The 72,089-nt window shown below is 38.0% G+C and overlaps 1 long non-coding RNA gene and 2 pseudogenes across 1 annotated transcript; all 3 read left to right on the top strand.

Moving 5' to 3' along the window:
- The first annotated feature begins 4,939 nt into the window (after window positions 1-4,939).
- Window positions 4,940-6,125, top strand: LOC105483018 (mitochondrial protein C2orf69 pseudogene; annotated as a pseudogene).
- A 25,386-nt stretch (window positions 6,126-31,511) lies between these two features.
- LOC139359745 (uncharacterized) lies at window positions 31,512-59,651 on the top strand. The gene is made up of 3 exons (XR_011616134.1): window positions 31,512-31,616; window positions 42,291-42,536; window positions 59,296-59,651. It is a non-coding gene; the product is annotated as an uncharacterized lncRNA (long non-coding RNA).
- Window positions 56,722-58,195, top strand: LOC139359949 (angiogenic factor with G patch and FHA domains 1 pseudogene; annotated as a pseudogene).
- Window positions 59,652-72,089: the final 12,438 nt, after the last annotated feature.

The following is a 72,089-nucleotide window of genomic DNA, read 5'->3' as shown; positions in this document are numbered from 1 at the left end:
TCTCCAAAAAAAAAAAAACTGGCACAAAGCATGAGAGAGGTTTGCTGAAAACGTCCGAGAAACTGAACCTTAAAAAGATGACCCAGAGACCATGCCTTGGGTAAAAGGGACGTAGAGTGAAGGTTAATCATAGAAAAAATCTCAATCGCTTTAAAAAATAAAATTTGGAAACACTTATTTATTTTATTTTTTGCAGAAACTTTTCTCCTCAAAAAAGCCTGTGGCACATAGGAACTCTGTCACAGTTTACCCCTCCCTGATTCTGAAATGTGTAATAAAGTTTGGTTTGCAGCTTTTTAAAACCAGCTTTTAAACTAACAAATAATGACTGAATCAAGTTACACAGTAAGTGGACTAAAGTTTACAGGGCACAGATGAGTTTATCAAACTTCATTATTTTATCTTGTCATTACAACTTCAATATAAGCAAAAAGCTCTATATGCAAAACACATATAACCACTGATAACTTAAATGTACATTTGTCTTTGTCTCCATATATTCACAGTAAGGCACACAGCAAAAAAAAAAAAAAAGTTTATAAAAATAAATCTGACTCTATGCATCTTTGTTTATGCCCTTTAGAACCTAGAGAAAAGAACTTCTTGTACCTGAAATAGCCTAAATAATATTATTGAAGAACTAATGAACAGACATATTGTAGAAAATTAGTCTGTTATTGTTTTCTTCTGTGAATAATCTGTTTATTTGTACTATATATTCAGTATTTATATTTGGTTTGTATCACAGCTAATGAGATATTTAGATATGAACAACTGAGTAGAGTGCTAAAATAGCATGCTGGCATTTGTAGTTTTCATAAATATTATTGCAGGCAATGGAGTTGTGCCAGAGAAATCTGTTTTCTAGTACAAAAGGAATACTTAGCCAAGGCCTCAAGTTTAAGATATTTATTGAAAATGTCCTCAATTGCAATAAAAACATTATAACATTAAAAAATTTTTTTAAAAATTCTAAATTAAAATTCTAATTTAAACAAAATTCAAATGATGCCTTTTATGGAGGTAGGGAGGTGCTAATGAAGTAGAATAGGAATTGAAGCCAAAGACCTTGATTCAGGTAAATAATTTTACCCATGTTAGTTTTATGTTAAAGGAAAAAATTAATGTGACCATATACTACTTAACTGCAGTGCAGTATTTCAGAAATTCGTGCATAATACATAATTACTTTTCTAATGGTAAAAAAGGAATCACATTCGACAAATTATTAAGGGAGGAGACCACCCCTCATATTGTCTTATGCCCAATTTCTGCCCCCAAAGAAAGAAGAAGTAAAAACTAAAAGGCAGAAATGAAATCCACAGGCAGAGAGCCTGGCGCTGCATCCTGGGCCTGGTTAAAGATCGACCCCTGACCTAACCAGTTATGTTATCTATGGATTCCAGACATTGTATGGAAAAGCATTGTGAAAATCCCTGTCCTGTTCTGTTCCATTCTGATTACCGGTGCATGCAGCCCCCAGTCATGCAGTGACGAGTACCCCTAGCTTGCTCAATCGATCACAACCCCCTCACAAAGACCCCCTTAGAGTTGTAAGCCCTTAAAAGGGACAGGAATTGCTCACTCTGGGAGCTTGGTTTTTGGAGATGTGAGTCTTGCCGTAGCTCGCGGCCAAATAAAGCCCTTCCTTCTTTAACTAGGAGTCTGAGGGGTTTTGTCTGCAGCTTGTCCTGCTACATTATTACAATATGGTCTATTGAAGACAGCAGTATTTCAAATGAAGAAACTTGGAATTTCTCATGAGGTGATGATCTATGCCATAGAAAATCTATGTAAAATATTTTATTCATGTATGCAACTGTTGACCTTTCTGCTTTTTAGGAAAACAACATGCTTTAAAAGCTTAATGCAGATACTAAAATCACCAAGAAGTTACAAGAATTCACAAAATGCCTAATATAGTTGAAATGAAATTATGGAAACTTGTCATCACCAGAAGAAAATAAAAGTAATGATCCAGAGAAGTATCAACCTAAGAGGCCAGTGCTCCATTCAGATGCATCTGATCATGAGGATGTCAGATCCATGTGGGTTGTTCAGCTTCTGACAAGGCATATGGAATAAACACAGATAAATTGCCTGCAGGCATCCAGAGTATGCTGTGTTCCATATGTGAGAACTAAATTATAAATTATGTTGCACAAAAGGAGATACACTACTAGTGTGAAGCCTTAGATAAATTATATGGTACATAAAACTCAGATATGAGGTTTATATTTAAATGTTTGCCAATATAACTAAAAAAATGAAGCCAAAATACTGTGGGAAAAAAACTATGAGCTTGTCCAGTCATATTTGGAAAAGAGCCAAATGGAAAGTAAACTATTGAAAATGTAGTAAAACAATTTAATGTACAGCATACAAATTACACATTAAAATGGACTGAGCTGATGAGCAGACTACTGCACTGAAATGCTGAGCACAATTAATGTAGTCATATACTTTATAGAAGGCAAATTAATACAAAATACAAATATATGTGAAGATTAGAGGAGAAGAAATGAAAAACATTTAATTGTTTTACTAGACTATATAAACAGGAAGGCAATATTCAAAGAATTGGTGACTCATAAGTTTCAGAAATTGGAAACAAGACATGAATTTTATTAAAGTTTAGAGTATAATGTGTCAAAAAAAGATTTAAAATCCTTAAAAGAAAGAATGACTTTGGTTACTGTGAATGGTGCTTTAATAAACATGGGAGTGTGATTATCTTTTTGACAGATTGATTTCATTTCCTTTTGACATATATCCAGTGGTGAGATTTTATGGTAGTTCTATTTATAATTTCTTGAAAAACTTCCATGCTGTTTTCCCTAATGGTTGTACCAATTTACACTCTCACCAACAGTGTATAAGTGCCCATCTACAGATGAATGAAGAAAATGTTATACACACACACACACACACACACACAAAATAATATTCAGTAATAAAAGAGAATGAGCTGTCATTCATGTTAACATGGATGTATCTAGAAGACATTATGTTAAGTAAAATAAGCCAGTAACAGAAAGAAAAAGACCACATGATGTCACTCATATGTGAAATCTTAAAAAGTTGATCTCATAGAAGTAGACACTAGAATGGTGGTTACCAGAGGCTAGGGAGAGTGAAGGGATGAAGGGATGCGGAGAGGCTTGTCAAAGTTCCAAAGTTACTTTGATTTAGAGACTAAATTTTGGTGTTCTATTACATAGAAGGGTGACCATAGCTAATAATAATGTACTGTTCTCTTGGAAACAGGCCCCCAAATCTGGCCATAAACAGGGCCCCAAATCTGGCCATAAACAAAATCTCTGCAGCACTCTGAAATGCTCCTGATGGCTGTGACACCCACGCTGAAGGTTGTTGGTTTACCAGAATGAAGGCAAGGAACACCTGGCCCACCCAGGGAGGAAAACCGCTTAAGGCATTCCTGAACCACAAACAACAGCATGAACAATCTGTGCCTCAGAGACATGTTCCTGCTGCGGATAACTAGCCAGAGCCCATCCCTTTGTCTCCCGTTTTAGTTAATCTATAATCTATAGAAGCAATGTTTATCACTGGCTTGCTGTCAGTAAATATGTGGGTAAAACTCTGTTCATGGCTCTCAGTTCTGAAGGCTGTCAGTCCCTGATTCCCACTCCGCACTCTAGATTTCTGTGTGTGTGTCTTTAATTCCTCTATCGTCGCCTGGGTTAGGGTCCCCACGACCGAGCTCGTCTAGGCACTGTACATTCTAACACAGCTAGAAGAGAGGTTTTTGAATTTTATTAGCACAAATAAATGTTTAAAGTGCTAGATATGCTAATTACCCTGATTAGGTCATTGTACACTGTACAAATGCATTGAAACATCACACTGTACCTCATAAATATGTACAATTATTAGGTATCATTATAAATAAAATAAATCTTGAAAGAATAATGATTAAACTGAATGGCATCAAAAAGAAAAAACTCTTAAAAGCAGCGAGATAGAAGAGAGATAACCTTTGAAGCTGAGGGCTGACTCTTACCTCTGTATCAAGTCAGAAAACAGAAAAATTAATATCAATAAACTATTAAAATAAAAGCTCTGGACAGCATACAAATTTATTAACAGAGGGAAAGAACAATCTAGAAAAAAAAATATGTGCATTTGCCAAGGAATTAATATCCAGATTACATAAGGGATTCAACTCAACAGCAATAGAAATAAAAAAACCCAACTGAAGAGTGAGCAAAAGACCTCAATAGACATTTTTCCATAGAAGACACAAAGAAATGCTCAACATCCCCAATCATCTGGAAAATGCAACAAAATCACGTGAGATGTCACCTCGCCGCATTTAGAATTATCAAGAAGATGAAAGATAACAAGTTTAATGAGGATGTGGAGAAAAGGGAACACTTATACACTGTTGATGCGAATGTAAATTTAGTACATTTTTAGATTTATTCATCTATTTGTTAGAAATGTGCATAGAAAACTATGCAGGTTTCTCAAAACAAAAATAGAAACAACAACAACAACAACAAAAGAAAAGCAAAAACCTAAAAATGGAACTACCATACCATCCAGCAATCTCATTATTGAGTATATATCAAAAGGAAATAAAATCAGTATATTGAAGAGATATCTGCACTCCCATATTTATCATAGCTCTACTGATAATAGCCAAGATATGGAATCAATCTTAGCGTCCATCAGGGATAAATGGATGAACCAAATATGGTGTATACACACAATGGAATAGGATTTAACCATAGAAAGAATGAAATCCGGTGCTGCGCGCTGAAGTCAGCCTCTGACATGGTCGCCCAGCGCCGGCTTCAGGCCTGGCCACGCGGGCCCCTACAGTTGGGCGTCCTGCGCAGTCCCTCCCTCAGGATCCCCCACCCTCCGCCTGCCAGCAGCTGGGGCTTTTGCGGTCCCCGCGGCTGCTGCTTCTGCTGCCGCAGCTTAGAATTAGAGATGCCTGGTCCTGCTCTCAGGGCAGAACCCCGAATTTAGCAGCAGCAGCGGTTTACGATGCTCCCCCTCCGTCGTCAGGCACTGACTCAGAGCTTCCCCGTCCGCCATGCCTGGAGTGAGTCCGCCATGCCTGGAGTGAGTCCGCCATGCCTGGAGTGAGTCCGCCATGCCTGGAGTGAGTCCGCCATGCCTGGAGTCCGCCATGCCTGGAGCCCACCCGCATCGCAGCGCCCAGTTGCTCCTGCTGGCGGCGGCCGGCGGGGTACTGGAGCAGCGGGACATCTCCGGGGAGCGGGCGAGGGAGGAGCCACAGCCACCACGTCCTCTCTTTCCTGGGGGATGTGCAGAATCACCATGAAATTATGACTGTGTCATCCTGTGAATTACCAATGGGAAAATCGGAATCTAGAAAATGTTGCCACCATTTTAGCTCACCGTTTCCCCAAGAGCTATGTTTGGGTGATGAAGTGCTCCCAAATGCATTTGCAGAAATTCAGCTGCCATGATAATTTTGTAAAAAGTAGTAACTTTGGTTCCCCAGAAAAGAATAGTGACTCTGGAGCTTTTAAGCACCTTTATATGTTATTAGTTAGTGCTTCGAAGTCAGAGTAGTTTATCAAATAAAAATTTCATTGTTTGGAACAAGGACTCCACAGCATCTAGTTGTAGTCCATTTCTTCTGATACTACAAATCTTTCCCAGGGAGAAAAAGAGAGGACCTGTGAAAAACCTGATGAGTTGGCCGTGAGTTTTTATCCAACATCACTAAGGGATGCATCTTTTACTTTGACTGGATTCAATAAAGGTTACGTTGTTTTGAATCAGTTTCTTTTTTAATGGAAAGAAGCCAAGAAAGACAAGAACATAGATGCTTTTAATAAAGCATAAGAACAATGTATTGACTGGATTGTGGTCATTCCGGAGGAAGCAATACTTGGGTTACTTATCCACAAGTCTTGAAAGAATTTGCACAAACAGGGATTATTGTTCACATTCACGTAACAATTTGTCAAGTATGTGATCCAATAAGATCTTGGATTGGAAAGGAGCAAAATAAATTTGTTCTAGATACTTGGGGATATCGGTTTGCAGGCTACTAGCCGAATTCATTTCACAAAGGAAGCTCCCACCGTATTCACTTCAGAGTTCATGAAGAATTTTGAGGCTACAATTATATTAATGTACTTGTTCAGTGGAAGAGCATAAGCACTTTGAGTGTTATAAATTCAGATAATGGAATGTAATTCATAGAATGTAATTCAGTTTTTGGGGGGCATGGGGGAAAGCCCACATTCTTCACATATGAGTGTAATGTGCAATAGTATTTCTTGCTCATAAATGTGAGCAGTTTTTAATTTGGGTTGCGTTAGAATTAGTTAATTTGAAATCTAACAAAGAGGTTTGTTATAATACTCAGGCAATATAAGACCCTTAAAAATGAAAGTTACAACATAGTTCTTGTAAAAGGTAACTAAAATTTTTTCTGTTGGAAATAGTTGATTTTCTGAGTAATGGTACTCATTTTGGCGACATTTTAACAGTAATTAGCTATTTTGGCACTGCACTTAAAACTTGAGTGACAACATTTTGTTTCTCTTCAAACAAAAGCAAAGGCATAATGTTGTTTCCTATCATTTCGGAGCAACTGTACCCTGCCTCTTACGTTTTGTAAACTCATTAACTCATTCTTTAGTGTGCCACCAAGTGCGTTTTTCTTGAGAGTCAAAATATATTTGTTTCCCAATATCCAAAAAGGTACAATAGTGTAAAGGTGGTTTTCAAAAACATAGCCAAATGTGGTGGCATACGCCTTTAGTCCCAGCTACTCAGGAGGCTGAGTCAGGAAGATCCTTTGAGCCCAGGCTGTAACGCTCCATGATTGTGTTTGTGACTAGCTGCTGCACTCCAACCTGGGCAACATAGTGATACCTCATCTCTAAAACAAAGAGAACAAAACAAATTACATTTAAGCACTATCACTTAATTTTTAATTGACAGTCTTTAATTGATTGTTTTGGATAAGACAATCAATTCTGGGGCTTCTTGAATCTTGGCCAAACACAGTTGTTTTGGAAAATTGTTTTAAATTCAGCATATTTATATATTTTGAATAAAAATGTACTACAGGGAAAATTTCATATATCTAAATCAATGTTTCTCCAGAATCATGACTTTGTCTAAAAAAAAAAAAAAATTATCCTTGGCTAAAATTCAAAATTACATTGCTGTAAGAAAAGTTACAAAGGAAAGTTTAGAGACACAAATAATTTAATTTGGGCTCAAAAACTGAATTTGTTTAATATTGCTACATAATTTGGGTATGTAGCCACACAAAATAAAAATGTTGATTTATTGGTTTCTTCACAGAATTATATTTTAATGACTCTATAAATACATTCCAAATATTCAGAGACTAATGAGAAAGAGTTCTTACTAAACAAATACTTAAAAATAACAACTTTTTGTTTATGTTTTGCACTTTTTATAGAGATCGGTCTTTTTGTTGTGTCCTGGCTCAGAAAGTGTGATTTGTTTTTTCGTCTAAATGACCGAAAAGACCAGCCTCTGAAAATTGGTTTGGGGGCCTGAAGACATACTTCTGCCAGATAAGATGGGGTCAGAACATTTTATTCTGTGAAGATCGTGTGGATGTGGGCCTTTGATGGTGTGATATTGAGGTTTCCTGTAGTTTCAAACCCTAAAACCTTCTTGTCTGATGTACCCATTGATTCCAAATGGTTTACAGTAACAGATTTTTACTCAGCTTTCTTTAGGATTCCGGTTGGAAAAAAGTCAGTATTCCTTTGTCTTTCTGTGAAAAGAATCAAAAGTACACTTGGATGGTAATTTCCCAAGGGTTTATTGAAGAATTTTCTTATTTATTTCTGGGCATTACCTCAAGATTTAATGACTCTGCATTTTCCTTGAAACTCTGTTCTCATTCAGCATGTAGATAACGGGTTGTTACACCAGAGTACACTAAAGAGTGCTCTGAAATTAACAGAATGTTATGAACACCTCTAAACACATAAATTAGAAAATCTAGACAAAATGGATAAAATAATTTTATTTGACTAAAATCAAGGTTAAGTGTTTGTTCTCATTTTGCTCAATCTGTGAGCTGTATTGGACATGGATAATCCAATTGAAGACTTACTTCTTGAAACACTTTCCTGTTTTGCTGAAGACCCCGCTCATGAATTTTTTTGACCTTTGTCATTCTACTCATTCTTTTCCACCACATCTCCAGTAATTCTTAGTCCTCTTCTCACCCTGTGTCCCTCTCTTCTCAGAGTTGTCCCACATAGTTTCAAAGCTTTAGATACCATGTCTCTGCTGATGACTCTCAGGCCTGAGGCCTTTTCCTTGAGGGGAGCACCAGAAGTTATCCCTGACTATTATTTTTCTTCTCACATCCCCATGAAACCCCACAACAAGTCCTGTCATAACAAGTAGGAGTTGCTGAGCAGGCATCGCTGCGACATGTGACTATTGCAACAGCAGAAATAAATCAGAGACCTCCTTCCTACTGAGCCTGTATATGACTTCCAGTTCTCTTTAGCACAGGGTCCCAGACAGCCACAAAGTCATTGTTGTCAGCTTACAAGATCAAAGCTAACCTTGTACAGCACAGTAGAAACTGTACCAGAAGCTTCCATAAAAAAATATTAGCCAACAGAAGTGTATGATGAGCTCTGTGCAAGAACTTGGGATCCCAAAATACTTCCTGGTGAGGACTCACAGCCAGATGACTGCATTTTCTTTCTTTTCACTTATTCCCCTTCTAACCGATATAAATATTGGTGAAACAAACAAAGTTATTAAAATTACAACAATGTGGGCCACACCAATATAAGTGAATAAATAATGTAATATTGCAAAAAAAGACAAAACAATTTGCACAGTCTGATGACAGCTCTGTCACATAGGTTCATTAAAAACATTCAACAGAGAATTTGGAAAGTATAAATTATAAAAATAAAAATAATACTTTTAGTTTGTTTGAAGTTAAAAAAACATGTTTAACAATAATTTGACACATAGAAAATTTAAATCTTAGCTATACTGAAACTTCAAGTCTCTAGAATGAGTCCTTCCCCAAAGGTTCATGTCACTCAAATATTATTACAGTTTAATAACTTTTAATGCATAATGCAGCTTATGAAACAGATTTACAGAGAAAGGACTAACCAGTATAATACTACATATATTAATTTCAAAACATTATATATCCTATTATATATGCACTATTGGACACCTACAATGAGTCAAGCACTGCTATGAGAACTTTGCATTTATTATCTCTCAAGAATTCTCTTTGAGGTAGATTTCAGTATCTTCAATTAAGAGACTAACTTATAAACAATACATATATTTGAGGAAGAAACTAAAACGTGAAAGGCTTTTAAAATTACAATGTTGAATAAGAAAAGAACATTACAGAAGTACACACAGCATGTATCTTTACAGAAAGTTTTAAAACTTACAAAGTTAAACAATGTATTATTTAGATACCTACATATGTAGTATAATTAATAATAAAAGTCAAAGGAATTATACTTTATCAAAACTGAGCATGAATGATGATTTTCTGAGGTAGAGAGGCAAAGAGTTATACTGGGAAACACTGTGTAGACAATACAGACAGCTTCAAATGTAGGGGTAAAGTTTGATTAAGTAGTTAGTAGGTACGGGGTGTTGAATTTATTTTTCTACACTCACACACAAATGCACACACACACACGATTTGGCTCTTTAAATCCATAAATAACACATCTGCGAATTCAAAGCAATCTTGAATAAAATATGTAGTTAAGCATACAATGTTTACTTTTGTACCGATCATGTACAGACATTATTGTCATTATTCCCTCAGCAATACAGAACTATTTACATAGCATTTATGTTGCTTTAGATATAATAAGTAATCTAGAGATGAATTAAGTAGTATAAAGGAGATTGTGCTTAGGTTATACGAAAATAATCCTCCTCTTGGCTGGGTGCAGTGGCTTACGCCTGTAATCCTGTCATTGTGGGAGGCCAAGGCGGGCAGATCTCCCTCCCTTCCTTCCTTCCTTCCTTCCTTCCTTCCTTCCTTCCTTCCTTCCTTCCTTCCTTCCTTCCTTCTTTCCTTTTTTTATTTTTTGACAGAGTCTCACTCTGTTGCCCAGGCTGGAGTGCAGTGGCACAGTCTTGGCTCACTGCAACCTCCGTCTCCCAGGTTCAAGCAATTCCCTGCCTCAGCCTCCCCAGTAGCTGGTATTACAGGTGCCCACCACCACGCCCGACTAATTTTTGTATTTTTAGTAGAGATGCGGTTTGACCATCTTGGCCAGGTTGGTCTTGAACTCCTGACCTCGTGATCCACCCACCTTGGCCTCCCAAAGTGCTGGGATTACAGGTGTGAGCCATCTCGCCCGACCAACTTTATACTTCTTTTCTAAAGCTATGGTGGCTATTCATGATAGCTTGAGATTTTATATAAATTTTAGATTTTTTTTTATATTTCAGCAAAAAAGTACCGTTGTAATTTTCCTAGGGATTACATTGAACTTGTATGTCAATGTAGGCAGTATTAACATTTTAACAATATGAAGTTATCTGACTCTTGAACAAGGGTGGGTTCAAGGTTTATTGCTTAAGTTCTGCATATTTTGGGATATGACAGTTTTCCTTCTGCTTTTAGCTACTAGTTTCATTTTATTGTGGCCGGAAAGAATATATTGTATAGTCTCAGTCTTCTTAGATGTAATAAGACTTGTTTTGTGTCCTAATGTATTATCTATTCTTCAGTGTGTGTCATGTGATTGGGAATATTATTTGCTCTGCTATGGTTGACTGAAAAGCTCTATATATGTCTATTAGATCTAATTGGTCTTTAATGTTGTTCAAGTTTTCTTTTGTATTGATCTTTTACCTGTTTTTTTCATTTATTATTAAAAGTGGGGTATTAAAGTCTCCCACAATTATTGTGTTGATGTATATTTCTTGCTTTGCTTCGGTCAATATTTACTTCATGTATTTGGGAACCCTTATATTATGTGCATATTTATATTTATACCTCCTAGAGATTCCTGGCAAATCGACTCTTTTATCATTACATAATAGTATTCCTTGTCCTCTTGACAGTTTTAATCTGAGGCGTATTTCAGATAAAATAAGTATGATGACCCTGTCCTATTTTGGTACTATTCATGTGGATTTTTCTTTTTCATTCTATTTCTTTCAGCCTATTTAGTTTCTTAGACCTCAAATGAGTCTCTTAAAAACAGCGTTTTTTTGGATATTGTTTACTGTGAATCCCTTAATTCTTTTTATGCCTTTTGTATAGAAAGTTTAATTAATTTATATTTAAAGTAATTGCTGTAGAAAAAGAATTTCTTTTGCCATTCAATTATTTTCTGTTTCTTATAGTTATTTTTTTTTCTCCTTTTCCCTCTTACTGCCTTTTTTTTGTTCATTGTTGATTTTGTATGGACATGTTTTGATTTCTTTTTTATTTTCTTTTGTGTGCCTTCCATAGATATTTTCTTTATGATCACCAGGAGGAATAGAGATTACATAAAACCCTTTAAAATTATATCAATATATTTTATCTCATAGCAATTTAACTTTAATTGCATACAAAGAACTACCTCTTTACGTCTCTTCTTTGTCTTATTATGTTAAAACAATAAAATTTTACCTTATTAATTTTACAACATGTAAATTTTTATAATGTGTACTTATTAACAAACATATATGCACATTTTTAATGTTTTTCTTTTTATAATTTTATAGCAGAATTATGTGTATTTTATACACCATCATTATGATAACAGAAAATTCTATATTTTTTGGTATATTTACCTCTAACAGAGAATTCTGTATTTTTATATGGTTTTATAATTATCTGTCTAGCATTGTTTTATTTTTCAACATAAAAGTCTCCTTTTAGCATTTCTTGTATGGATGTTCTAGTGATGATGAACATCATGTATGTTTTTTTGAATTTTAGTAACAGGTGGAGTTACTGTGGCTACTATACTAGTCTTTTTTCACACTGCTATAAAAACTATCTGAGACCGAATAATTTATAAATAAAAGAAGTGTAATTGACTGACAGTTCTACAGGCTTACAAGGAAGCATGACTGGGAGAACTCAGGAAACATAATTATGGAGGAAGAGAAAGGGAAAACAAGCATGTCTTCACAATGGGGGAGCAGGAGAGAGACAGAGAGAGAGGGGGAAGTGCCACACTTTTCAGTCATCAGATCTCATAAGTGGTCACTCACTATCATGAGAGAACAGCATGAGGAAAATCCACCCCCATGATCCAATCACCTTTCATCAGGTCCCTCCCTTGACACGTGGGGGTTACATCTTGACTTGAGATTTGGGTGGAAGCACAGAGCTAAATCATATTACCTACATTGTTACTTGTGCTTCCTTTTTGTAGCTATCATTTTTTCTCATTTTCTCTCTTACTGCTTTTCTTGTGCCTCACGGATTCTTTTCTTTTGTAGTGATATTATTTGGTTCCTTTCTCATTTTCTTTTCTGAATTTCTACAGGTATTTTTCATGGTTATCAGGATGATTAAATAAAACATCTTGAAGTTACAATATATTTTAAGCTGGTAACAAATTAACTTTCATTGCATACAAAATTTTCTCTCTTTGCATCTCTCCTCAAACTTAAGTTACATTATATATTTGTTTTTATATTTTTATATAACATATCCATAAACAAAGGTTTATAATTGTTTTTACGCTCTTGTCTTTCAGATTCTATAAATGAAATAGAATGCTTTATGCACCATCATTATGATGCTACAGAATTATGTATTTGTTTATGTATATATCTTTCTTAGAAAGCTATATAATAATATAATTTTGTTGTCTTTTTTTTAAGGCAGGGTCTCACTGTCACACAGGCTGGAGTGTAGCAATGTGACCACAGCTCACTCAAACCTAGAACTCCCAGGCTCAAGTGACCCTCCCACTTTAGCCTTTTGAGTAGCTGAAACCACAGGCCTGCAGCACCATGCCCAGCTAATTTTTAAATTTTTTTGTAGAGATGGAGTCTCAACGTGTTGCCCAGGCTGATCTTGAAGTACTGGGCTCAAGCAATTCTTCCATAGTGCTGGATTACAGGTATGAACCACCACACCTGGGCTGATTTTGTGTTTCTGCCTCGCACCATGATAAACTCTAGGATGTGAATAGGGTTTGTACATTGTATCTGAGTTGAAGTATAAATGGTGAGAAGAAAAGTAAGAACCAAGTGCCACAGGAAGGTATAGAAGGGGACCAAATAGGTGGGGTAAGTGTCCCTGAGGAGTGTGATATGTATTGGGTCCTGGTAAATGGAAAGTGAGGAGGGAAGAACATTCCAGAAAGAGAGAGTGGCCCAGAGGCCCAAAGCAGAGACAAATGGCAGAGGCAGGGTGGGGGTCAGTGGCAAATTTGGTACCGTTTTTGGTAGTAATAAGGTTTCTGCACCTGTCTGGGTGCCTGGTCTTCAGTTCTACTTGCAGAATCTCTGCATGTCATTTAAACTTTTTGAGCTCTGGTGTCTCATTTCAGCCTCTTCTTGTTTTGGAGGCAGATCTCAAGTCCAGGAGGCCCACCTTGATGAGCTCTTGGACCAAATGAGGCATCAAAGCCATGAGGAAATACTAAAGATTCACCTAAGAAAGGTCAAAGATTTTCTGAAGAACATGAAATCCAGGTCGGCTGATGAGATGCCAAAAGACAGAAGAGGCTGGCCTGAAATTTATAACTATGGTCACAGGCAGCCCACTCAGGAGGCTAGGAGCTTGGTCAGCAAGATGAGGACTAATGTTTTGCCTCCAACTTACGCGAGTGTTGCAGTCCTTTGTAGCTTTTCTCTCAGCCCACATAGAAGCTTTAAAAGACAATGTTGGAAAATTTGTAGAGGATGGTTTTAAGGCAATGTACGTTGAAGTGTGACATAAATTGTGTGTTGAAAAAAGTACAGTTGTTGAGTCTTTTTATGCATAGAGGATAAATTGTCATTATCTTAAGCAAGAGATGAGAGATCATAATTATGAGATGTTTTATGTAAGTCTTTTGGTAATTACAAGAAAAAAGTTACAATAGATACAAAAAAGAGAAGAGATCAAAGCATATAACAATAATAAAAGCAAAAAAAATCAACAAAAACACAAAGGAAGACAGCATAAAAAACAAAGAAACTACTAAATGATCAGACAATTAACAAAATGACAGTAATAAGTACTTACCTATCAGTATTTTTTAAATATAAAAAGTCAAATTACCCAACAAAAACATATTGCTATGGTATGAATGTCCCCTCCAAAATGTATGTTGAAATTTAACTCATTGTTATAAAATTAGAAAGATAGACATTTAGGAATTGACTAGGTCATGAGGGCTCTACTCTGTGAATGAATTAATGTCATTATTTCCAGGATGAATTAGTTGTCATGAGAGTGGTTCCATCATAAAGGTAAGCTCTCTGGTATACACCTTCTATCCCCCTTATGCCTTTGACCATTTTGTGATGTGGAAATATGGTTCTCATCAGATGGCAATGGCATGTTCTTGGACTTTTGGCATCTAAAAACATGAGCTAAGTAAACTTCTCTTCTTTATAAATTGCCCACTCTAGAATATTTTGTTATTGAAGCAGAAAATGAACTAAAACATTCCCAAAATGTCTAAAGAGATTAAAACTTCAATGTTATCCCCATCAAGCTACCATTGACTTTCTTCACAGAATTAGGAAAAACTATTTTAAATTTCATATGAAACAAAAAAAGAGCCCACATAGCCAAGACAATCCTAAGCAAAAAGAACAAAACTGGAGGCATCACGCTACCTGACTTCAAACTGTACTACAAGGCTGCAGTAACCAAAAGAGCATTGTGCTGGTACCAAAACAGATACATAGACCAATGGAACCAAACAGAGGCCTCAGAAATAACAGCACATATCTACAACCATCTGATCTCTGAGAAACCTGACAAAAACAAGCAATGGGGAAAGGATTTCCTATTTAATAAATGGTATTGGGAAAACTGGCTAGCTATATGCAGAAAACTGAAACTGGACCCCTTCCTTACACCTTATACAAAAATTAACTCAAGATGGATTAAAGACTTAAATGTAAGACCTAAAACCATAAAAACCCTGGAAGAAAACCTAGGCAATACCATTCAGAACATAGGCATGGGCAAAGATTTTGTGACTAAATCACCAAAAGCAATGGCAACAAAAGCCAAAATTGGCAAATGGAATCTAATTAAACCATCTCACACCAGTTTGAATGGCAGTCTTTAAAAAGTCAGGAAACAACAGATGCTTGAGAGGATGTGGAGAAATAGGAAGGTTTTACACTGTTGGTGGGAGTGTAAATTAGTTCAACCATTGTGAACTAATTTTTGGTTCATTGTGTGGTGATTCCTCAAGGATCTAGAACCAGAAATACCATTTGACCCAGCAATCTCATTACTGGGTATATACCCAAAGGATTATAAATCATGCTGCTATAAATGCACACAATAAACATGCACACATATGTTTATTGCAGCACTGTTCACAATAGCAAAGACTTGGAACCAACCCAAATGTCCATCAACGATAGACTGGATAAAGAAAATGTGGCACAAATACACCATGGAATACACGTAGCCATAAAAAGGGATGAGTTCATGTCGTTTGCAGGGACATGGATGAAGCTGAAATCCATGATTCTCAGCAAACTAACACAAGGACAGAAAATTAAACACCGCATGTTCTCACTCATAAGTGGGAGTTGAATAATGAGATCACATGGACACAGGGAGGGGAACATCACACACTGGGGCCTGCCAGGAGGTGGGGGGATAGGGGAGGGATAGCATTAGGAGAAATACCTAATGTAGATGATGGGTTGATGGGTGCAGCAAACCACCATGGCATGTGTATACCTATGTAACAAACCTGCACGTTCTGCACATGTAGCCCAGAACTTAAAGTATAATAAAAAAAAAAAAAGACGTTAAAAAATATAACAAGTGTTTTACACAAGAAACTTGTTTTAGATTTAAGGTTACACATAGGTTAATGGTTAAATCATAAAAACAATTACTATGCCAATAATAACTAAAAGAGTGTATTAGTGGCTATATTTATATCAGACAAAATAGACTTCTAGAAACAATCTGTCACAAGATATAAAGAAGTTCACTATATAATGACAACAAGCTAATTTGTCAAAAGGCTATAACAATTTATATATGCACCCAACATTGGAGCACATAAATATGTAAACATATTTATATACGTATATAATAAAATATACCTATTTATCTATATAATAATATATGTTTGATATATTACTGTAGGAAAAAAAGACCATTATGATAATAATAGAAGATATTATTACTCTACTGAAAACAGTAGATTATTCAGACAAAGAAAGAAAACAATGTACTTGCATAGCACTATAGAATAATTGATAAAACTACTCACAGAACTTGGCAAAATATTTGACCTAAGTTTACCAGGTTATTATAATAAACACAATTCAGAGAAAGAAAGGTACAAAAGAAAGATGGGTGGGTAGCGAGTCCTGGTAAATAGTAATGTAAGCAAACTCTCTAATTCTTTGTATTCTGTGAGAACAGCTTATTGCAAAGAAACACCCTTATCATTGTGACCTAGATGGTACATCCTCTTCTAGATACGACTCTCCTCACTTGCCTGGACTCTGCTCACAATACAGATTTTGACAAATCACTGGGTGAAACACCTAGGTGGTGGCTCTTCCTTCTTTCCTGGGCTCTTCTATCAGGGAAGATTGTGATGTTTTCTGAGCCTAGCACTCAAGTGAGGTGACTTGTCTCCCTGGGCCCTCCCCACAGAGAGCATTGTGAAATATCTTTGGGATCATCGCCTAGGTAATGTGAATCGCCTCTGCTTCATGGGCTTTGCACTCAAAAGCGCTTGTGACTTTTCACAGGAAGCAGCACCCAGGTGATTTGATTCTTTTGGTTGGGGGGCTGGGATCTGCCAACAGGAATAAATTTTACATAAGATTCACAGATTCTCCACATTCCCATTTGTTCCTCGTAAACAATTAAGTACTTTTGTCTTCAGAGTTCAGAAGGAAATACTTGTTATGCACAGTTTACTTGTTTCTTTTTTGCCCCAGGCCCCTGGATTCTGCTCCACCTTCAGTCTGAGTAAACACACAACCCCTCTTTATGCCCCTCCCAAGAACAGGCTGATTTCAGGGTGAAACCTTCTCCAATCTTGAATGGATTTTGCCACCCTCCACTGTGCCCTTCCTCTCCCACCCTTCTTTCTAATATACCTCCCTCCTCCATTTCAAACACAGCTCTTTTCTGCCTAGTATTTTAGATGTTTGCAGATATTATGCTTGGTGCTTCCACCATTGCAATACTCCTTTAGGATAATGTCTCTAAATTTATTTTATTTGAAAATATATAGAAACAGCCCAAGGACAATAACAATTACACCCTCACAGAGAACATCTCAGTCCTCCTCCCATCTCAACTCTCACCGCATCTGCCTGTGAATCTCCACAGTTGAGAAGGCGACATACACTTGGGCCCAGCTCACAGGAATTATGATAACACTTACACATGGGCCAAGCCAAAAGGAGGGATTTTGACTCACATAACTAGGCTTCAAGCAATGGGTAAGGTCCTGGGCCTTGTAACTGTATGGAGGTCAGAGGACTATAAAACCTAATATACCCCTTGAGTGGTACAGAGAATGTCATAACAGGACCCAGTTCACAGGTGAGATATAGAGACCTGTATGACCACACAGCCAAATGTCGAAATTGTCACATGCCCACATGTACACAGCCTGCAACTGAGGTTCTAAGCCTCACAACCATGGGCACTCGGAATTTGGAGTTGTGACTCTCACAGGTGGATTCAGTCCACAGGTGAAACGGTGACTCTCCCACCAAGATTCCTCACAGCATTGAGTCTGTGACTCCCTCACCAGGACAAAGCTTGGAGAAGGGCTTGGGGCTCTCATGTGAAGATGCAGTCCACTGTTGAGATTGTGACTTATGTACTTGGACCCAACTCACAGGAGCTGTTGACTGTTCTACTTGGAGTGGAGAAATGTGCGGGATTGGGGGGTCTCACATCCGGGCCTTCCCACAGTTATAATTGTGACATACACCTCTACCTCGAACCCTAGTGATTTGACAGTTGTTTTGAGCTCAGCACAGAGATATCTTGTGACTTACACCTGGGACAAACACCTAAGTGATGTGACTATTTTGCCTAGACACTTCCCTTAAAGGAATTGTAATATATCTCTCTACTTTGCACCTAGGTAATGTAAATCTTTTCCCCTACCTGGACCCTGCCGACAGGTAAGGTTATAACATATCACTAAGCGTAGTACTTAATGATGTGACTGTTCGATCCTGTTTGTGCCCTGCCCTCAAGACGCATTGTGACATATCACTGGGCTAAGCAACAAGGTAATGTGTGTCGTCTGTCTGGGCTATATGTGCAGGGGGCATTGGGAAATATCTCTGGACCAGTCACCTAAAAAAAGTGACTCTCCTCCCTTGCCTGGACTCTGCTCACAATAGAGATTTTCACAAATCACTGGGTAGAGCACCTAGGTGATGCGGTTCTTCCTTCTTTCCTGGGCTCTTCCATCAGAGAAGATTGCGATGTTTTCTGAGCCTAGCACTCAAGTGAGGTGACTTGTCTCTCTGGGCCCTCCCCACAGAGAGCATTGTGAAATATTTTTGGGATCATCACCTAGGTAATGTGAATCGCCTCTGCTTCATGGGTTTTGCACTCAAAAGGGCTTGTGACTTTTCACGGGAAGCAGCACCCAGGTGATTTGATTCTTTTGGTTGGGGGGCTGGGATCTGCCAACAGGAATAATTTTTACATGTTGCTTGTCTAAACCCTAGGTAATATGACTCTCCATTCCTGCCGGGGTCCTGCCCACTGTGTGTATTGTGACATATCTCTGGGCTGAGCACGGAGGAGTTGAGACATTCCTTCCTTGGCACTGCCCAAAGGGGACATTATGCCATATCTTTGGGCCAGTCGCCTAGGTGATGTGACTCTCTTCTCTTGACTGGAACCTTTTTACAGTTGGCATTGTAACATATTGCTGGGTCCAGCACCAGGTGATGTTATTCTTATCCCAGGACCCAGCCCACAAATGAAATTGTGGCATATCTCTGGGTCCCTCAACTAGGTGATGTGACTCTTCTATTCTGCCTGGACACTTTCCACAAGAGGAATTGGGACATATTACTAGACCCAGCTCCCAGGTGATGTAACTATCCTGCCTTGGCCCCTGTGCACAGGGGACATTGTGACATACTTCTTGGCCAAGTAGCCAGGTGATATGACTCTCCTGAACGGGCTCTGCTCCCAGAGAGGATTGTGACCCACCACTGGGCCAATCACGTAGGTGATATGTCTCTTCTCTGTTGCCTAGATCTTGCCCTAAATAAGAATTGGGACATATCACTGACCCAGCATCCAGGTGATGTGACTTTTGTGTCTGGTCCCTGTCCACAGGTGAAATTGTGAAATATATATAGTCACTGCTTAAAGGTGGTATGATGACTGTCATATATGGATCCAGCTAAGAGAAGAGATTTTGACTCTCATAGCTAGGCTTAGGAAAACAGGCATGGTCCTGTGTCTCCTACTTTAACGAATGTCATAGTGTATTATGGCACCAAAGCACATTGTATTAAGCCCTCAGGTGGTACAGAGATGTCATAACAGGACCCGCACAAAGGTGAGGTTGTGACTCTCATATGTACATCCAGCTGACAGAATTGTCAACCTCACACATGGACAGTGCCCAATGGTGAGGTCCTAAATCTCACGTGCAAACGCAATTCAGATTTGGAATTGTGACTGTCATACATAGATGCAGCCACAGGTGAGATAGTGACTCGTTTTTGAACCCATCTCACAGGCACAACAATCAAACTTATACCTGGGTCTAGTCAACAAGAGAAATTCACAATCCTGGACATTTTCCAGCTAAAGGTATTAGAGCCAACCCCTCTTGTGGGTGGAGTCCAAGTATGCAAGTTAATCACAACAGTGGAGTGAATCAGTGCACGAGAGCCCAAAGCTCACCTGAAGACTGTGTTTCAATAGGGGAAGCACAGTCCCCAGGTGTTCTACATCCTGGTCTTGGAGTTATCATCCCATCTGTGGAATGAATTGTCATATGAGATTCACAATTCCAACTTTATAGCCTCTTGACGTGTGATTCAGAACCTCACCATTGGGCTCTGTTCATGTCGCAGGGTAATGATTCTTATTTTTGGCTGGGTGTGCATACAATTGCCACAATTTCACCTGCGTGATGAACTACATTATGACTCTCTTTGTAGCACTTGATGGCTTTATACAATGTGCATGAAGGTCAAAATACCCCATGACCACCCTACAAGTTGAAGACCCGAGACCTTCATTGTTGCCCTAAGACTAACTACAAGAGTCACAGTGTTTTCAGGTATGAGTCATCATCCCACCTGTAGTCTGTGCTCATGTATATTTCACAATTCCAATTGTGGGGAGAGACAAGGCACCAGAGTCACATCACCTGGGTGCTGGCCACAGACATGTCACAATTGCCACCTTGGGCAGGATCTAGGTAGCAGAGGAGAACCCCATCACCTAGGTGACTGGCCCAGTGAGAGGTCCAAATCCCCCCCCTGGGAGCAGGGGCAATTCAGGAGGGTCTTATCAGCTAGGTCCTGGGCCCAGCAATATGTCACATTGCCCTCTGTGGGCAGGGCCAAGGCAGGACAGTTACATCACCTGGGAGCTGGGCCTGGTGATATGTCACAATGCCTCTTGGGAGCAGGTTCAGGCAGGAAGGCAGAGTTACATCACCTAGGTGATAGGCCCAGAGATATTTCACAATGCCTTCTCTAATTAGAACCCAGGCACAGAAGTTACATCATTTGCATTAAGGGCCCAGTGATATGTCACAATCTCAACCAAGGGCAGGGCCGGAGCAGGAAAGGAGAGTCACTACACTTTGAGGATTGCCCCAGAGATATATCACAATTTCCCCTGAGAGCAGGGCTCATGCTGAAGAGGCACATAAATAAAGTGCATGGTCCAGGTATATGTGACAATCTCAACTGTACACGGGGCCCAGGCAAGAAAGTAAAATTAACCAGCTGCTGGGAAAAGGTATATGTCACAATCACACCTTCAGAAAAGTTTAGGGGTAAGATTCAAAATCCTACAAATGTCCTGGCTTCTCTTATGACAGTCACCATACCTTGTGAGTTGCGTTGAAGTACTCAAGTCACAACCTCAACAGTGGACTTGATCTGTGCCTGAGAATCTGAACTCCTCTTATAGACATTGTCCCAGTAGGGGAGTCACAGCCTCACAGGGGTGCTGAATCTTGGTGTGAGAGTCACCATCCTACCTGTGGACTGCATCCACGTATGAGTCACAATTCCAACTTTTGACTGCCTCTGAGTGTGAGATTCAGAATGTCATAAGGAGACTGGTTTTTGAGGAGAGGGTGAGAATTCTTACTGTCAGCCAGTTGTGCATATGAGAGTCACAGTCTCACCTGTTTGCTGGTCCCTGTTATGACATGTCTGTACCACCTGATGGTTTTTCATGGTATATGTGAGAGTCACAATCTGCTTTGAGATTTTTGTGCTTTCTCAGGTGTATGTTACAATCTCAAATATATGATTATGCCCATTGCGTCAACATCTCTCCTGTTTGTTGGGTTCAGGTATGACAGCAATTTAAGTTCCTGTGATCTAGGTAGAGAAATGGGTCAACATCTCTCCTGTGGCTCAATCCACATATGACAGGTACAATCCCAACAGAAGACTGTATCTGTCAGTGAGGCTCAGGTACTCATTATTCTGCTTTGTCCATGTGTATGGGTGACAACTGTAACAGTCAGCTGAGTGTTCACGCAATAGTCACAATCTCAGTGTTGTGCTGCACCTCATCATGAGAGCTCATGACAGCAGCAAAGGAAGCAGCAGCTCAGAAAAGAGTTCTTGCTTGCATGACAGTAGCACTTGTTAGAGCAACTGAGTGACATGCATAATTGTCTCCAAAGTGAAAGTCTCTTTTGCTTCTGCAGTTTTACAAAAGACCATCCCTGGACCTGTCCTGAGAGTGTGCAGTAATAAACAATGTTCAGATGATTACCCAGGCATTTAGTAACGATAACCAGATCAGATGAAGTAATCACAGGGATATAGCCTGACTCTTGGAAATCAGGACTGAAGTGCTGACTGATTAAGGTGCTGTGTTTTTACTGCCTTGATGGGCAGCAAACTGTCTGCCAAACACAGGCTAAACCTGACTACACATCAGGCTGGAGCAGAGTTAATTGACCATTTATGTCTAGGTGAGGAATGTGCTAAAGTCCACAATTAGTGTGGGCAGGGAAAGCAACTCTTGATAAAGGCCCCAAACTGCTATTTAGACCAAAGCAAAAGCCCACCAGCAACTGGTGCTTCTGACTGAGGTGGCTTTTAATGTATCATGAAACCAGTAGACCAAAAGCTGTTACAGTTGAGCAGATGTCCTCAGTTATGGGTGGTTAATCCAGTTTGTGTTGTGAATTGTTTGAGGGAAAAATTACCACCCTAGGGCTACTGGAACGGTTAAAACCATGGCACCGATCGCTGGACTAATGAGACTGACGGCAGTTATTCATTACATATAATCATAGAAAGAGAATTATGTAAGGTAAACAGACCCACACAGGGATTGCACTTGGGAGCAGAGAGAACAAACAGGGGTTGTCCGGGGAAGGCTTTGTATTATCAAGGGATGAGATGCTCCTGGTTCCCACAGGAGGTTGTTATTGGTTTGTCTGAATAATTCTGTGATCTTGGGGGAAACTGAAACACGTTACCCTACCAACTGCTAAGACTACAATTAATACTACAATAGTATAATTCAGTAATGTACTATATACCATAATACTAATTACAATGTGTTCTCACTTTGTTGATAGGTTCTTGGAAATTGACTTTAAGTAAAACAAAATACTATATACCATAGGAAATTAACTCTTGCTTGTATCAATTAACCAATGGTAAAATTGGTTTTATTATATAGTACATTTTTTTACTTAAACTAGCAGTTTCCAAGAATCTATCAATGATGTTAAGTGAGCACTTACTGAACATGTATTTTACTGATGTGTAATAGAAAGTAGCTATATAAAAACACTATATAAAGTACACTATTCATGTACAAAATTACATGTGCTACTCATTACAGTCATGAACCACATAACAATGTTCTAGAAATTGGCAGACCATATATATATAAAACCTCATTTTGTCATGAGTACGTATACGTAAACCTGCCTTTAAAGGCCAAGGGTGTTGAAAGGTTGAAGAAAGAGGCTGACAAATAAAGTTTCTCAGAAAGAAACATTTAAGCGGGACTTATGAATAGAAGCTATGTCTCAGCTGGCTGAAGATAGTGGATCCTCCCACTGCTACCTCCTAATCCCAGACACTTATCACAGGAAAGGAAGGTGTAGGACAATTGAAATCACTGTATAAATTTGCCTAAGGGTAGGATTAATGCTAAGTACCTTTTCACAATAACATCAAGGCTGTTTTGACTTGACTTAGCAGCACACCAACCTGGCACATGTATACATATGTAACAAACCTGCACGTTGTGCACATGTACCCTAGAACACAAAGTATAATAATAAAACAAAAAGGAAGGCTTACAGAAACAGTAGGTTTCAATATATAACATAGGTACTTGAATCCCCCCCCCCAAAAAAAATTAGAGGAAGTACCTATGTTATAATTTTAATTTTTTATTTAGTAATTTAAAATCTTAAAGTCTTGTTATGATAAATAATTTTAAATTTCTCACTAAAAATTAGCATTGCTAAGCATTAAAATAATAGTTTGAGGAAAGTTTTTACCCCAGCACCAGTGAGTGGAAAATAGAACTCCAGGCTTCACCCCTTTGGGTCCTGAGTGACTGAAGATGTGAACCAACTTGCATACAGCCAAATGAGGACAGAGTGAAGAGTGCCTAGCTGCAGCCTTTTTCAGGCAGGACTTCCTCCTTATGCTAAAGGATATATGTGTGTGTGTGTGTGTGTGTGTGTGTGTGTGTGTGTGTATATATATATATATATATATATATATATATATATATATATATGACTAAGCATGGTGAATCTCACCTGCAATCTCAGCACTTTGGTAGGCTGACGGGGGAGGAGCTCTTGAAACCAGGAGTTCGAAACCAGCCTGGTCAACATAATGTGAGCGCCATACCCTCCATCTTTTCTATAAAGAAATGAAAAAATTAACCAGGCATAGTTGCGCGTGTCTGTGGCCCCAGCCGCTTGGGAGGCGGAGGTGAGAGGGTGATTTAAGCCTGGGATGTAGAGGCTGCAGTGAGCTGAGTTCAGGCCACTGCGCTCCAGCCCGGGTAACAGAGCAATATCCTCTCTCTCTTACTCTCTATCCCTCACTCTGTGTGTGTGTGTAGGGGGGGAAGGGGTGTGTGTGTGGGTGAGCGTGTGTGTGTATTATTCAAGATGAAAACAACAAAATGACAATTATTTCTATTTTTATTTTTTTGAGACAGAGTCTCACTCTGTCACTTAGGCTGGAGTAGAGTGGTGCAATCTCAGCTCACTGCAACCTCCACCCCCCGGATTCTAGCAATTATTCTGCCTCAGCCTCCTGAGTAGCTGGGATTACAGGCGCCGGCCATCTCGCCTGTCTAATTTTTGCATTTTTAGTAAAGAAAGGATTTTGTCATGTTGGCCAGGCTGCTTTCGAACTCCTGAGCTCAAGCAGTCCACCCACCTTGGCCTCCCAAAGTGCTGGGATTACAGGCGTGAGCCACAGCAGGCGGCCAATGACAATTATTTTAAAATTTTAGATTTTACAACTTTCTGGCCTCTTGGCTTTTGAGAAAGACTGAGCTTTGAAAATAGGTGATCCTCTATTGCAGCAATGTGCAATAGAAGTAAAATGTGAGCCACGTGTGTCAATTAAAATTTTGTAGTAGTAGCATAAAGAAAAAGAAAAATGAGTAACATTGATTTTGATAACTTAATCCAATATATCCAAAATATTTTAACATATAATCAGAATTAAATTATTTAAGATATACATATAAAACTAAATCTTTAAAATACTTTCTTGTATTTTTCCCCATCATATCTCGGTTCATACTGTGTACAATACGGGTGCTCAGTAACCCCCTGTGGCCAGTGGCTGCCAAATTGCAAGTGCATCTCTGAGAGCTCTGACTTTTCTGACCTTAGGGAGGTAAAGGGCCTGAATCCTCCTTTTTTGCCAGATGGGAGGGAATGGCCCTTCTCTGCCAATATCTCTCCCATTTCAAAGGTAAGAGAGGTGGCGCCCTGAGAGACGGATAGAGTGTACAAGAAACAGTTGTTTACAGGTATAACACTGCTGTTTACTGCTTCTTGATGTGGACTCATCATTCCTCCAGAGATCAGATAGCAGTCCAAAAAGATTGGGCTCTAGAAGGGGAAAACCTCATGGTTTTAGATCAGTCCATAGCCTTGACCTCCAGAGTTTAGATGTCAAAAGAATGGATTAAAAACAAACTTTTTATCTTGCAATTTGGCCTTGGCAAATCAAAACAGAAAGATAGAAACATGTCACCATACATACCAATTAAACACAAAGGAAGGCAATAAGAACAAAAAATAGGATAAAATAGCCACAACGAACAAATAGAACCATTAACAAAATGGAAATAGTCCACTCTTTCCAGAATTAAAATGAACGTATACATGGAGTAAAATTTCCAATAAAAATACATACCTTGGCTAAAGAGATTTAAAAGAAAACAAGATTTATTTTCTGCTCTCTACAAGAAATTCACTTTAGATCTAAGCAAACAGATAGGCTAAAAGTGGCAGTATGAAAAATACTTTGTAGGAAAATTGCAGTCAAAGACAGCAAGAGGGGTCATAATTATGCAAAATATACATTAAGTCAAAACTGAAATAAGAGACAAAGAAAGATATGATATAATGACAAAAGGATCGATTCACTGGGGAAATCGTATTAATAATAAATATATGCACACTTCACAACATGGTTCCCAAATGTATAAAGCTAACATTGACACAAATGAAGAAAGAAACAGCTATGCAAAAATAGTAAGAGACATAATTACCCCACTATCCGTAATGAATAATAAAGCCAGACAGAATGTTAACATGAGAACAGAGGATTTGAATAGCACTGCAAACTGTGTAAACCTAAAAGACATATAGAAAACACTAGTCACAGTGAACAGAAGTAAAAAAGAAAAAAGAAAAAACCACTTCACACAACAAACATCAGAATACACAATCTTTTCAAGTGGTCATGAAACATTCTCCTGGGTAGATGACCTACTAGGATGCAAAACAAGTTTTACTAAATTTTAAAATATTAAAATATGGGCCAGACATGGTAACCCATAACTGTAAGTCCAACATTATGGGAGGCTGAGGTTGGAGGATCGACTGAGTTTAGGAGTTCAATGTCAGCCTGGGCAACATAGGGAAACCCTGTCTCTACAAAATATAAAATAAAATAAATTAGCTGGTCATGCCTGTGTGTCCAGATACTAAGGAGGCTGAGGTGGGAGGATTTCTTGAGCCTGGGAGATCAAGTCTGTGGTTAGCCATGATTGAGCCGCTGTGCTTCAGCCTGAGCAATAGAGAAAACCCTGTCTCAAAAAAAATTTTTTTTTAATTAACATATTACAAACTATCAGTTTTGATTAAAAGGAAGTAATATTAGAAATTAAGAGCAGAAAAAATACTGGAATATCTACATCCATGTGGAAATTAAACAACACACTCTTGATCATGTTCTTCTTCATTGGTTGGAAGACAATATTGTGAAGACATCCACAGTACCCAAAGTGATCTACACATTCGATGCGATCTCCATCAAATATTAACTGTCTTTTCAATGTGCAGAAACACAAAAACATTTCTAAAACTCATATGGATTATAAAGGGACTATAAACAGCCAAACAATCTTCAAAAAAAGAAATTGCATTGGAGGCATCACACTCCTTGACTTCATAATGTATCAGAAAACTATAGTAACCAAACCATTTGGTACTGGCATAAAGGCAGACAGACAGACCAATGGACCAGAATAGGGCACAGAAATAAACTCTCATATATATGGCCAAATGAAGAGTAATTTGTATATCCATATTCACTGCAGCATCATTCACAAAGACTGACAGGTAGAAGCAACCCAAATGTCCCTCAATGAATAAGCAGATACAGATAATTTGGAATATAAAAATAATGGAATATTATTCACTTTTTGAAAAGCAGGAGATCTGATTATTTTTACACTAAGGATAAATCTTGAGGACATTACGTAAGTAAAATAAACTATTCACAAAAAGACAGACACTGTGTAATTCCAGTTAAATAAGGTATCTAAAGTAGTTAAACTCCTAGAAACAGAAAGTAGAATAGTATTAGAGCTTTAGGGGAGGAGATAAAGAGGTAGTTGTTGCTTTATGATTACTGAGTTTTAGTTTTGCAGCATAAAATCATTCTAGAGATATGTTATGTATCAATGCAAATATATTTAATAATATTTAACTATGTACTTAAAATATTTAAGAGGGTAAATTGTACATGTTTTTGACACATTAAAACTGAAAACCCTTCTAAAGAGATATATATTTATACACATTTTCAAAAATTACCTTCAAATCATAAAAATAACATAAAAACAATGAAGATGCCAGGTGCAGTGGCTCATCTATGTAATACAAACACATCAGGAGGCTGAGGAGGGAGAATAGCTTGAGGCCAAATGTTGGAGACCAGCCTGGGCAACATAAGCCCTCATCTACAAATCACAAGCAGAAGCAAACTGGCAAATGAAAAAATACATGAAACTTAAAACAGCACACTCTTGACCTCGTGTTCAAGGTCAGAAAATTTAATATTGTTAAGATGTCAATACTACTCACAGTGAAGCAGAAATTCAAAGTATTTTCTATCAAGACCCCAATGCCACATTTTTTTGCAAAAATATTATTTTAAGTCCTAAAATTCATATAATATCTCAAGGCCAGCCTGGAAGGGATGCTGAGACTTTTTTTGCATAAATATTATTTTAAGTCCTAAAACTCATATGGAATATCAAGGGACGATGAGTAGCCAAAATAGCTTCAGAGAAGAACAAAGTCAGAGGTATCACACTTCCTGGTTCCAAAACATAATACAAAACTGTAGCAATACAAATAGAAAGACAAATAAATGATGGGACAGAATAGAGAACCCAGAAATAAACTTTCATGATTATCATAAAATAATTTTCAATCAAGTTGCCATGACCAAATAACAGGGAAAGAAGAGACTCTTTAACAAATAGTGTTATAAAACTGAATATCAAAATGGAAGAAAATGAAATTGGACTTTTTACTTGCATGATAAACAAAAATGTCTTAAATGAGTTAAACACTTAAATGTAAATAAGATAGTTATACAACTCGAAATAAAATATAGAATAAACAATTATGATATTTTTCTTGGTAATTTTTTAAAATATGACATTAAAAGCAGAAGTAACAAGAATAAAAACAGAAAAATCAGACTATATCAAGTGCCATAAACTTGCTGGACATCAAAGATAACATTGAATGGGGTAAAAATGCCACCAAAGAAATGATAAAAAATCGTAAATTATATGTTTGATAGAAGATAATAATCAGAATCTATAAACAACATCTAAAACACAACAACAAAAAGTGAATAACCCTATTTAAAATAGGCAAAATGCTCAACAGATGATTTTGCAAAGCAGATAGACAAATGGTCAAGAGGAATTTGAAAAGATGCTCAGAATCACAAATCTTTACAGAAATAAAAAGGAAAACCCCAATGGGATATTACCTCACATTCATTAGGATGGCCACTATCAGACAAGAAAAAATAACAAATGTTTTCAAGGATGTAGAGAAATTGGAACATTATGCACTGGTGGTGAAAAAAATAATAATGCAACCATTATGAAAAATAGTAGAGAGGTTCCTCAGAATATTAAAAATGGAATTATCATAGGATCTGGCAACCCCATTTCTGAATATCTATCTAAATGTGCAAAGCAGGACCTGAAAGAATCATTTGCATATCCATGTTTATGACAGAATTATTCTCAAAATCCAAAAGGTAGAAGCTACTTAAATGTCCCTCAACAGATAAATAAGAAAAGAAAATATGATATATACATACAATGAAATATGATTTAAAATGAAATTTTATCACATGCCACAGCAACAATGAACCTTTAGGACATTATGTTAAGTAAAATATGACAGAAAACAAAGTGACAGAGAGTGTGTGATTCCACTTATGAGACATCTTAAGCAGTCCACTCATAGAAACAGAAAGCAGAATGTGTTCATCAAGAGCTCAGGAGAGGCAGTTGTTGTTTAATGGGTATTGAGTTTTAGTTTTGCAATGGAAAAGCTCTAGAAGCCTGTTGCATTACAATGTGGATATATGTAATACTACTAAAGTATGCAATTGAAAAGGTATATAATGGTAAATTTTGTTATGTTTGTATTACAATTAAAATATTGTAAAGTGATACATAAGAGAGATGCAGAGTTATAAACTTTTCAGAAAGTTACCTTCAAATTACAGAATTGTTTTCCTTACACAAACATAACATAGGTTCATCAATAAATGCAAGGGTAAATAAGACTATTTGCATGACCACTTTCCTGAACAAGACCAATTGGAATTATTTCACAAATGCAATGTTGACTTATCCAATAATCAATCAATGTATTACACAAATAATAGGATAAAGGAAAGTAACAGAAAGTTCCTTTCAACAGACACAGTGAGCATTTGACCAATCCAATATTCACTCACATTTAATCTCCCTGGAAAGGAGGAGTGCAAGCAAACCCCCTAGATCTGCTAAAGGGCTTCAATGCCTGCCAAAGGCCTGAGGAGGAGAGAACGCAACTCACAAACTGCTCAGAGCTTTAGGAACATGCCTAGAGCCACTTGTTTAACAAGGCCGAGGCAAGAGTGGGTTGGCTACTAGACTGGAGAAACGTATGGAGGAGTGAAGACTGTCTGAGGGCCTTGGGATATCTCTGAAGGTTTTTTTGTAGTAATTGAGCTGATGTCCTGTCAGTATTAAAAATATTAATAAAAACACCAAGGATATTAATAATAATACCAATAACAATTCATGCCAACGGCCCAGCATGTACCAGGACTTACCTTTATTTCACGAGCGTGACTCTGTTGAATCGTCAAGACAGATCTAGGAGTTGGGTGCCCTTATCCCCACTGCACCAGAGACTGACCTCATGCAGGCCAGATGCAGCAGGTCTCCATCGAGTTCACACAGCTGGTGTGTTGCAAATCCCCACCAACCTCATCACCACACTTGAGTTCCAACAGTATCACGCCTCTTCCCATTTGGGAATTTCTGTGCTCCAGGACTGAGTGTCAGTGCTAAAATGACACAGCGGGAGGTGTATGTCAGTACTACTGAGGATGCCCAGGCTCTACCACGTTTCATGACCCATGCTCTTAGGAAAATACTCGATCCCTTGGAAATTCTCTGAAATCTTGTTCTCCCAATCTTTCCTATCTCAGAAAGCGCCCCACCATACCTCCGGAAATTCTCCTGACTTGCCTAACATGTAGCAGTAGTCTTAAAAACCCTTTCCCCTTTCATGCAACAAACCAACAGTCCTATAGCTTTGTGCTCAAATGAATGCCCAATCCACCTACTTCTTTTTTTTTTTTTTTTTTTTTTTTAGACGGAGTCCAGGCTGGAGTGCAGTGGCGGGATCTCAGCTCACTGCAAGCTCTGCCTCCCGGGTTTACGCCGTTCTACTGCCTCAGCCTCCCGAGTAGCTGGGACTACAGGCGCCCGCCACCTCGCCCGGCTAGTATTTTGTATTTTTTAGTAGAGACGGGTTTCACCGGGTTAACCAGGATGGTCTCCATCTGCTGACCTCGTGACCCACCCGTCTTGGCCTCCCACAGTACTGGCACAGGCGTGAGCCACTGTGCCCGGCCCACCTGCTGCATTCTTATTCCGCATCACTCAGTCGAAGCCACCATCACTTTCACCTGAAATGCGAAAAAGACTCCTTGTTTCCATATTTTGCCCTCTTTAGAATTGATTCTCCATGAAGCAACTGGAAAAAGTTTTAAACATATGAATGTGATTGTGCCTCTTGCTTAAAACCCTCCAATGACTTCTCACCGCCTGAGGAATGAAATCACAGTCGTTTACATATCTCACCGGAGCTCTGCAACTTCACATCCTCCCTTTGCATTCCACACCCCCTGTCCTCTGCCACTGGTCTCTGGTTCCTCAAACTCACCCTGTTCACTCCCATTTCAGGGCCAATGCTCAATAGAATTGCCTGCCTGGAATTTTCTTCCTCCGAATCTTTGCATGTCATTCCCTCTATTGCTAGGTTACTGGGATCACAATGTAAACGTTATGTCCTGACAGAGGCTGCTGTGAGCTGAATCGTGTGCTCCCCAAAATTCATATGTTGACACCTTAACCCCCAGCACGTAAGGATGTGACTATATTTGGAGATAGCATCATCACAGAGGTAATTATGTTAAAACGAGGTCTTTGGGAGCAGAGGTTGGGGAGTCAGGAGATGGTCAAATTATACAAAATTTCAGTTAGACAGGAGGAGTAAGTGCAAGAGATCTATTACACTTGGTGACTACAGGTAATTTATTCTATTCTTGAACATTGCTAAGAAAGTAGATTTTTTGAGTGTTCTCACAACAACAACAACAAAATGATGGGTATGTGAGGTAACGCATATGCCAATTAGCTTGGGTTAACCATTCCACAATGTGTGCATATTTCACAACAGTACCATAAATGTAGACAATCGTTATCAGTTACAATAAAAAAGTTTTTAAAATGAGGACCTTAGGGTGGGCCCTAATTCAGTTTAACTGATGTCTCCGTGAAAGAGGAGATAAGGATACAAAAGTGCACACACAGAGAAACAGCCACATGAGGACACAAGGAGTAGGCGGCCACCTACAACCCCAGGAGACAGGCCTCGGAGGCAGCCCACTCTGCCAACATCTTGATCTTGGACTTCACCCTCCTTCATCAGATGGAAGCTTCGGATCCTGAATACTTTCCTAATGCCAGATGGTACAAAGGCGAGGAGACAGCACAGACCTCAGGGTGAAACGTTTAGAGAGAATAACACCTCCCATTGCTGTTTTCTATCCCCAAAAGACACCTGTGCCAGCCTTTATTGGTCTTTTGTATTCCCCTGTCCTGTGGATAGTATAACTTTTTAATTTTTGTTTACATAGAGGATAACATAAAACAAAAGTAAACAATAAAATTTCAAAAAGAGGAAAACTCAAATAACAGTGTTTGGGAAGGGTGACAGTGAAGGCAGGAGGGTCACATAACAATTGAGATGGAGGCTTTTGAGCTAAGTCAATGTCCTGTTGTGTTTATATATCAGAATCTATAGTAGCAATTGTCAGATCAGGTGTTTTTGTCCTTGCCTGCTCCATAAGTGCCAGAGGGGATTATTCTAAACCGGGTGAGGAACAGGTAGAGAAGTGTAAGTGAGACAAATTTCCCTGCGATTTGCCACAGTGGCAGGGCAGAATTCATCGTGAGTGCCTCTACCGGCTGATGTCCAAATGTTTAACTCTGTAGATGATGCTTATTGGCTGCCAATTTGGAAGCATCTGCCTTCATGCTCCTGTCTAGAATGGTAACATCTCTCTGCCCGTAGCTGATAAAATCCCCAACATCCCCTAGTCCTGTTTTCCAGTTAAGATTCATGGGAACTATGTGGGCAGATTTACATAGTTCACTTCTGCCAACAGCCAAGGAATACTTGATATTCTTTTCATTTGAAGCCTCTGAGAGAGGGAGTCAGCCTCCACATAGAGGTGTCCCTTGAAGTTTTTGACACATAGTCTCCCTGACACTACTGCTTACACTGGTTTGAAAGTCATTGATGAGCTTGCTACAAAGTTCCTGTAAAATTTAATCCTGACACATCAAGGGCTTGGGACTTCCCAGCTTGATATTCCAATTTTGAAGTGAGTAAATTTGAGTTCTCCAAGACATCAGAATGCCACACAGAATATAACATATTCCAAAAGAAAATTGGACTGCCACAGGAACAGCTTAGATGTAATATAAAAATTAAGTTCTTTGGTGAAAATTTTTATACTCCTTGATATGGTTTGGTTGTGTTTCCACCTAATCTCATCTTGAGTTTTAGCTCCCATAATTGCCAAGTTTTGTGGGAGGAGCCCAATGGAGATAATTGAATCATGGGGACACATTTCCTTATAGTGTTCTGGTGGTAATAAATAAGTCTCACGAGATCTGTTGGTTTTATAAGGAGAAACCATTTTTCACTTTACTTTACTCTACTCTCATTCTCTCTTCTCTTGTCTGCCACCATGTGAGACATGCACTTCACCTTCTGCCATAATTGTGAGGCCTCCCCAGCACATAAAACTGTAGGTCCATTAAACCTCTTTCTTTTGTAAATTGCCCAGACTCAGGCATGTCTTTATTAGCAGGATGAAAATCAACTAATACATCCCACTCCACTGTTTGAAGCAAAACTCCTGGCTCTGTGGGGTCTTCAATTTACTTTTTTTTTTTTTCAGTTTAATGATATAATTTATTTAGCTGAATAGATCCAAAATATTATCATTGTAACATGTAATCAATGTAAAAATTACTCATGACATATTGTATGTTCTTTTCTTGACAAGTTTTTGAAATTTGGTATGAATTTTACACTTATAGCACATTTTAGTTCAGACCAGCCACACTGCAAGTGCAGGTAGCCACATGGGACTAGTGGCTACTGCTTAGGACAGCAAAGGTCAAGGGCAGTGGTTTCCAAATTCCGTCCTTGCTATTGCAACCTCCAGGGAGGGGAGAGGAGCTGAAGTTTAAGTTGATCACCAATGGCCAGTGGATTTATCAGTCATGCCTCATAATGCAGCAGCTTCCATAAAATCCCAAAGAGACAATGTTTGGAGAACTTCCAGATAGCTGAACACATGGAGGTTCTTGGAGGGTGGCGTGCTCAGGGAAGGTATGGAAGCTCCATGCCTCTTCCCCCATACCTCGCCCTATGCCTCTCTTTGTCTGTATTCTTTGTAATATCCTTCATAATCTGGTAAACATGTTTCCCTGAGTTCTGTAAGCCACTCTGGCAAATTAATCAAACCTAAAGAAATGTTGTGGAAAGCCCAGCTTGAGGATCTGTGACTGGTGTCTGGAGGAAGAGGGAGGCAGTCTTGTGGGACTGAGCCCTCAACCTGTGGGATCTGATGCTATCTCCAGGTGGACAGAGTCAGAATTGAATTGGAGGATACCCCCGCAGGTCACGTCTGCTGCTGAATGGATTGCTTGCATGTTGGTGGGGCAAAACCCCCAAGTATTTGGTCATGGAAGTCTGTTGTTTTTCGAGACAGAGTCTTGCTCTGTCACCCAGGCTGGAATGCAGTGGTGCAATCTTGGCTCACTGCAACCTCCGCCTCCTGGATTCAAGCAATTCTCATGCCTCAGTCACCCAAGTTGCTAGGATTATATGCGTGCGCCACCACACCTGGCTAATTTTTATATTTTTAGTAGAGAAAGGGGTCTTACCATGTTGGCCAGGTTGGTCTCAAACTCCTAGCCTCAAGCTATCTGCTTGGTTTGGCCTCCCAAAGTGCTGGGATTATGAGCTTGAGCTACTGAGCCTGGCCAAAAGTCTTCTGTATTGATGCTGGTGGTGGTGTGAGAGCAGAAGAAACACCGTTCATATTTGTTCCACTCACCTTGGCTGTTGCCACACACCTTGTAGGATGGCACTGCAGTTTTTTGTGCCTCCTTTTATTTATTTTTTTTAATTTATTTATTATTATTATACTTTAAGTTGTAGGGTACATGTGCATAATGTGCAGGTTTGTTACATATATATACTTGTGCCATGTTGGTGTGCTGTACCCATCAACTCGTCATTTACATCAGGTATAACTCCCAATGCAATCCCTCCCCCCTACCCCCTCCCCATGATAGGCCCCGTTGTGTGATGTTCCCCTTCCTGAGTCCAAGTGATCTCATTGTTCAGTTCCCACCTATGAGTGAGAACATGCAGTGTTTGGTTTTCTGTCCTTGTGATAGTTTGCTAAGAATGATGGTTTCCAGCTGCATCCATGTCCCTACAAAGGACACAAACTCATCCTTTTTTATGGCTGCATAGTATTCCATGGTGTATATGTGCCACATTTTCTTAATCCAATCTGTCACTGATGGACATTTGGGTTGATTCCAAGTCTTTGCTATTGTGAATAGTGCTGCAATAAACATACGTGTGCATGTGTCTTTATAGCAGCATAATTTATAATCCTTTGGGTATATACCCAGTAATGGGATGGCTGGGTCATATGGTACATCTAGTTCTAGATCCTTGAGGAATCGCCATACTGTTTTCCATAATGGTTGAACTAGCTTACAATCCCACCAACAGTGTAAAAGTGTTCCTATTTCTCCACATCCTCTCCAGCACCTGTTGTTTCCTGACTTTTTAATGATCGCCATGCTAACTGGTGTGAGATGGTATCTCATTGTGGTTTTGATTTGCATTTCTCTGATGGCCAGTGATGATGAGCATTTTTTCATGTGTCTGTTGGCTGTATGAATGTCTTCTTTTGAGAAATGTCTGTTCATATCCTTTGCCCACTTTTGGATGGGGTTGTTTGTTTTTTTCTTGTAAATTTGTTTGAGTTCTTTGTAGGTTCTGGATATTAGCCCTTTGTCAGATGAGTAGATTGCAAAAATTTTCTCCCATTGTGTAGGTTGCCTGTTCACTCTGATGGTAGTTTCTTTTGCAGTGCAGAAGCTCTTTAGTTTAATGAGATCCCATTTGTCAATTTTGGCTTTTGCTGCTGTTGCTTTTGGTGTTTTAGACATGAAGTCTTTGCCCATGCCTATGTCCTGAATGGTACTACCTAGGTTTTCCTCTAGGATTTTTATGGTATTAGGTCTAACATTTAAGTCTCTAATCCATCTTGAATTAATTTTCGTATAAGGAGTAAGGAAGGGATCCAGTTTCAGCTTTCTACTTATGGCTAGCCAATTTTCCCAGCACCATTTATTAAATAGGGAATCCTTTCCCCATTTCTTGTTTCTCTTAGGTTTGTCAAAGATCAGATGGCTGTAGATGTGTGGTATTATTTCTGAGGACTCTGTTCTGTTCCATTGGTCTATATCTCTGTTTTGGTACCAGTACCATGCTGTTTTGGTTACTGTAGCCTTGTAGTATAGTTTGAAGTCAGGTAGCATGATGCCTCCAGCTTTGTTCTTTTCACTTAGGATTGTCTTGGAGATGCGGGCTCTTTTTTGGTTCCATATGAACTTTAAAGCAGTTTTTTCCAATTCTGTGAAGAAACTCATTGGTAGCTTGATGGGGATGGCATTGAATCTATAAATTACCTTGGGCAGTATGGCCATTTTCATGATATTGATTCTTCCTATCCATGAGCATGGTATGTTCTTCCATTTGTTTGTGTCCTCTTTAATTTCACTGAGCAGTGGTTTGTAGTTCTCCTTGAAGAGGTCCTTTACATCCCTTGTCAGTTGGATTCCTAGGTATTTTATTCTCTTTGAAGCAATTGTGAATGGAAATTCATTCCTGATTTGGCTCTCTGTTTGTCTGTTACTCGTGTATAAGAATGCTTGTGATTTTTGCACATTAATTTTGTATCCTGAGACTTTGCTGAAGTTGCTTATCAGCTTAAGGAGATTTTGGGCTGAGACAATGGGGTTTTCTAAATATACAATCATGTCATCTGCAAACAGGGACAATTTGACTTCTTCTTTTCCTAACTGAATACCCTTGATTTCTTTCTCTTGCCTAATTGCCCTAGCCAGAACTTCCAACACTATGTTGAATAGGAGTGGTGAGAGAGGGCATCCCTGTCTTGTGCCAGTTTTCAAAGGGAATTTTTCCAGTTTTTGCCCATTCAGTATGATATTGGCTGTGGGTTTGTCATAAATAGCTCTTATTATTTTGAGGTACGTTCCATCAATACCAAATTTATTGAGCGTTTTTAGCATGAAGGGCTGTTGAATTTTGTCAAAAGCCTTTTCTGCATCTATTGAGATAATCATGTGGTTGTTGTCTTTGGTTCTGTTTATATGCTGGATTATGTTTATTGATTTGCGAATGTTGAACCAGCCTTGCATCCCAGGGATGAAGCCCACTTGATCATGGTGGATAAGCTTTTTGATGTGCTGCTGAATCCGGTTTGCCAGTATTTTATTGAGGATTTTTGCATCGATGTTCATCAGGGATATTGGTCTAAAATTCTCTTTTTTTGTTGTGTCTCTGCCAGGCTTTGGTATCAGGATGATGTTGGCCTCATAAAATGAGTTAGGGAGGATTCCCTCTTTTTCTATTGATTGGAATAGTTTCAGAAGGAATGGTACCAACTCCTCCTTGTACCTCTGGTAGAATTCAGCTGTGAATCCATCTGGTCCTGGACTTTTTTTGGTTGGTAGGCTATTAATTATTGCGTCAATTTCAGAGCCTGCTATTGGTCTATTCAGGGATTCAACTTCTTCCTGGTTTAGTCTTGGAAGAGTGTAAGTGTCCAGGAAATTATCCATTTCTTCTAGATTTTCCAGTTTATTTGCGTAGAGGTGTTTATGGTATTCTCTGATTGTAGTTTGTATTTCTGTGGGGTCGGTGGTGATATCCCCTTTATCATTTTTAATTGCGTCGATTTGATTCCTCTCTCTTTTCTTCTTTATTAGTCTTGCTAGTGGTCTGTCAATTTTGTTGATCTTTTCAAAAAACCAACTCCTGGATTCATTGATTTTTTGGAGAGTTTTTTGTTTCTCTATCTCCTTCAGTTCTGCTCTGATCTTAGTTATTTCTTGCCTTCTGCTAGCTTTCGAATGTGTTTGCTCTTGCTTCTCTAGTTCTTTTAATTGCGATGTTAGAGTGTCAATTTTGGATCTTTCCTGCTTTCTCTTGTGGGCATTTAGTGCTATAAATTTCCCTCTACACACTGCTTTAAATGTGTCCCAGAGATTCTGGTATGTTGTATCTTTGTTCTCATTGGTTTCAAAGAACATCTTTATTTCTGCCTTCATTTCGTTATGTACCCAGTAGTCATTCAGGAGCAGGTTGTTCAGTTTCCATGTAGTTGAGCGGTTTTGATTCAGTTTCTTAGTCCTGAGTTCTAGTTTGATTGCACTGTGGTCTGAGAGACAGTTTGTTATAATTTCTGTTCTTGTACATTTGCTGAGGAGTGCTTTACTTACAATTACATGGTCAATTTTGGAGTAAGTACGATGTGGTGCTGAGAAGAATGTATATTCTGTTGATTTGGGGTGGAGAGTTCTGTAGATGTCTATTAGGTCTGCTTGCTGCAGAGATGAGTTCAATTCCTGGATATCCTTGTTAACTTTCTGTCTCGTTGATCTGTGTAATGTTGACAGTGGAGTGTTGAAGTCTCCCATTATTATTGTATGGGAGTCTAAGTCTCTTTGTAAGTCTCTAAGGACTTGCTTTATGAATCTGGGTGCCCCTGTATTGGGTGCATATATATTTAGGATAGTTAGCTCTTCCTGTTGAATTGATCCCTTTACCATTATGTAATGGCCTTCTTTGTCTCTTTTGATCTTTGATGGTATAAAGTCTGTTTTATCAGAGACTAGTATTGCAACCCCTGCTTTTTTTTGTTCTCCATTTGCTTGGTAAATCTTCCTCCATCCCTTTATTTTGAGCCTATGTCTGTCTCTGCATGTGAGATGGGTCTCCTGAATACAGCAGACTGATGGGTCTTGACTCTTTATCCAGTTTGCCAGTCTGTGTCTTTTAATTGGCGCATTTAGTCCATTTACATTTAAGGTTAAGATTGTTATGTGTGAACTTGATCTTGCCATTATGATATTAACTGGTTATTTTGCTCGTTAGTTGATGCAGTTTCTTCCTAGCCTCGATGGTCTTTACATTTTGGCATGTTTTTGCAATGGCTGGTCCCGGTTGTTCCTTTCCATGTTTAGTGCTTCCTTCAGGGTCTCTTGTAGGGCAGGCCTGGTGGTGACAAAATCTCTAAGCATTTGCTTATCTGTAAAGGATTTTATTTCTCCTTCACTTATGAAACTTAGTTTGGCTGGATATGAAATTCTGGGTTGAAAATTCTTTTCTTTAAGAATGTTGAATATTGGCCCCCACTCTCTTCTGGCTTGGAGAGTTTCTGCCGAGAGATCTGCTGTTAGTCTGATGGGCTTCCCTTTGTGGGTAACCCGACCTTTCTCTCTGGCTGCCCTTCAGATTTTTTCCTTCATTTCAACTTTGGTGAATCTGGCAATTATGTGTCTTGGAGTTGCTCTTCTCGAGGAGTATCTTTGTGGTGTTCTCTGTATTTCCTGGATTTGAATGTTGGCCTGCCCTACTAGGTTGGGGAAGTTCTCCTGGATGATATCCTGAAGAGTGTTTTCCAACTTGGTTCCATTTTCCCCCTCACTTTCAGGCACCCCAATCAGACGTAGATTTGGTCTTTTTACATTATCCCATACTTCTTGCAGGCTTTGTTCATTTCTTTTTCTTCTTTTTACTTTTGGTTTCTCTTCTCGCTTCATTTCATTCATTTGATCCTCAATCACAGATACTCTTTCTTCCAGTTGATCGAGTCGGTTACTGAAGCTTGTGCATTTGTCACGTATTTCTCGTGTCATGGTTTTCATCTCTTTCATTTCATTTATGACCTTCTCTGCATTAATTACTCTAGCCATCAATTCTTCCACTTTTTTTTCAAGATTTTTAGTTTCTTTGCACTGGGTACGTAATTCCTCCTTTAGCTCTGAGAAATGTGATGGACTGAAGCCTTCTTCTCTCATCTCGTCAAAGTCATTCTCTGTCCAGCTTTGATCCGTTGCTGGCGATGAGCTGCGCTCCTTTGCCGGGGGAGATGCACTCTTATTTTTTGAATTTCCAGCTTTTCTGCCCTGCTTTTTCCCCATGTTTGTGGTTTTATCTGCCTCTGGTCTTTGATGATGGTGATGTACTGACCGGGTTTTGGTGTAGGTGTCCTTCCTGTTTGATAGTTTTCCTTCTAACAGTCAGGACCCTCAGCTGTAGGTCTGTTGGAGATTGCTTGAGGTCCACTCCAGACCCTGTTTGCCTGGGTATCAGCAGCAGAGGCTGCAGAAGATAGAATATTTCTGAACAGCGAGTGTACCTGTCTGATTCTTGCTTTGGAAGCTTCCTCTCAGGGGTGTACTCCACCCTGTGAGGTGTGGGGTGTCAGACTGCCCCTAGTGGGGGATGTCTCCCAGTTAGGCTACTCAGGGGTCAGGGACCTACTTGAGCAGGGAGTCTGTCCCTTCTCAGATCTCAACCTCCGTGTTAGGATATCCACTGCTCTCTTCAAAGCTGTCAGACAGAGTCGTTTGTGTCTGCAGAGGTTTCAGCTGTGTTTGTTATTGCCCTGTCCCCAGAGGTGGAGTCTACAGAGACAGGCAGGTTTCCTTGAGCTGCTGTGAGCTCCACCCAGTTCGAGCTTCCCAACAGCTTTGTTTACCTACCTAAGCCTCAGCAATGGCGGGCGCCCCTCCCCCAGCCTCGCTGCTGCCTTGCTGGTAGATCACAGACTGCTGTGCTAGCAATGAGGGAGGCTCCGTGGGTGTGGGACCCTCCCGGCCAGGTGTGGGATATGATCTCCTGGTGTGCCTGTTTGCTTAAAGGGCAGTATTGGGGTGGGAGTTACCCGATTTTCCAGGTGTTGTGTGTCTCAGTTCCCCTGGCTAGGAAAAGGGATTCCCTTCCCCCTTGCGCTTCCCAGGTGAGGCAATGCCTTGCCCTGCTTCAGCTCTCGCTGGTCGGGCTGCAGCAGCTGACCAGCACCGATCGTCCGGCACTCCCCAGTGAGATGAACCCAGTACCTCAGTTGAAAATGCAGAAATCACCGGTCTTCTGTGTCGCTCGCGCTGGGAGTTGGAGACTGGAGCTGTTCCTATTCGGCCATCTTGCTCCTTGTGCCGGGGTCTTCAATTTACTGAATGTTTCCTAGATGCCTGCCTCTAATTCCCTGATGAGTCAAGAAAGCTGCCACCTTAAGGTGCTCACTGGGCGGCTGTGGATGTCTAACCTCAGCACGAGCTACACAGAACCTGAAGCCAGGCTGGTTGCTCCTCTTAATGGTAAGAGCTCAGGGTTTTGGGTCATTGGCCATGTTCTAACTGTTTAATCTTCCACATTGAAACTAAAGGCTATTTGGCAAAGGACATCCTTTATTTGGCTTCAAATCAGAAATAATTTTAGCTGCTGGTCTGTCAGGTAATTCATTTTGGAGTCCATGGAAAGGGTCTGTTCTCTGAAAATACCACAGTTTAGCCAGAAATCAAGCTGAATCCATGTGTAATGCAGAGGTCATCACTGCATGCCAGACCTGTGCTTCTTAGAGAAAGTTGACCTATTTGTCTCATGGTTTAGAAGGCCCCAGACCATTCCGGGCATGACAACTGCATTGGTCTTTGACCCACTTCCTGAGGTATTGATCATATCTCACCTTTAGCCTAATAGTCAGCTGACTCCAGCCACACCACGTGTCCCTCGAGGATCATTCATGTAACCTTTAGGGTTTTGAGGCCACTTGCATTTTAATCACGTTGTAGCTTTTATCATTATATCTGTCAGCATGGCAAAGTGATTTTACTTCCTTTTTTTCTCTGGGTCCACACATGTTGGCTAGGTAATTTGTTGATTGAATGTGACTTTTCCCTCAGCATCCAAAAATCTTTTCTTGCCTGACTCCAAGATGAAGAGAATGTCACTGAGGTCTATAGGCATCCATTTTCAAACTTTGAGATTTCTCACTGACCATTCCTGGACAAGATGTATCTTTCATTTACTTAACTGCCACCCCAGGCAAATCTGGATTTTACATTCTCTAAATGACAGTCCAGCCCAAAGAGGGTTTGTGGTGCTCAACTGAGTTATAGTGAACTTTTATATAGACGTTTTTGTGTCCATATCATCTCACTCTACTAGAAAAAAAAAAAAGAAATGACTAGAAGATAGTACGGGTGACTAGACTAGAAAAAATGACTACTTAAAGTTATAGGTACTGGAATAGGACACAAAAATTCTGTGGATGTAGAGGGAGGACAGAAACCCAAAACCTAAAAATGAACAGATTAGACCCCAGAAACTACAGAAATTTAGGGTCATTAATAACTTCTTGTCTTTCTGAATTATCCCTAGTGAGGCCCAGAGAAGAGTTTGGGAATCCTGTTGGGCCAGGAGGAGGAGTAGTATCAGTAAGACCAAATGGTAGAAAAGCACCTGTGGGTTCAGCTTCTCCTGGGAATTCCATCTCTCTGTGATGCAGGCGTGGATTCCCAGTGAACATCCTGCACTCTCAGTGTCCAGCTGTCTGAGGCCACAGTTGTTTCTGATGATCGAGGACAACTGCTTTTTCCTGAGGAGACTTACCACCCCATGGTTGAGGTAAGCTGGATTCTATAGAGCATTGATTTCATTTTCTCATTCCTCTGTGAGTTGTTGTTCTTTATTTTGTTTTTCTTCTAAAGATGAAATTACATTTGTCAATATTTGTGTAAAAAGATATATAAGTCTGGCAACTAGACCCTTAGAGGCAGCCCTCAGCGGAAATTTTTTTCTTTTCTCAGTTTTATTCAATTATTGGCACAGAGAGATGCCCTGATATGTGGTCTCTCAGGAGTAATTAGAACATTGTACTTCTAGAGAAGCTGGTGGGACAGGGCAGGGCTTCAAGTGAGGATCCAAGCTTCCGTCCAAATCTGCCAGTCTATCTGTGTGTGGGAGGTGGATTCAGGAAAGACCCTAGAGCTTTGGAAAAGATCGTTAATAGAAAACAAAATCCCTGTAAATGAGAGTACTAGGGAACATGTTCATCAGTCACCTTCAGAGTCAGATGCTCAGGGCTGAGCCTGTGTGGGAGAGCACAGAGCAGTGCATGCCTGGGAAAGCCTCTGATCATGTGTGAATGGTGAGGTTCTGCCTCAAGGAGAAGTCCTGTATCTGACAGAACATGATGCTTCTGGGCGTGTGAGATTCAGTGCCCTTCCTCAGCGGAGAAGCACTGAGTGAATAATTGTGTTAGATCAAGCATATGGAAGCCAACTTGATTTTGAATTTCTTAAAGACAGAAGCAGAAACCATTTTTACACACTTTCAAATTGAGTAAGAGTGTCAGAAACTTCAGTAAGAAAGTCACAGGAGGAGTCTCTGGGGTCTTATTCATCATCAGAAACCACAGAAATCCAGATACAACCTGTAAGAATTCACCTTTAAAAACTTGATTTTTTCACCATACAGATTTATCTTTCGTTTGACCTTTATTTTATTGCAGGTTATAATTAGCACATTAGTTTTTACCTTTGTGATAAAAGAACAGATTCCTAAACTCAAAGCATTAATGATGCCAACCCAACTGTAGTTTGTATTGCCAATTAACTTTTTGCTATGGCCTGAATTTGTGTCTACTTGTAAAAACTTATTTGTAAAGATTTAATCCCTAATATGCTAGTTTTTTGGAGCTTTTCGGGAAGCGACTCACTCAGGAGAGCTTCATCTTCATACATGTAATTGACACTCTGTAATAGAGGTTGAAGGGAGCACACTTCTTCCAGTTGCCATGTGAGCACACAGCAAGAAGCACCATTTATGAGAAACAGGACCCTCACCAGACATTGAATTTGCTGGGGTTTTGATGTTGAACGTTCCAGCCTCCAGAACAGTGATCAAACATTTCTGTTGTTCAAACATTACCCAGTCTAGTGTATTTTGTTTTAGCAGCCTGAACAAAGGCACTTTCTTATACACTGTGGTTTATTTTTCAATTTATTGTTCCACTGAGTTATTCATATATTCATAAATCAACATGTCTCATAGGGTGGAATAGCCATTCTATTTTTTCAGAGTTTTCTCAGCTGTTCTTATTTGTGTTTTCATCTATAGGAGTTTTGCAATAAAATGCTTGCTTCCAACACCAGTTGGTATCTTTATTGGGACAAAATTAAATTTATAAATTACTTCTAAAAATTGATGATTGAGTAATAGTGAGATATTCTACCTCAGAATGTGATGTGGTTTTCCATTTGTTTATGCTGATTTTCTTACATTTCAAGGACTTTTCATGGTCTTTCTCATATGCTTAACAAATGTTTGTTAGATTTATGTATAGCTAGTTTATTTTATTTTGTCCTGTTAAAAAGTAAACTGTAGCACAACACAAATCTTAAAAGTGTTCTTGGCAGGGAATGGTGGTTTATATCTGTGATTCCAGCACTTTGAGAGGCCAAGTCGAGAAGATTACTTGAGCCCAGGAGTTTGAGGCCAGCCTGGGAAACATAGTAAGACCCTGTCTCTACAAAAAAGAAGAAATTAGCCGGGTATGGTGGTGCATGCCTGTTGTTGCAGCTACTCATGGGGCTAAGGTTGGAGGATGGCTTTTGCTCAGGATGTAAACCTGCACAGAACCTTGATTCTGTGTACACCTTCCACATGAGCAACAGAGCAAGAACCTGTTTCAAAAAATTTTTCTTGAGTAAGAAGCAACGTGTAAATTGTGGAACATCAGAACAAAAGAGGTTTAGCATTTCAATGGCAAAGGGTCAGAGGTGAGATTGTATTGAAAAAAATGAAGTAGCAAATAATAAAATTCTTTGATTTGTTGCAGTTACAGAATTGTATTTTTTGGTTTACCTTGTAGATGTATATTACTATAAGCTTCTTGGGTACTTCCGATAACTTAAGCTTAAGTTATGTTTTTTTTATTACAGGCATTCACAAAAAAATAGTTCACATTATGTTTTGCTTGTTTGCAAGTCAACGAGATGAGGTCACTGAGGATGTCTAACTGATTTTGTCCACTCAGGAACGTTTTGGTCTACCCTTCAATTTTCTTTAAAAATCATTTTGCAATTTTTATCTGCCACCCAATATGTAACTTGTCAATTACTTTTATACATACGTAAACATCCTTTATGTATCATTTCTAGGTATATTTCTAGTGAACATTGATTGTTACACAGGAATACTTAGTTTTTTTGCACTTTATTGTTCTTTATAGATATTGGATTTCTTACAAATTGAAGGCTTTTTGCAACCCTACATTGAGCGACTCTGTTAACACTGTTTTTCCAACATCATGTGATTTTTTGTAGGTGTATATCTGTGTCAGCCTTTTTTAGCAATATAGTACATTTTTTATTAAGGTTTGTACCTTGTTATTATAAATATAGGCTATTTCAGTCTTATTCTACCGTATGGTGTAAACATGACTTTTATATGTACTGGAAAAGCAGAAAAATTGTGTGACTCACATTATTGTGATATTTATTTTATTGTGCCTGTCTAGAGCAAAAATCATATATCTCGAAGGTGTATCTGAATATTTTCATTGAATTGGCTCCATTTAATGGAATGATAAATCCATGTTCTTTGACCAAAACAAGAATTGTGGGGTGTGAGGGGTCAGGGTGAAAATAAAGCAGACGTGAAGGTAAAAGTCCTCCAACTCACACATGGAGTAAATAAAAATTCAGTGTGGATGAAATACAAAATCATCTAAAACTGAATATTCCAAAAACATGAATGTTTGTATCATGACACGTATGAAAATTATGAAGCAGAGAACAAAACAAAAAATATATTAAGGTGATGAAAGATTTCATAATCTCACTGTAAAATGAAAGATGAAAAACATAAAATGTAGCAATATATAAAATAAATGACAATATTTATATTACATTTAATATCTGACAATACAGTATGATCAACTGAATTGTATCAAATAGAAGACAGTTTAAATTTAGACAATTTAAAATGAGGCAAATATGACTCAGGTGAAGGATAAATAAGATCAATTACATTTAACATATCGACTTCAATTTTATGTAAAAATATTATTAGTAAACACCTTTTGTGGTGATTTCACCATAATTTTATTAAACTGTAAAAATATGTTGACATTTTCTCATGAAGAGTACTATTAAATGTTTGTGGATATTAGTGTTCCATGGGTTCAGTGTGGAAGAGTGAGAGCTACAAACTTTTTTGAATTAAAAGAGAAGAACATAATTTTATATTTTTTTGCTACAATTTAAAATACGCAAAGGCATATGAATGATTACATCTTAATGCTTGTCTGATTATATAGATATGCCTGACTGTCATGAGACATCCAAGACATCAAATGTCTAACAGGAAATATGTAATTTGTGTATAATCTTAGCCCTCTACAAAATGCAAGGTTCACTATTTTGAGTACATTGTTCAAGTTCCTTTCTTACGACTGCTCAGGTTCTGTCATTTATTGACACTGTGCATCTAAAATTGTCACTGCTGGTCTTCTGGAAGAATCTGAGAAATAGCAGCTTCTTGCTCTCGTTCCAAGAGTGTATTCTCTGCTGAATAGGGTGAGGGTGCACCCAGCCGAAGCCTCATCTGATCCACTGATGGGCTCAGTTATCTCCTGCCCAGGCAAGGGGTGGGCTTCTCTATCCAGAGCTGAATCCTTAGGGCCAGTCAGTGTGGCTGAAACAAGCCACTTCTTAGCAGGGAAGACATAACTTGCCTGGGTGGCGATGGCATAGAAGGTCTGCACCTGAGCACACAGAGGCCCCCAGAGCCAGGCAAGCTGAGTGAGCTTCTCCCAGGTCAGTGGAGAATGGACCTGCTGCACCAATACATGGGATGGGTTTTGATAAATGGCCTTTGACTCACCTTGGAAGCTCACTAAGCTTTCCAAAGTGATGACTATTGAACTCCAGGGGCCCGAGACTTGTGCCTCTTGCTGCACCCAGTGCAAGCCATGAAAGGACCTCTACGGTGGGCATCACAGGTCTCTTGGATTCCACTGCTTTGCAAAACTGTAGAGGACTTTAGTTTCTTTTTCAACATCAAGCTGCACTATTTTCCTATACAGTTCCCTGCAGAGAAAGCATGTGAGCGAGATACTCTCCAGAACGGTGCCCACAGACCCTCATTTCCACAACCTTCCATGCACCTTCAGGTGAATCTCATTTGTCTTTTCTTCTCCTTCCTGACCACTTTAATGAAGTGAAGCTTAACCCCTTCTGAGTCCCCAAATATCCTCTGAGTGCCAGGAGCTCCAAAATTATCTCAGTCACTAAGAAGCCTTCCTACTGCTCAATCCCTGTATAAAAGTCTTCTGCTTGGTTGCCCCTTAGGGGGAAAAAAAGCAAGATTCTACCTGCTCTGTCTTGGCAGCTGTCTTTGGAGCTGATTTTCCTTTACTTGGAGTTTTCTTCATGAGACCTCTACTCTGGTTCTATTGATAAAATAAGAGTTTGAGTAAGTACCTCCAATCAAACACCCTAGAAGGCTTAGTTTATCCTGGACACACAGAAACTGAAGTTGCAACAAAACTCATCTCTCCTCTGTTCTCCAGAGTCCATAATCAATAAGGCCCTGGCTGCCAAAGAGCTCCCAGTTTCCTTGCCAGGGGAGACTGTGTTGCAGCACTGTCTCTTTTTACCTTGAAAGAGTCAAATTTTACCCGATCTAGCAGTGCTGCTTCTGGCTTTGAGCTTAGTTTCCTCAGAATTCTTTTCATTTGGATTAGACTTTGATCCTAGTGCAACATGGAGTTTAGGTGACTCACCTCTCCCAGGCACAGAGTCCCATAGTCTGTCCCTGACAAATATTTGTGGATCAGCCTTTCAAGTGAAGCTCTTCTGCCAGTGTCATGAGTGAACACATTTCTCAAAGTCTCCTTAGAGATCTGAGTCATTTCCCAATCCCAATTTCAAAATAAAACCCTATCAAAGACACATAGCTCAGTATCCCTGATTCCAACCCTCCTTGGAGACTTCATAGCAACAGCCCAGGGCCTTACCTGCCTTTACATGTACTTCTCACTGGAATGGGAAGAGGGGGTCTTGCCTTTTTCTTTGAATGGTTTCTTCTCACCTGAGCCCCTTTCTGTAAAGGAAATCTGTTTGAAGAAAGGTTGGTCAATGGGGCATTGGATGGAGGAGCAGTGGGGATCAGAGTTTTCATTTCCTTTTCCTGTGTTCTAACTCAAGTGAAAGGTGCTCTCTCTCTCACCTCCAGATTCAGAGTGTGAGTTATTCTGCTGGACTCACGTTTTATATGGCCCTCAGTTGGGCGTGGATTACTCTTATTGGCTAAGTTTTCTCTTCTTGGCTCTCATTAGGGCCTCAATAAGAAAAGTTTCTTGCTGTAGTTTTACTAGGGACCTAGACACAGTTAATAGGAGACATTTTCTGGGTCTTGTCATAGTGTCAAAAATAAAAACAAAACAAACAGAGCCAGGGGCACAGGAATCAGAAGATAAGGGAATCATTTTATAATAATTTCTGTCCCAATTCCTACCTGGAATAATTTATGATACTGCTTATTATTCAAGATGCAGAATTAAACATACCTGTAGGAAGTAGAAAAGTTTCCTCTTCAAAATTTCCCTTTTTGTTAAAGAATAATTCATAAGTGTTAGAAATAACAGTTTCTTTTAAAGACTAACTTCCTTCAAGCCTCCTTGATTTGTGCTAATAACTCTTCATTATGCCCTATCCTATGTAGCTGTTAGGTATAAGGGAATGAGCACATTGCATGTCCTTGTACATTAACCAAGATATTTGTCTTAGACATCACAGCTCACAGCCTATGCCCCTTCCCTATTTTGAAATGTTACTTTTCTAAGTTTTTTGCAAACAACTTCCTCTTTTCCTTTGTTCTCCCTTGCCCTTACCTATTCAGGAAAGTTTTAAGTTATTAGCCAGTCAGGTTTAGCTTAGATTGTTGGGTCCAGCTCCAGCCAATGGAGACAGGACACAGTCGCAGGGACAAGCTGTGTAAAGGATAATAATTGCTGTTCTCCTTTGTTTGAGTGTGCTCTCACCATTGTTCCATCTGCGAGGAGCACTTTTTCTGCAAAGAGTAAAATTGCCTTGCTGAGAAAAATTTTTGTCTGAATGCTGATTTTTCCTTGTGGTACTGAGGAACAAGCATTCTGTTTCTGAATAAACATTTTATGTATAACAATACCTATATTGAAATGTGTTATACATTTTGCAAAGAAAGGGCATTATACATCGTGTTTAAATAGTGTGCATAGATATTATAATTTCTCAAATGGTTAGAAATGTCAAATTAAAATTATGGTTGATTGTATTACATACATACATATATGATAAAATAAAAATGTGGAGAAAAAGTACATACCAAATAAAATGGCCCATTCTACCTTAACATGGGAAAAGATAATTAGATCAAATACAATAGAATCAATTTTATTAGATTAGAGCTAACGGTAATTTAGTCTGCTTATGATTCTTGAAGTAGCAAAAACTCTAAGTAGAGAGAGAAACTTCTCCTGTTTCTCACCTTTCCTCAGTCATCCTGGGAGCTGTACTCTGTTCTATAGAATTTATTCAGTCTCATTAGTGAAAATGGACTTGGTCCCAAACAGGTAACCCCACTGACCACAAGAAAAACAGCCTAGATCCTGAGCATTCAGCTCCTGTCTTCACACAACAGACACCATCTGAGTCCCATCAAAGCCTGGTTGTTTCCCAACATCCACCATCGAGACATATTCCAGAGCAGCCTCTCAAAATTGCCTAAACGAGATGGGACAAGATATGGTGGAGCTCCAGGCTCAGGACAGCTGCCTCATCCCTTCCTACTGAGAAGTCTGTATCTGCTGGTTAGGGCTCCCAAACTATAGAAGGCTTAGTGTATGTCTCACCAAGTGTCCCCCAAAAGGACCTTCTTGTTTTTCCCTCTTCTAAGAAAAGCATGCAGGAATGATGAGACCTTCTGTGTTAGGGAGTACTTGCCCTCTGCTCTCCAATTACTTGGTTGATTGATGAACGGATGCCTGAGGAGGGGAAAGATTCAGGGAAGAGCCTGTGCTGAGTGAGTCTGTGTTTTCCCAGGTGTACTGTCTGTGCAAATAGTGGACCCTTAAAAATTGTCCAGTGGTAGACAGAGAGTGCCTAATAAAATTGTCTGAATTTAAATAGGATTTAAATGAAACTTATAATATCATTATATATTGATATCATATCATCGTATAAAATTTATTTGACATATAAACCATTTTGATATGTTATAATATCATAAAGCAGTCATGCACACAAGAGCAGATAATATTCTTAGGTTCTATTAAGTTTATATGTTACGGTTGTTACAATATTTGACTCAATTTTCTTATAAAATTACCTAACAAAATTTTATGTTTTATCATAATACATATGAATTATGACATCACAATGTATTATGATGTCACAATACATATGCATTATGATGTCAGAATATATTGGGATTTCACAATGCACACAAATATGATGTCATAATGTATTGTGATGTCACAATATATGAATTATGATGCCATAATATATGGTGATATCACAATGCATATAAATTAAGATGTCATAATATATTGTGATGTTATTATGCATATATTATGATGTCTTGATATACTGTGACATCATAATGGTCATGAATTATGATAGAATATATTATGATGTCATAATATGTACAAATTATACTATCATAATATATCATGATGTCATAATATCGTATTATGACAAAATTTTGTCAGGTAATTTTATAAGAAAATTCAGTGAAATTTTGTAACAATATTAACTTATAAAGAAGCTTACAGTCATGGTGAAAGATGAAATAGGAACAGGCATACATGGTAGAAGTGGGAACAGGAAAGATGGGGGAGAGATACGCCTCACTTTTAAACCACTAGAACTTGTGAGTACTTCTTAATGACAAGGGCAGCACAGAGCCCTGAGGAATCCATCCCCATGAATCAACCATCTCCCACCAGGCTCACCTTGTAACTTTAGTAATTAAAATTCAATATGAGATTTGGAGGAGACATCTAAACTATATCATATGACCATTAGAAAAACAGATGAAACAGATTCACACTTTCTACTGTCCAGATACTTTCATTCCAGAGCAAATGGCTAAATAATTGAATTCAACATTCTGTGGTCAGAAGAGAGAAGGGAGGTGTACAGGGAACTTTGGCTACATTTGTTCCACTTCCCTTATGTTGTTGTTGTGAGTTCTGATGTTATCACCTGAAGGGCTCTTCATGGACAGAAGAATCATTGCTATTGTTGTGATTATTCCCATTTCTTTAACCTTAGTAAAATAAATTTTTTAGTTTATTATATAATATTCCTAAAAAACTCTAAGAGGTTTGGTTAAATTTCTTGTTATTGTGTGTTATAAAAAGTGACAGGCAACTGGCTAAATAGATTGAAATAGTACATGCTAAATATACATTGTATTAACTCATGTGTACATGTTTTCCAAATGCAGACTTACTCAAACATTGATGCCTTCTCTAGCCTCTGTAAACTTTACAGTGCCAGCTGAGAATAACATGTTTCTGAATGGTGATTGGTGGTTTCCACTTTGGGTGAAAAGTATTTATGTTGTGGTAAGCATGTTGGGTGTCAGGAGCTCTGTGTGCTGTGCCTACTTTCTCTAGCTAGTACCACTACAATGGATGTACTGGAAGAAACATCAGCATTAAGAGGAGACTTTTGAAAGAGGTCAATTCATGGACCCCTTCCAAACCTGCAGAATCACATTACTAAGAGAGAGGCCTGGAATTGGAAATGATTTATATGTACATTGAAACTTGAGAGGCAATTCTTAGCTAAGTGTTTCTCAGCCTAGGCTTCCAACCATAATCACATGACCACTTTAAGGATAATATCATCATCAGTGCCCTCCCCATAGATTTTGTCTGTTGATCTTCATGGGCAATGCATATGATTTCAACTAGGAAGTCAAATTGTCCCTCTTTGATAATTACATAATATTACACCTAGAAAAATCTAAAGACCACCCAAAACTTCTAGATTTCATAAAAGAATTTAATAATATTTCAGGATACAAAAATCAATGTACAAAAATTAGTAACATTTTTATACACTAATAATGAACAACCGAAGAATCAAATTAAAAAGTCAACTCCTTTTACAATAGCTGGAAAAAAGGTGAAATAACTAGAATACAATTTATCATATAGGCTAAAGATATCCACAAGGAAAACTACAAAACATTGATGAAATAAATTGTACATGACACAAACGAATGAGAAAAACATCCTATGCTCATGGATTAGAAGAATTATTATCATCAAAATGACCATACTTCCCCAAACAATCTACATATTAAATGCAATTCCTATCAAAATGCCAATGTTATTTGTCATAGAATTAGAAAAATATTAAGTTCACATAGAATCACATACTAGAAGGCTTTAATAACCAAAACAGCATGGTACTGATAAAACAGATGCATAGATCAATGGAACAGAATAGAGAATCTAGAAATAAAGCCACAAACCTACACAAAACTGATCTTTTACAAAGTCAGCAAAAACATACACTTGGAAAATGACATCCTAGTCAAAAAATTGCCCTGGAAAAATTATATTTCCATATGCAGAAGTACAAAATGGGACCTGTCGCTCTCACCATATACAAAAATCAACTCAATATGAATTAAAAGACTAAAATGAAGACCTAAAATGATAAAAATTCTAGAAGAAACCCTATGATAAACTCTTCTGGACATTGGCCTGAACAAAGAATTCATGAGTAAGATCTCAAAACCAGATGAAACAATAAGAAAAATAGACAAATGGAACTTAAACTAAAAAGCTCCTGAAAAGGAGCTTTTAGTTAACATGTGAGCAGACAACTTATGGGATAAGAAAAATGTTTGTGAACTATGCATGTGACAAAGAACTAATGTGCAAAATATACAAGGAAATCAAACAACTCAACAAGAAGAAAACAAGTACCCTCATTAAAAAGCAGGCAAAGTATGGGAACAGATATTTTTCAAAAAGAAGACAATGATAGCCAACAACCATGTAAAAAATGTTCAAGTCAATGATAAAAGAAATGCCAATTAAAAACCACAATGAAATACCATTTTACACCATTCATAATGGCTAATTATTAAAAAGCAAAAAAAAAAAATGAAAGATATTGGCAAGGATACAGAGAAAAGGGAACACTTATACATTGTTTGTGGGAATGTAAATTTCTATAGCCTCTATGGAAAACAGTATGGAGATTTCTCAAAAAACTAAAAATAGAACTTCCATTTGATTCAGCACTCCCTCTAATGGGTATCTATCCAAAGGAAAATAATGTATTACTTTAAGAAGGTACCCATACCCATATGTTTATTGCAGCACTACTCACAAGAGCAAGGATATGGAGTCAATTTACATTTATCAATCAATGATTGAATAAAGAAAAAGTGCTATACACTTATACATTTATGGAATAGTATTCAGCCACAAAGAATAAAAACATTTCTTTTGCAGCAACATGAATGGAACTGGAGGCCATTATTGTAAGTGAAATAAATCAAAAACAGAAAATCTAATACTGCATTTTCTTACTTCCAAGTGGGAGCTATATGCATACACTTGGATATAGAGACTGGAAAAATAGACACTGGAGGCTCAGAAAGATGGGAGGATGGTAAAGGGGTTAAGAATGAGAAAATACCCAATTGGGACAATAAGCACCGTTCAGATGATTGTTACACCAAAAGCTCATACTTCATCACTATGCAACATGTCCACGTGATGAAGCTGCGTTTGTACCCTCTAACGTATTAATAGAGAAAAACAAACAAACTTCCATCAAGAGGGCAGACTGAATAGCCCTCATAATTTTCATAACTATTTAAGCAGAAAAATAATTTTAATAAAAATAATATTGTATTTTAAGGATGGTGTAAAAAGATAATTTGATGAATTAGAGTAGTTAGTAGTGAGCACATACAATATGTTAAGCAAGATTCTAAGCCATTAGATATTTGTAGACAGAATATCTGACAGTGTAAAATAAATAACACAAAGATTCATAGGCAATGACAAATTGACATATTTTCAACCATATTAGATGATATTAAAACCATTATAAAATTTACTGTTTTGTATCATAATAAAGAATCACAAATGTTAACTTCATTAAAAAGTTTGACTAGGCATACAGATACATGGGCGGCACGTTTACCAGTAAACAAAGGATACACATTATTTTCAAATAACAAAATTATTTTATGTATTTTTATGTATTTATTTACTTTGGTAGGGGGAGCAGCTTTATTTGCTGGGGATGTAGTGTCCTCTCCCTGGGAGGTGGAGTTTTCCACTGGTCACCCCTGGCAGTGGTCCAGGAGGCGCCATGCAATTTAGTGCTGGGCTCGGTTGTTGGCCGGGCCTTGGAGAAGGCGAACTGTGCAGGGAAGCAGTAGCTGTGGGATCCTCACCGCCCGCTCCACCAGGCTGCACTGGGTCTCCTGGAGCTCCTCAGACTCCCGCTGAGCCTGCGTCTCTACAGAGCAGTGACTCATCCAGCATGGGACCTTATCCCTGGAGCCCAGTGTGACGCAGGCCAGGCATTTCTGCTTCCTCCCCTTGGGCTGGACTTTGCACTGGAGTTTCATCCATTCCTTCTTCTGGCCGTTTGTCCGCCCGAGCTTAAATTCCAGCGTCACAAATGTTCCAGCTTGGAAGGGCGTGTCCACGGCGCCGTCCACACTTGTCTGCCTGAAGGCACGGGCGGGTAATTCCTCCAGGGCCACCTGCAGGCCCCAGGCGCTGGGCCCTGTGAGCTCCTCCCAGCTTAGGCCGCCAGCACCTACCCACCGGGCCAGCGGCATCCGCAGCCATCGCTTGCTTCCGCCCTCACCCCGGCCCTGCGAAGCGGCTGTGTGCCCCTCAGCTCTCCGAGTCCCCCAGGAGCCGCCTCCTCCCCTGCCCTGCCCCTGGGAGTACCATGCCCGTAGAAGGCTGGGCAGAGGTGAAGGAACCGGGAAATGTTCCTTCCTCCAAATTGACCTTGGGGTCCGCCTGGTCCTCTCCATTCCCTCCCACCCTGCCCACACTGTTCACTGGGCCCTGCAGTTTCAGCAAAGTTCCCTGCCCCCTGCCTGTGCCCAGAAGCAGTCCTGTTGCCCACTCTCACCTTTAACCTGTTTCCTGGCCCATTCTCTCTCTCCACTGGGTCTCCGACAGGACCCCTCTCCTCCTTACTGTCCCCAGAGCCCCTCTCTGTTTCTCCTGCTCAGCCTCCTCCCTGCTTGCTTCTCCCTCCCCATCTGGAATCTGCCGGCTCCCATGGGGTGCCCCCCATCCTGGGGCCCAGACAAAACAGATAAAATTATTTTAAATGGGAACATGTGAATTCAATTGAATTCATGACAGCAGTAATTCATCTGGTCATTTTTTAAAGAATTATGAAATGATAATAGCAACTATCAATTTAAAGTGTTAACTAGGGTTAAAAATGCCCACTGTTTCACCACTACCACCACCACCACCACCACCAACAAAACCCTGTTATAGCTAACAAACTAGTACAGTTGCAGGATACAAAATTAACATGAAAATCAGTTGCATTTAGATACAGCAACAGCAAAATATTCTGAAAAAGGAATAAACAAAACAATTCCATTTACAGTATTATCAAATAGAATGAAATAATTCATTAAATAGAATGAGTTTAACCAAGAATATTAAAGATCTGCATACTGAAAACTGTAAAATGTTGATAAAAGAAATTGAAGAATACAAAATGGGAACTATATCCTGTGTTCATGGATTCTAAAAATTAATCTTGTTAAAATATCTATACTACATGTAGTTATCTACATAGTTAAATAAATTTCTTTTTTTATTACTATACTTTAAGTTCTAGGGTTAAATTTCTATCAAAATTTGAATGCCATTAAAATAAATGTAGAACAAACAATTGTAAAATTAGTATGGAGGCACAAAAGAATCCAAATAGCTAAATACTGAGAAGAACAAACAGGCTGAAAGCCTCAAATTTCCTGATTTCAAACTATATTACAAAGCTATAGTCATCAAAATAGTATAGTACCTACACAAAAACCAATGAAACAGAATGCAGGAGCCAGAAATAGACTCACACATATACAGTCAACTGTTACCAAAGAATTAGAAAAGAAATAGAAAATGACATCAAGAAATGGTGTACAAAAAATTAGATATGTGCTCACAAAAAGTGAGCTCTTATATCATCCCAAAAATAAGAACTGAAATCATGAATTTTCTATAAAAAAATAGGGAGAAAGCTCCTTGACACTGGTCATGGCAATGATGTTTTCTATTCGACATAAAGAACACAAGCAACTAAAGCAAAAATTAAAAAGTGGAACTATATCAAAGAAAAAAGTTTCTGCACAATAAATAAAACAATCAACAAAATACAGAGATAGTATATTGCATGGGAGAGAATATTTGTAATCCATATGTGGGATAATATGATACTATCCAAATTATATGTCACACTAATCAATATGAAAAAAAAACCCCACAGCAGAACAAAACAAAAACCAATTTTATTATTGATTGAGCAAAATATCTAAATAGCTTTTTTTCATAGACTTAAAAATGGACAGCTGATATATAAAAGCATTCTCAACATCACCAATTATCAGAGTAATTAAAATCAAAATCACAATGAGATACCACATTATCGTGGTGTTAGGATAGCTATTATAGAAAAGTCAAAAGATAAAAAGTGTTAGAGTGAAAAGAAAAGAGAATATTTGTACATTGTTGCTGAGCATGTCCATTGGTGCAGCCATTGTTAAAAAAAAGTATGGAGATTCCTTAAAATTTGTAAAGTAGAAGTACCATTAATCCCAATTTGGAGTATGTAGCCAAATGACAAAAACAGTATAGCCAAGGGTATCGGCACTCTTCTGATACAAATAAATGGATCAACCGTGTGAGAGAGGTAATTTCAGCTGTAATAAAGAAATTATTTTATTTACAACAATATTGATAAAACTTGAAGACATTATGCCTTTCGATACCTGCATTCCCGTGGCCTCTTGGCTCCCCAAGCATCCATTATGGCCCTAGTGCAGTCCTCCTCACATTACCAGTGAAGGGAACGTAAATGCAGAATATACTGAGGAGGAAAATGAGAAAAAAAAATTGGCCCATGTATTAGAGTGATTGTCATTGGATCACCTGTGTTTTATACAGGGTCACTCTTTATCATTACTGCTGTAAAACCTGCTGCAATTGGAAGAGAAAATGATCCTGAGCATGCTCTTTGAATCCCTGAAGTTGATGTCAGTAAGTTTCATGCAGAAATTTATTTTGACCATGATTTAAAAAGTTATGTCCTTGTAGATCAAGGCAGTCAAAAGGGGACAATTGTTAATGGAAAATGGATTGTTCAACTGGAAATTAATGTGACCCTTATGTACTTGAACATAGTCATGAAGTGAAAATTGGAGAGACTGTGTTACCCTTTTACACGCACCCTAGCAGTGGTACCTGGGTTGGCTGTGAACCACAAGTTAGAGCTCACCCTTGCCTTGATAAGAAAGATGAATTATTAATCGGACCGACTCTAAGTAAGGAGAAAAAATAGTTGGAAATAAGAAAATAATTAAAGAAAATACAAGTAAAATATGTTTACAGTAACAGATTATGAAGATAAATAGACATTGAAGAATCTAAAATATAAAAATAGAGGTGGAAAACATAGTGAGCAGATTGAAAGTGAAGGAACTTTCCAAAGAGATAATTCTCCTGCATCTGTTCTTTCTGAAATTACTGACAGCAACAGAAGTAAGATGTTGGAGAAGATGGGTTGGATAAAAGGTGAGGGCCTGGGGAAGGATGGCTGGGAATGAAAACTCTGATTCAGCTTCAGCTTCAGCGAACACGTGTAGACTTGGGGACAGGCAATCAACCCTCAGTTGAAGATGTTCGCCTTCTCCAAAACAAAAACAAACAAACTGGGACAAAGCATGTGGTGATAGGTTTGCTGAAAACTTCCCAGAAACTAAACCTTAAAAGAAATGACCAAAGGACCACGCCTTGGGTAAAAGGGAACGTAGAGTGCAGGTTAATCATAGAGGAAAACTCAAGCTTTCTTAAAAATAGAGTTTGGAAACTCATTTATTTTATTTTATTTTATTTTATTTTATTTTATTTTTTGCAGAACTTTTATTCCCCAAAGAGTCTGTGGCACACAGGAACTGTGTCAGAGTTTACCCTTTCCTGGTTCAGAAATGTATAATAAAGTTTGATTTGCAGCTTGCAAAAATCACTTTTTAAACTAATACATAGTGACTGAATCAAGTTATGCAGTTAGTGGACTAAAGTTTACAGGGCACAGATGAGTTTATCAAAGTTCATTATTTTATTTTATCTTGTCATTTATGACATCCAGATAAGCAAAAATCTGTATAAGCAAAACTCATGTAACCACTAATAACTTAAATGTACATTTGTCTTTTTCTCCATATAGTCACAGTAAGATGCACAGCAAGAGAAACATCAAAAGTTTATAAAACTAAATCTGACTATATGCATCCTTTTTTATGCCCTTTAGAACCTAGATAAAAGAACCTCTTATACTTGATATAACCTGAATAATATTATTGAAGAGCTAATAAACTAGTGACATATTGTAGAAAATTAGTGTTTTACTGTCTTCTTCTGTGAAGAATCTGTTTATTGGTACTACATATTCAGCATTTTATCTTTGGCTTGTTTCATAGCTAACAAGATATTTAGATACGAACAACTGAGTAGGGTATTGAAATAGTGTGCTGGTATTTGTAGTTTTCATAAATATTATTGCAGGCAATGGAGTTGCACCAGAAATATCTGAGTTCTAGTACAAAAGGAATACTTAGCGAGGACTTCAAGTTTAAGATATTTATTGAAAATGTCCTCAATTGCAATACAAACATTATAAAGGTTTTTAAAACACTCTTTTCAGTAAATTGTGAATTAAACAAAAAATTTAAATGATAGCTTTTATGGAGGTAGGGAAATGCTAATGAAGTAGAATGGCAATTGAAGCCAAAAGATCTGAATTCAGGTGAACAATTTTGCCCATATTAGTTTTATGTTAAGGAAAAAAATGATTCAGACCACATACTATTTACTGCAGTAAAGTATTTCAGAAATTTGTGCATAATACATAATTAATTTTCTAATGGTAAAAAAGGAACCACATCCTACAAATTATTACAAAACTCTCTATTGAAGAGAGTGGCATATCAAATGAAGAAACTTGGAATTTCTTATGAGGTGAAAATCTATGACATAGAAAAATCTATGTAAAATACTTTATTCATGTATGCAAATGTTGATATTTCTGCTTCTCAGGAAAATAACGTGCTCTGAAAGCTTAATGCAGATAACTAAAATTACCGATAAGTTGCAAGAATTCACAAAATGGCTGATATAGTTGAAAGAAAAATATGGAAACTTCTCAGGACCAGAAGAAAATAAAGGTAATGATCCAAACAAGTATCAACCTAAGAGGTCAGTGCCCCATTCAGATGGATCTGATCACAAGGATGTCAGATCTATGTGGGTTGTTCAGCTTCTGACAAGGCAAATGGAATAAACATAGATAAATTGCCTGCTGGCATCTGGAGTGTGCCGTCTTCCACATGTGAGAACTAAATCATAAATTATGTTGCAGAAAAGGATATACACTACTAGCATGAAGCATTAGATAAATTATATGGCACATAAAACTCAGATATGAGGTTTATATTTAAATGTTTGCCAAATCATGAAAAAACAAGAAACCAAAATAATGTGGAAAAAAACTATGAGCTTGTCAAATCATATTTGGAAAAGAGGCAAATGGAAAGTAAAGTATTGAAAATGTAGTAAAACAATTTAATTTACGGCATACAAATTACATCATTAAAATAGACTGAGCTAATGAGAAGACTAGTAAACTGAAATGCTGGGTACAATTAATGTAGTCATATACTCTATAGGAGGCAAATTAATACAAAATACAAATATATTTATTTATACTTGAAGACCAGATGAAAAGAAATAAAAAAACATTTAATTGTTTTACTAGACTTTATAAACAAGAAAGCAATATTCAATGAATTAGTGGCTCCTAACTTTCAGAAATTAGAAACAAGGCATGAATCCCATCAAAGTTTAGAGTGTAATGAGTCAAAAAAAATTAAGAAATACTTAAAAGAAATAATGGTTTTGGTTATTGTGAATACTGCTTCAATAAACATGGGAGTGCAATTATCTTTTGGACATACTGATTTTATTTCCATTTGATATATACCAAGTGGTGAGATTGCTGGATCTTATATATGGTAGTTCTATTTTTAATTTCTTGAAAAACCTCCATGCTGATTTCCCTAATGTTTGTACCAATTTACATTCTCACCAATAGTGTATAAGTGCCCATTTACACATGACTGAAGAAAATGTTACAGACACATACACACACACACAAATAGGAATAATGTTCAGTAATAAAACAGAATGAACTTCTGTCATTTATGTCAACGTGGATGAACCCAGAGGACATTATGTTAAGTAAAATAAGCCAGTCACAGAAAGAAAAAGAGCACATGATGTCACTCATATGTGAAATCTAAAAAGTTGATCTCATAGAAGAAGAGAGTAGAATGGGGGTTACCAGATGCTAGGGAGAATGAAAGGATGAAGGAATGGGGAGAGGTTTGTCAAAGTTACAAAGTTACAGTTAGACAGGGAGAATAAAGTCTAATGTTCTATTATACAGGGAATGCAGCTAATAATAAAGTCCTATTTATTCTAACAACTAGAAGAGAGGATTTTGAATTTTATGAGTACAAATAAATAATACATGTTTAAAGTGCTAGTTATACAAATTACCCATATTGGGTCATTGTACAGAATATACATGCATTGAAACATCACACTGTACCCCATAAACATGTACAATGATTATGTGTCAATTATAAATAAAATACATCTTGAAAAAAGAATGATCAAACTGCCTGACACCGAAAAGAAGAAAAACTCTTAAAAGCACTGAGATAGAAGACAGATAACCTGTGAAGCTGAGAGAAAACTCTAACCTTTGTAACAAGTTAGAAAACAGAAAAATTAATATCAATAAAATATTAAAATAAAAGCTTCGGGACAGCATACAATCTATTAACAGAGTGATAAGACAACCTATAAAATAATAGAAAATATGTGCATCTGACAAGGAGTTAATATCCAAAATATATGAGACTCAACTCAACAGCAATAAAAATACAAAGAACTCAACTAAAGAGTGAGCATAAGACGTGAATAGACAATTTTCCAAAGAAGACACAAGGAAATGCTCAACATCACTGATTATCTGAAAAATGCAATCCAAATCCACATAAGATAGTACCTCATTCCATTTAGAATGACCATTGTCAAGAAGACAAAAGATAACAAAGTTAGATGAGGATGTGGGGGAAAAGGAACACTTATACACAGTTGGCATGAATGTAAATTTAGTACATTTTTTGATGTATTTTTTTATTAGAAACTTCATGAAAAACTATGCAGTTTTCTCAAAACAAAAACAGAAACAAAACAAAAATGAAAAACCTAAAAATGAAACTGCGACCTAATCCTGTAATTTCATTATTGAGTGTACATTAAGAGGAAATAAAATCAGTATATTTAAGAGATATCTGCACTCCCATTATCATGGCTCTATTGACAGTAGCCCAGATATGGAATCAATCTTAGTGTCCAAAAGGGATAAATAGATAAAGCCAATGTGGTGTACATACACAACGGAATAGGATTTAACCACAGAAAGAATGAACTCCGGCGCTGCGGGCTGACGCCGGTCTCTGACTTACGCGACCCGCGCGCCCGGCCTTTCGGGCTATTCAAGTACCCGACGGATGGATGTCCTGCCGCAGACCCTGCTTCACCACCCACCTTCCACCTCCCAATAGCTCTGGCTTTTGCGGTCGCCGCGGCTGCTTCTCGTGCTGCCGCAACTTGGAATCAAAAACGCTTCGTCGTGCTCTCAGGACAGAACCATGAACCCAGCGCAGCTGCGGTGCGTAAAGCTCTTCTTCCGCCGCCGGGCGCCGCCTGCGGAGCCTGCTGCGTCCACCTCGACCTGAGCCCACCCGCAGGGCAGCGCCCAGTTGCTCCTGCGGGCGGCGGCCAGGGACTGACTGGAGCGGCGGGACACCTTTGGGGAGCGTGCGAAGGAGGAACCGCAGCCGCCACTTCCTCTCTCTCTCCCGGGGATGTGCAAAATTACCATGAAATTATGACTCGTCATCCTGCGAGTTACCAGTTGGAAAATTGGAGTCTAAAAATTGTTGCCACCATTTTGGCCCACCAGTTCCCCAATAGCTATATTTGGGTGATAAAGTGCTCCCGATCGCATTTGCACAAATTCAGCTGCCATGATGGTTTTCTGAAAAGTAACATATTTGGTTGTCCAGAACACAATACTACATATATTAATTTTGTAACATTATATATTATATATGCACTATTGAACAACTACAGTGAATCAAGCACTGCTATAAGAATTTTGTATTCATTATCTCTCAAGAATTCTCTTGGAGGTAGATTTCAGTATCTTCAATTAAGAGGCTAATTTATAAACTGCATATATTTGAATAAGACTGAAACATGAAAGGCTTTTAAAATTACAATGTTGAATAAGGAAAGAGCATTATAGAAGTCTATATAGCATGCATCTTTACAGAAAGTTTTAAAACTTACGAAGTTAATGTATTATTTAGAGACACCTACATATGTAGTATAATTAATAATAAAAGTCAAAGGAATTATACTTTCTCAAAACTGAGGACGAATGATGATTTTCTGAGGTAGAGAGGCAAAGAGTTATATTTGGGAAAGACTGTCTAGACAATACAGACAGCTTCAAATGCAGGAGTAAAGTTTTACTAAGTAATTGATAGGTACAGGGTGTTGAATTTTTTTTCTATACACACACACACACACACGATTTGGCCCTGTATATTCATGAATACCATATCTGTGAGTTCAAACCAACCTTGAATAAAATGTAGTGAAGCATACAATGTTTACTTTTGTACTGAACATGTACAGACATTATTGTCATTATTCCCTCAGCAATACAAAACTAAATAGCATTTATGTTGCATTAAATATAATAAGTAATGTAGAGATGAATTAAGTAGTATACAAGAGATTGTGCATAGGTTATATGAAAATCATCCTTCTCTTTATATAAGAGACTTAAGCATCTAGGATTTTGGTATCCCAAGCGGGTCCTGGAACCAAACCCCTATACATACCTGTTTATCCATAAGGACAACCATATAAAGGACAACTGTGTATGTGTATTTATATGTAAAATTTTACACATACAATTATATACTAGTGCTTAATATTATATTTTTATTATAAATGCTTGATGTAAACAAGCATTAAGTTTCTATGGCATACAGTACAATGTTTCACTTAGTCATCTTCCATCTCTACAACAACCCCCCATGACACAAGTTTACCTATATAACAAATCTACACTTTTACACCTGAACTTAAAATAATAGTTTAAAAAATGTTATTTTCAAGATCCTATTGATGACGTTAAGTGGACACTTACTGAGTTATGTATTTTAGTGATGTTTAATATAAGCTAGTTGTGTATGGATTTATGCAGTCTCATTTTACTTTTTTGTTGTTGTTGCTTATGCTTTTTATGTCATATCCAAGAAAGTATTGTCAAGATCAAAGTAATAATTCTCTCACCTTGTAAAACATATTTGGAATATTTTATTCAAAAAAATTTATAATTACAGTTTTTACATTGAAATATTTCAGGTAGTTTTTATATACAGTGCAAGAGAAGCATCCTACATTGTTATTTTTTGTTTGATGGATAGTCAGTTTTCCAACATCATTTGTTGAAAAGACTATTCTTTCTCCATTGTGTGGTCATAGCAACCCATGTGCAGGTCATCTGATTATGTTCACAAGGGTTTATTTTGGGGCTTTCTATTCTATTTCATTACCTCTTTGTCTTTATACTAGTACCTTACTGTTTTTATTTCTGTAACTTTGTGATAGGTTTTGAAATCAGAAAATATGATGCCTTTAACTTTATGCTTCTTTTCTAAAGCTATGGTGGATATTCATGGTGGCTTGAGATTTCATGTACATTTGAGATTTTTTTTATGTTTCAGTAAAATCATACCATTGTAATTTTCCTAGGGATTACATTGAACTTGTGTGTCATTGTGGGCAGTATTAACATTTTAACAGCATGAAGCCTTCTGACTCTTGAACAAGAGTGGGTTCAAGGGTGTATTGCTTAAGTTCTGCATATTTCTATATATGATGGTTTTCCTTCTGCTTTTAGTTACTAGTTTCATTTTGTTGTGGCCAGAAAGAATACATGTATAGTCTCAGTCTTTTTAGATTTAATAACACTTGTTGTGTCCTAATGTATTTTCTATCCTTAAGTGTGTGTCATGTGATTGGGAATATTGTTTATTCTGCTATCGTTGACTGAAAAGCTCTGTATATGTCTATTAGATCTAATTGGTCTTTAATGTTGTTCAAGTTTTCTTTTGTAGTGATCTTTTACCTGTTTTTTCTATTTATTATTAAAAGTGGGATATTAAAGTCTCCCACAATTATTGTGTTGATGTATACTTCTTGCTTTGCTTCTGTCAATATTTACATATTTGGGAACCCCTATATTATGTGCCTATATATATTTATACATGCTGGAGATTCCTGGCAAATAGATGCTTTTATCATGACATAATATTATTCCTTGTCTCTTTTGACAGTCTTAATCTAAGGAGTATTTAGGTTAAAATAACTATGGTGACCCTGTCCTCTTTTGGTACTATTCATGCGGATTATCCTTTTTCATCCTATTTCTTTTAGCCTATCTGTTCCTTAGACCTAAAGTGAGTCTCTTAAAAACAGCATATTTTTGGATATTGTTTATTGTGAATCCATTTATGCATTTTATCCCTTTTGTATAGAAAGTTTAGTTGATTTATCTTTAAAGTAATTACTGAATAAAAAGAATTTCCATTCCCGTTAAATTACTTTCTGTTTCTTTTAGTTATGTTTTTTTTTCCTTTTCCCTCTTACTGCCTTTTTTTGGTCATTGTTGATTTTGTAAGGACATATTTTGATTTCATTTTTATTTTCTTTTGTGCACCTTTCATAGATAATTTTTGGTGATCACCAGGAGGAATAGAGAGTATATAAAACACTTTAAAATGATATCAATATATTTTATCTCATAACAACTTAACTTTGTGTACAAAAAACACCTCTTTACATCTGTTCTTTACCTTATGTTAATACAATAAAATTTTATCTTATTAATTTTACAACAGATTTTTATATTGTGTATTTATTAACAAACATATGCAAATTTTTAATGTTTTTCTTTTACAATTTTATAACAGATTCATGTGTACTTTATACACCATCATTATGATAATAGAAAATTCTCTATTTTTTTGTATATTTACCTTTAACAGAGAGTTCTATATTTTTATATGGTTTTATAATTAGCTGTCTAGCATTGTTTTATTTTTCAACATAAAAGTCTCCTTTTAGCATATTTCTTGTATGGATGTTCTAGTGATGATGAACATCACGTATGTTTTTTAAATTTTAGTAACAGATGGACTTACTATGGCTATTGTACTAGTCTATTCATATAACAGGTGGACTTACTATGGCTGTTGTACTAGTCTTTTTATAACACTATTATAAAAACAATATGAATCTGAATAATTTATAAAGAAAATAAGTTTAATTGACTGACATACAGGCTTAACAGGAAGCATGACTAGGAGGACTCAGGAAACTTACAATTATGGAGGAAGGGAAAGGGAAAACAAGTATGTCTTCACAATGGGGGAGCAAGAGAGAGGGAGAAATGGAAAGTGCCATACTTTTCAATCATCAGCTCTTATAAGTAGTCACTCACTATCATGAGAACAGCATAGGGAAATCAAGCCCCATGATTCAATCACCTTTCATCAGGTTTCTCCCTTGACACCTGGGGATTACAACATGAGATTTGGGTGGAAGCACAGAGCTAAATTGTATCAGTTATATTGTTACTTGTGTTTCTTATTTATAGCTATTTTTTTCTAGTTTTCTCTCTTACAGCTTTTCTTGTGTCTCATGGATTCTTTTCTTTTGTGGTAATATGCCGTGGTTCCTTTCTCATTTTCTTTACTGTATCTCTACAGGTATTTTTCATGGTTATCGGGATGATTAAATAAAACCTCTTGAAGTTTTATTTTCAGCTGGTAACAAATTAACTTTCATTGCATACAAATTTTTCTCTCTGTGCATCTCTCCTCAAACTTAAATTACATTATATATTTATGTTTTTATATTTTTATGTAACATATTCATTAACAAAGGTTTATGATTGTTTTTATGCTCTAGTCTTTCAGATTCTATAAAAGAAATAGAATGCTTTATGCACCATCATTATGATGCTAGAGAATTATATATTTGTATATGTATACACCATTCTTAGGAAGCTATATCTTTACATTATTTTTTTAAGGCAGGGTCTCACTTTCACACACACTGGAGTGCAGTGGTTTGACCACAGCTCTCTGAAACCTGGAACTCCCAGACTCAAGTGACCCTCCCACTTTAGCCTTTCGAGTAGCTGGAACCACAGGCCTGCAACATCATGCCAGTTAATTTTTAAAATTTTTCATACAGATGGAGTCTCAACATGTTGCCCTGGGCTCAAGCAATTCTCCCATAGGGCTGGGATTACAGGTGTGAATCACCACACCTGGATTGATTTTGCATTTCTGTCTGGCATCAAGACACTCTAGGACGTGAATAGTGGTTGTATATTGTATCTGAGTTGAAGTATAAATGGTTCTAATCCAGTTAGAAGCAGGTGCCTCAGGAAAATATAGAAGGGGATCGAATAGGTGGGGTAAGTTTCCCTGACGAATGTGATATGTGTTGGGTCCTGGTAGATGGAAAGTGAGCAGGGAAGAACATTTCAGAAAGAGAGAGGAGCGCAGGGGCCCAAAGCAGAGACAAATGGGGGGTCAGTGATAAATTTGTTGCCTTTTTTGGTGGTAATAAGGTTTCTGCACCTGTCTGGGTGCCTGGTCTTCAATTCTACTTGTAGAATCTCTGCATCTCATTTAAACTTTTTGAGCTCTGGTGTTTCATTTCAGCCTCTTCTTGTTTTGGAGGCCGATCTCAGGTCCAGGAGGCCCACTTTGATGAGCTCTTGGAAGAAATGAGGCATCAAAACCATGAGGAAATACGAAAGTTTCATCTAAGAAAGGCCAAAGATTTTCTGAAGAACATGAAATCCATGTCGGCTGATGAGACCCTAAAAGACAGGAGAGGCTGGCCTGAAATTTATAATATGGTCACAGGCAGCCCACTCAGGAGCTAGGAGCTTAGTCAGCAAGCTGAGGACTGTTTTGCTTCTAACATAAGGGAGTGTTGTGGTCATTTGCAGCTCTGCTCTCAGCCCATACAGAAGTTTCAAGAGAGAATGTTGAAAAGTTTATGGAGGAAGGTTCTAGGACAATGTACTTTAAAGTGTGACATAAATTGTGTGTTGAAAAGAGTAAAATTGATGAGTCGTTTTATACATAGAAGATAAATTGTTATTATCTTAAGCAAGACTCTTATAATTATGAGGTGTTTTATGTAAGTCTCTTGGTAACTACAAGAAAAAAGTTATAATAGATCCAAAAAAGAAAAAGGACCAAAGCATATAACGACAATAAAAGAAAAAAAAAAAAATTAACAAAAACACAAAGGAAGACAGCGTAAAAAACAAACTACTAAATGATCAGACAGCAATTAACAAATTGGCAGGAATAAGTACTTACCTATCAATAGGTTTTTTAAATATGAAAGTCTAATTATCCAATAAAAACACATTGTTATGGTATAAATGTCCCCTCCAAAATTTATGTTAAAATTTAACTCCCATTGTTACAATATTAGGAAGATAGACATTTAAGAATTTACTGGCCGTTCGCCCTGGCTCATGCCTATAATCCCAGCACTTTGGGAGGCCGAGGCGGGTAGATCACGAGGTCAGGAGATCGAGACCATCCTGGCTAACACGGTGAAACTGCGTCTCTACTAAAAATACAAAAAAATTAGCTGGGTATGGTGGCGGGTGCCTGTAGTCCCAACTACTCTGGAGCCTGAGGCAGGAGAATGGCGTGAACCCGAGAGGCGGAGCTTGCAGTGAGCCGAGATCCTGCCACTGCAGTCCAGCCTGATAGAGAGAGACTCCGTCAAAAAAAAAAAAAAAAAAAGCCGGGCACGGTGGCTCAAGTCTATAATCCCCAGCACTTTTGGAGGCCGAGGCGGGTGGATCACGAGGTCAGGAGATTGACGCCAGCTTGACCAACATGGTGAAACCCCGTCTCTACTAAAAATACAAAAATTAGCAGGGCATGGTGGTGACCGCCTGTAATCCTAGCTACTCGGGAAGCTGAAGCAGGAGAATCGCTTGAATCTGGGAGGCAGAGGTTGCAGTGAGCCGAGATTGCGCCACTGCACTCCAGCCTAGGTGACAGAGCGAGACTCCGTCTCAAAAAACAAAAACAAAAACAAAAAACTAAAAACAAACAAAAACACACACACACAATTTACTAGGCCATGCTCTACTCTCATGAAAGAATTAATGTCATTATTTCCAGAATGAATTAGTTGTCATGAGAGTGGTTCCATTATAAAAGCAAGCTCTCTGGTGTGCACCTTCTGTTCTCCTTATGCCTTTGATCATTTTGTGACGTGGAAATACGATTCTCATCAGATGGCAATGGCATGTTCTTGGTCTTTCAGCATCTAAAGAAATGAGCTAAGTAAACTTCTATTCTTTATAATTTACCCACTCTAGGATATTCTGTTATTGAAGCAGAAAATGAACTAAATAATTCACAAATGTCTAAAGAGATTAACAAATTTACCAGTATATTTTATGTAAGAAAATTTTTTTACATTTAAGGGCACACATAGGTTACTGGTTAAATAATACAAAAAGAATATACTATGCCAATAATAACTAAAAGAGTATATTAGTGGCTATATTTATATCAGACAAAATAGACTTCTAGAAAAAAAATCTGTCAGGAGGTGCAGAGAAGTTGACTATAGAATGATAACAAGCTGATCTGTCAAAAGGCTATAACTATATATGCACCCAACATTGGAGCATATAAATATATAAACATATGTATATATGTATATAATATAATATGTTTATATAATATCCATATAATATATTTTATATATGACTGTAGAAAAAAATAGACCATTATTATCATAATAGAAGATGTTATTACTCTACTTAAAACATTGTTTAAGAAAACAATGTACTTGCAAAGCACTATAGAACAAGTGCACCTAACAGTGATAAACACAATATTTCATCAAACTGTATTTGAATACACATTCTTCTCAGGCACACATGGAATATTATCCAGGAGATATCGTATTTTGGGCCAACAACAACAACGAAATCTCTTAAAACTTAAAAACATTAAAATTACATGAACTTTTTAAATTACGATTTTTTAAAACTAGAGATTAATAACAAAAAAAGTTAAAAACTCACAAATATGTGGATATTAACATATTTCTGAAAAACAAATGGGTCAAAGGGGAAAAGAAAAAAGAAATCAGAGAGTATCTTGAGAAAAATAGAAATAAAAACACAACATACAACAACTTCTGGGATGTGAAAAAGCAGTTCTAAGACAAAAGTTTACAGTGATATATTTCTATAAGAAGAAGAAGAAAGATCTCAAATAAACAGAATGACTTTGACTTGCAAAAGCCTTGAAAAAATCTACTTACTTCCAATGTTAACATAATACACAAAATAATAAAGAGATTCAATAAAAACTTGAAAGACAACAAAAAAGATAAAAGCAGAGAAATAATTTACATATAAAAGTTATCTAAATTAAATAATTTAAAAAACGAGAAGAGTAAATTTTTTTATTTTCAAGTTGAAAGATTAAATCTCTTATTTTTATTTTGTGTTTATGTTTACAATAAACAGGTTCCAAAATTTTATCCTGAACTCACAGACATTCTATTTCCAGCAGGGTTTGTATTCAGGCACCTGAGGTGTGGCCTTGGGTTTGTGAAAGAGGGTTTGTGGAGAAGAAAAAAGCAGACTAAGAGAAAGTGATACAAAAAAACCCATGGGTAGGGGACAGTGCACAGTTGGTGAAAGGACTGGTTAGTGCTATAGACACTGGCCTACACAGGGTAACTCTGATTTCTAAATGTGTGTGTGCAGGCAGATGAGATGGACAGAGGGTGGAGAAGCCTAGGCTTCTGGAGAAAAGAGGTCACTGGTGCAGATGCAAGATCTGGGCATAGAATTAAGCCATGAGTCCACTGGGAACTCATGCACCGTATTAGTGGAAAACTCTAGAAGCAGAGGTTCTGTCAGCACAGTTCCTGAGGGTGAAGCCTTGTCATGGGAGAGGGGTAGCTACATCATTGCCTAATGTGCATATGTGTGAGTGTGCAGGAATTGCGCTATAGCAGCAGAGTGGGGAGAGGAGTCTGCCCTCAGAACTCCATCCCTTTTAATCCTCAGTTCCCTCTGACCGTGGATGAGACCTATTATCACAAGACATTCACATCGTGACAGCAGGTGTGTAAAAGAATAGAGTGTTTATTCCCCAAAAGACCCGCAGTATACCTCCAGTCGAGGCTGCTGTGATGTCTTTGTTCTAACACCAAATATATGGAGTTTGTTGAACACCAGCCAATTCATCAACAGCAACTGGGTGTTTAACATCTTAATTCTGACACCACCCAGAGTCGGCATAGACCCCACAAGTTCAGGACTCAGTCCTGCAACACTGTCCCCACTGCACATGCCTATCACAACCAATACGGGCACATCTATGCATCTCAGCAGCTATCTATAAATCATAAGCTCCCATAACACACTTTGTCAAGTTTAATAACTAATAAAACTACCCAAAGAACTTGACAAAACATTTCACCTATGTTTGCCAGGTTATTACAATAAATACAATTCAGAAAAAGCCAAATGCAAAAAATACATATGGCAAAGAAAAGTAGAAAAGAAAGACAGGGTGGGTAATGAGTCCTGGTAAAACAGTGACGTTTAAGAAAACTCTCTTATTCTTTGTGTTCTGTGAGACCGGCTTACTGCAAAGAAACACCTTTACCATTGATAGCTAGATGGTACATCCTCTTTTAGATATCACAGATTCACAGATTCTCCATATCCCCATTTGTTCCTCATAAACAATTAAATACTTTTGTCTTCAGAGTTCAGAAGAAAATACTTGTTATGCACAGTTTGCTTGTTTCTTTTTTCCCCCAGGCCCCTGGCCTCTGTTCCACCTTCAGTCTGAGTAAACATACAACCCCTCTTTATGCCCCTCCCAAGAACAGGCTGATTTCAGGGTGAAACCTTCTCTAATCTTGAATGGATTTTGTCACCCTCCACTGTGCCCTTCCTCTCCCACCCTTCTTTCTAATTTACCTTCCTCCTCCATTTCAAACACAGCTCTTTCCTGCCTAATATTTTAGATGTTTGCAGATATTATGCTTGGTGCTTCCACCATTGCAATACTCCTTTAGGTTAAAGTCTCTGAATTTATTTTATTTGAAAATATCTAGAAACAGCCCCAGGACAATAACAATTACACCCTCACAGACAACATCTCGGTTCTCCTCCCATCTCAACTCTCACTGCATCTGCCTGTGAATCTCCACAGTTGAGAAGGCGACATACACTTGGACCCAACTCACAGGCACTGTGATAAATCTTATATGTGAGCCAAGCCAAAAGGAGAGATTTTGACTCTCATAGCCAGCCTTCGAGCAATGGGTAAGGTCCTGGGTCTTCTTGTATGAAGGTCAGAGGATTATAAAACCCATGCAAGTTGAATATACCCCTTGAGTGGTACAGAGAATGCTGTAACAGGCCCAGTACACAGATGAGATATAGACACCTGTATGGTCACACAACCAAAAGTAGAAATTGTCACATGCCCACATGTACATAACCCACAACTGAGCTTCTAAGCCTCACACCCATGGGCAGTCGGAATTTGGAGTTGTGACTCTCACAAGTGGATTCAGTCCAC

The sequence above is a fragment of the Macaca nemestrina genome, chromosome 18 (assembly GCF_043159975.1).
Source record: "Macaca nemestrina isolate mMacNem1 chromosome 18, mMacNem.hap1, whole genome shotgun sequence".
NCBI classification, from domain to species: domain Eukaryota; kingdom Metazoa; phylum Chordata; class Mammalia; order Primates; family Cercopithecidae; genus Macaca; species Macaca nemestrina.
The sequence above is the reverse complement of the archived record's forward strand: the minus strand, read 5'-3'. Positions and strand labels throughout refer to the sequence as shown.